Source organism: Homalodisca vitripennis, chromosome 4 (genome assembly GCF_021130785.1).
Source record: "Homalodisca vitripennis isolate AUS2020 chromosome 4, UT_GWSS_2.1, whole genome shotgun sequence".
Lineage (NCBI taxonomy): Eukaryota > Metazoa > Arthropoda > Insecta > Hemiptera > Cicadellidae > Homalodisca > Homalodisca vitripennis.
The window spans coordinates 22992496-23064584 of record NC_060210.1 but is presented as its reverse complement, the minus strand read 5'-3'; the positions used below and the strand labels follow the sequence as shown (position 1 = coordinate 23064584).

General features: G+C 32.7%; 2 protein-coding genes across 7 annotated transcripts; one reads left to right on the top strand and one right to left on the bottom strand.

Moving 5' to 3' along the window:
• Nucleotides 1-21652: 21652 nt before the first annotated feature.
• On the bottom strand, nucleotides 21653-39164 carry LOC124359034 (HIG1 domain family member 1A, mitochondrial-like). 3 transcript variants are annotated; one of them, XM_046811385.1, is made up of 5 exons: nucleotides 39014-39164; nucleotides 36120-36202; nucleotides 29383-29495; nucleotides 27386-27493; nucleotides 21653-23674 (listed from the first exon to the last, which is right to left on the bottom strand). In XM_046811385.1, the coding sequence occupies exons 2-4, from the start codon at nucleotides 36181-36183 to the stop codon at nucleotides 27416-27418; spliced, it is 255 nt and encodes an 84-aa protein (XP_046667341.1). In that variant the 5' UTR covers nucleotides 36184-36202; nucleotides 39014-39164; the 3' UTR covers nucleotides 21653-23674; nucleotides 27386-27415. The 3 variants fall into 3 exon arrangements, with proteins under 3 accessions (XP_046667341.1, XP_046667340.1, XP_046667339.1); XM_046811384.1 differs by having other exon boundaries at nucleotides 27399-27493; XM_046811383.1 differs by lacking the exon at nucleotides 27386-27493.
• Nucleotides 39165-42704: 3540 nt separating this feature from the next.
• LOC124359033 (copper homeostasis protein cutC homolog) lies at nucleotides 42705-57770 on the top strand. 4 transcript variants are annotated; one of them, XR_006922094.1, is made up of 3 exons: nucleotides 42705-42786; nucleotides 45857-46668; nucleotides 48443-48676. XR_006922094.1 is itself a non-coding variant. In XM_046811382.1 (3 exons), exons 2-3 carry the CDS (start codon nucleotides 45861-45863, stop codon nucleotides 56326-56328), a joined length of 747 nt encoding a protein of 248 aa, XP_046667338.1. In that variant the 5' UTR covers nucleotides 42732-42852; nucleotides 45857-45860; the 3' UTR covers nucleotides 56329-57770. The 4 variants fall into 4 exon arrangements, 1 of the variants encoding a protein (XP_046667338.1); XR_006922093.1 differs by having other exon boundaries at nucleotides 42732-42852; XM_046811382.1 differs by lacking the exon at nucleotides 48443-48676 and adding an exon at nucleotides 56296-57770 and having other exon boundaries at nucleotides 42732-42852; nucleotides 45857-46574.
• The last annotated feature ends 14319 nt before the right edge of the window (nucleotides 57771-72089 follow it).

The window sequence follows — 72089 nt, the reverse complement described above, 5'->3', positions numbered from 1 at the left end:
TCCTTTCCTTTCTATATCTAAAATTTCCATGTTCTTTTCAATATTTGTGTAGTTATGGTCAGTCTGCAATAGGTGTTCAGCAAAATTTGATTTTATTGTAGACATGTTATTTGTTTTTAAAGCTTGTATGTGTTCTTTAAACCTTTTATTAAAAATTTCTTCCAGTTTGTCCAATATAATAGCTTTCACAGTCACTACAGTTAATTTTGTATACTCCAGATTGTTTGTATAATTCCTGTTTGTCATCATTTTGGTTCACTTTGTTTTCAATAAGTTTAAATGTATTATTTTCTTGTTTGGTGACTGATGGAGAATTTTGAATTTTGAAAGGTTTTTTGAACAGCTTTGTTTAATTTAGTATTGAATGGTACACATATATATTTTTTAATTTCTGTAGTATTATGATTAGGTAGTATTTTGTTGGTTTTATTAATTTTTCTTGTTTTCTTCTTAATCATTTTGTCTACAATTTGGGGTTGATATCCATTTTTGACAGCTAGGTATTTTATTATTTTTATTTCTTTATTTTTATTTTCATCACTCATTGGTATATTTAACATTCTGTTTACCATTGAGTGAAATGCTGCTAATTTGTATTTCCAAGGATTGTTAGAGGATGATGGTATTAGAAGATCTGTTTGGGTTGTTTTTCTATAAATTTCAAATGAGTGCTTTCCATTAAGATTAGAAATACTTATATCAAGAAAGTTAATTTTGACTTTTTGGATTTCTTTAGAAAACTTAATTGTTGGTGATATAGAATTGAGAAATGTTAAAAAGTGTTCTGCCTGGTTCTCATCTCCATTGAAAAGACATAATATATCATCCACATATCTAAAACCAATAAATTATTTTGTCTTTAAATGGATTAGTGTCACTCATTATTTTGTTCTTTTCTAAATGTTGCATATATACATTTGCAAGAAGGCCTGAAAGAGGAGATCCCATTGCCAACCCATCTTCTTGTTTGTAAAAGTCCTTATTGTATTGAAAATAATTTTGATTAACAGTTGCTTTTGTCAATGATAAGATATCGTCAATTTCATTCATATCTAGTTTACTGTATTTTATTAGATTATCTTTTAGGATTTGAATTGTTTCTTGTTTTGGAATGTTTGAGTACATGTTGTTAACATCAAAAGAAATGAAGAAAGAGTTTAATGGAATTTGAATATCTCGAATTTGATTTGCCAGATTACTTGAATTTGATATACTGTAATTATTTTCAAAATGTATGTGGGTTTTTATTTTGTTATTTAAAATTTACATACCTTGTAAGTAGGAGAGTTACGAAAGTTTACTACTGGTCTAATTGGAATATCTGGTTTATGTGTCTTTGGTTGACCTTTTAGAGTAGGAGTTTTTGGATTTGTCATTTTGAGTTGGTATTGTTCTGCTTTTGATAAATTTTTGCATTTACTTATTGTGGCATTTATAAGTTTTGTGTATTCTTGAGTTGGATCCTTTTTTAAATTTTAAATTTTGTTGCTGTCAATGAATGTTTTAACTTTTTCTTGATATGTTTGACTGTCGATAACTACTATAGTATTGCCTTTGTCAGCCTTTGATATTGTACAATTATTTTCTTTTAGTTTTCTTGATATGGATGTTACTAACTTCATATCATTGTTTGACGTTTTTATTGATTTAGGATTTTGTACTTTTAAATTACTTTTGTTTAGTTCATGGATAAGATTGTATCGGAAAGGTTCTTGGAGTTCTGTGTCTGTTTTCTTTATGGCTGTTTCTAAATTGATTAGATCATCTTTGATTGTTTGAATTTTATGGTCCAGATTAATATTATATTTGAGTGATTTGTCCAATAGGGCCAACTCCTCAGCATTAAATTGGATAGATGATAAGTTTTTTATTCTTGGATAGAAATCTTCATTATCATCAAATGTATAGTTTTTTGAATTATTGTCTTCTTGTGAGTTAATCAATTTATTAATCTTATTAAGATGAACCTGTTTTTTCTTTAAAATAATAGGTTTGATCCATTGCTGTGTATTAATATCAATTTCTTCAATGGTCTCTTGGTGAAATGTTAATTTGATTTCTGTTCTAATATCTTCAATTGATCTGACTATTATATTCATTTTTGCATATAAACTGTTAATTTCTTCTTTTATCCATATTATTTTCCCTCTTTTTAATGCTTTTAGCGCAGCTCTTGATGTAGATTTAGTTTTTAATTGAACATAATTTGGAATAATATTTTCACTCAGGCATAACTTATTAAACTGTATATCTTCTCTTACCTTTGCCAACTTAAGTGAGAGGTATTTGTATTTGTGGACAATGGATTGGTTGTTAGTCATATTTGTTATGTTATTAACTCCACTTATAGGGTTATCTATTTATATTAATGTAATGAAAATAACTAAAACCCTTTAAATTAAAACTTTATTACATACACGTGTTTCGGTTTTTAACCATCTTCAGTGTACATTAACCTCTAAATAAATAAATAAATAATAAACAATTAGATATACACATGTGGACCTTTTAAACATATGTTAAATTTAAATGACACAGTTGTAATTTTCTTATTAGTAATCTGTATTTAATATTTTAATTTTTTTCAAAAATTGGATTTGTCTTATTTTTCAGATTACTATTTAAAATGTTATGAGGATCTTTATTATAATTTAGATAAATGTGTAATTCTTCTTTTGTGTTTAATTTCTCTCCTTTCCTTTCGATATCTAAAATTTCCATGTTCTTTTCAATATTTGTGTAGTTATGGTCAGTCTGCAATAGGTGTTCGGCAAAATTTGATTTTATTGTAGACATGTTATTTGTTTTTAAAGCTTGTATGTGTTCTTTAAACCTTTTATTAAAATTTCTTCCAGTTTGTCCAATATAATAGCTTTCACAGTCACTACAGTTAATTTTGTATACTCCAGATTGTTTGTATAATTCCTGTTTGTCATCATTTTGGTTCACTTTGTTTTCAATAAGTTTAAATGTATTATTTCTTGTTTGGTGACTGATGGAGAATTTTGAATTTTGAAAGGTTTTTTGAACAGCTTTGTTTAATTTAGTATTGAATGGTACACATATATATTTTTTAATTTCTGTAGTATTATGATTAGGTAGTATTTTGTTGGTTTTTGTTGTTTGGAGAGGAGGGCGTCAGTAGGACACACCTGATTAGTACAACAGATCGCCCGACCTTAGACGCAAACAGTGACAAGTGGTTCTTACTGTTCTCTCCACACCACCTTGGCGCTCTCACGAACATTAAACTCTGGCTCTACTATGCTGGCGAGAGGCCTAATTGGTATTGCAGCAAGATTTTTGTCTGTGATATGAATACCTACGAAACAGATACTTTCATCATTGAAAAGTAGTTTGGTGTCACCATGGACAACATCCTCCTCAAATACATGACAGAGTGCGCTACTTATAAAGAAACCAATGAAATCAGCAGGATATTCAGTGAAAACATGTTATACGGCTTCAGAGAAAATCATGTCTACGCCAGTATTTTCCTCAGACACCCCCGTAGTTTTGTGACAAGATCTCAAAGACTGACAGTGGTAACGTGCGGGTTGTTCGTGCAAATGTTAGTTTCCATTTTGCTTTACTGCGATTATTCACCATTGCTAGAGGATTTTGCTCTGTACACGATAACGACAGAGACCGTTGTCATCGGCCTGAGTGGCAGTTTGGTGGGTATCCTGACGTGTTGTGTCCTTATGGGTTGCTTCAAAAGTTGTTTTACAATTAGTAGATGTCCTTCAAGATATCACGAACACAGTGACTGCGAAGACATGTATCATTTCAAACGCCAAATCACAATGGTCACAGTGGAACAGCCGACTTGGCTAAAACTAGTTTGGAGGAATATCACGCACTATGTCAGACCTTGCAAACTGATACCTGTGCAGAGTGACTCTGTTTTAGCAGGAATCAGAATCAGTAAGAGACAGATAGGGTACTCTTGGCTGTTTTGTCTGATTGTCATGGTTCTTTCCATTCACACAACTGTTATATACAGTTTTAGATTTAGTAAAGTGAAAACACTTCTTTGGCTAACAAGTTTTCTGATTTCTATCATCCAAACTGTTTTTATTCTATTACCAGTAACAATAATGTTAACTGCTTTTTTACTCAGCATCACAAAAACTAGGTACTATCAACTCATGTCTCATAATATCGGAATACATCATATCTTGGGAAAACTTAAGCTGAAATTGAGTGTGGAATTTGAAGACTACCTGATTGAAAGAAGAAGTCATCGAGTCTATAAATCTCCTCTCCTACCTGAGAAACTGACCTTGCTCATGAAACAAAGATCAGAAAGAGTGACTTGGTCTTTTTTTTATGGAGCTTCATATTTACTATCGTTAATAGTTGTTGTATGGTTCATAGAAACATTGGAATTAAAAATATTCTTCCACTTGAACTCTGCGATCTGTAATGACATCAAGATGTACAAAAGTTGTAAGATCGTTCAGAGTATTAAATCGAATTTTATGCATCAGTTTTTAGAAAATCTTGATAAAGTCGTTCTGCCCGCACTGTATCGCGAGAAATGGTACAACAATAAAAGTGTTACACATCAAGAAGAACCCTTTCAAAGATTTAAATTGTTGAAAAATGGAGAATCTCGGTTACTAGCTGTTCCCCGCATCCCTCAGTTCAGAGTGAAAAAGGGCTATTGCAAAATTCCGAATGTTATGTCAAATATATCACCTGTATGTCAGATGACGACACTGACGCCAGAAACGGAAGACCGTGCAGACTACAGCACGGGCTGGGCAAGCGATGACTGGACTGGTACTTCATTTGATGAGATCTTCAAGACACCGTGGATATACAGAGATCCGACTAAGGGTAAAGGTTCTGATGTCGTGTCCCCATCCGGTCAACGTTGTCATTTTGGGGGGCTACACGGTATCCCTACACCAGAACCTGTCTAAGTCGCAGGAAAAAATCAGAACTCTTAGTGACACACATTGGATCGATAACTACACCCGTGTCGTCATAATGGAATTCATCTCCTACAATGGCAACACAAAACATTTTCACGTTCACTAGTTTCATTACAGAAAGCCTTCATGTCGATACATTCACGAGCGGCTTTCAAAATTACTCAATAACATTCTCTGGTTTCACTCTGAGCGGAGCTATACTCATTATCTTTTTTGTAGTTGAATGTACCAGAATGTTATTTTTAATCAATATCATGGGATTGAGAAATTACTTTAAATATTTTTGGAATTGGATCGAAACGATTATTGTTGTTGTGTGGTTGTTACCCTGTGTATTTTATGTCATGTACGTGGCTGAAGCTGTAAAACTCCACGAGGATCTGAGTAGGCACAGGGAAAATATGTACTGTGATGTTGGTATATTGACCACACATTTTTCAAGTGCAAAAAATGGAATGGCATTACTGTTTTTTCTCGTAGTTTTTAGATTTGTAAGGATCATACGATTGAACAGTGACGTGAGACAGTATATCCACGATCTGTGTGCGGCAGGCAAGGAGATATTGTGGACCTTGATCGTAATTATGTTGTTTATGCTTATTCAGTGGAGATTTATAATGTATCTCCTTGTGCCTCCCAACGTCAGTGGGCTCAAAGATGTTCTTATTTTACATTCAGTATTCAAGAATAGTATGGGCCAAATGCATAATACTATGGGGAAAATATTAGCTTTCTGTTTGATATTTACATCCCAGATTGGAATGTTCTCTTTTATAGTGTCTCTGACACACTACTACAAGAAAGAGGAGAAGAAAGCGATGCGTACATCCTTGCGCTCATCTGTGGGCAAGATGACGTTAAAACCTACACGACCAACACATTTGTGGTACTCTACTTTCGACTAGAATTGTATGAACTGTTGTTCTGAATAAAAATATTTATATTATGAATTGAAAATTGTTATATGTTTCATTATTTATAATTTGAGGAACACACATTTTATACCAAGGTAAATATTATTAGGTATACAGTATATTTGTTCCCTATTAAAATTTAATGGCCAAAACATTTTCGACAGAAAAATAAAAAGATCTTTAAATGATCTATTTGATAACAAAAATGTTGAGAAATGGCGTAGAAACTAATACTTAACAATGATGAATGTCCGCAAGGACACACCATACATATACAGAATTTTAAATACTGAACCCGAAATTCAGTATTTATTTTAGATAGATCATAAGAATAAGATTCATAAACTTGATTTCTATGTGTACTCTTTTGTTACTAACTATATATATAATAATAATAATTGACATTTTGAGGCTTTAGTTATACAACCAACTGACAAAATGTAGGTTCTTGTAAATTAGGCACTGGTAGGATCTTATTCTGGGCTGTCTCTCCTGTAAGAGTTCATGTTCTGAAACTGCATATTCTGTAAATAGATCTAATATTTAATTATAATGCACTGTACTAAAACTTCAGGTCCTGACAAAACTATTGTTGTTATTCTTTAGTATCTCACTGTATCCATGGTATAAATAGAATGTACTTCTAAGGGAGGAAAATGATTATTAATATACTAATATCATTATAAACTCAAGAGGATTAAGTGCTTTTTTACACTGCAAGGGATTTTTGAGGGAAATAAGACAGTACAATACCCATTGCATCCCCTCCTACCATATTAAACCACTGTACAAAACAGCAAGCTATAATTTGATAAAATTTGAAGTTACAGAACAACTGTGTTTTATTAATTTTTAAACCTGAAGTTACCAAACATTCATTGACAAAGAAACACTTCTTACTCTCACATGCCAACAATTCAAATTATAATTAAACAATTGATTGTAGAATTGAAATGTATTAAAATATAGAATTAACATTGTTTGTTTAGGCGTACAATTTTTATAAATTTAATCTTATATAATTTATATTTAAATTTGTAAATTGACTTTCCAGATTAAAAAATTATGAATAAAAAATATAATTTAAAAGATAATTCTCATAATCATTTCAAATAACTACATAAAACTAAAATTGTAAACTACAAAATTAAGATTAAACAATTGCCAATGGCGCAGTGTAGTGGGTACAACTGTTATTGCAACTTAACCGGATCAAGCACCACTGAGCACGGCTGCTGCTTGGATGGGTGACCGCTGAGCGATCCTGTCCTTGCAAGAAGTAGCCCGCCTGCCCGGCCATTGGTGGTGGTTCGGAAGACGTCACCTTTAAGCCGTCGGTCCCCAGGTTGTGTTATAGAGGGCTTCTTAACCCTAACTTCACCTGGTAAAATAAAACATCTTTACTTTTCTTTACTCGAAATAAATTATTGCTTCCAAAATTTGTATTAAATATTGTAAATTAACTACTGTTTTTCATTCAAAATATTTATAATATTCCTTAGTAAGGAAAATTCTTAGATTAGATTAAATTATAAACTTAGATTACTTTTATTACCGTACAAAAGTAACAAAACTTTTTAAAATACTAAATAAGCGTTATCAACCATTTATATTTCAAAATTAAATCTATACATTTTAAAACTAATTTACTTTTATTTTAATTTTTTGTATTTTAGTGTCAAATGTAACAAGCTTGAATAATGTCAAACCTTCCTTCCACATTTTACAATAAAATAAATTTATAGAAATCATAAACTAAAAAATTACACTTAAATACTTCAATAATTTTGCTCTACATTGCAATAAAATTTTGGATATTTTGAATGAATTTAAATTTTGAGGTATAGTAATTTCTCAAAAGAAAAAAATTACAATTGTGTAATTGCGATTTTTAATTCCACCATAAGAATTTAATGAATATCATTTGCTAAAATTGAGATTAATCAAATCAAATAATTCTTTATTGTTCATTTCTTCAAGAAATAACATGACATCAAGCTTAAAATGCAATACATTATAGAAGTAAAATTGTACATTACAAAGTCGAGTCTTGCTTTACAAAGTCTTGTTTGAGTCCTTTACTAAGTCAAAATATTCATTTAGAGTGTAGAAGGGTTGCTGCATCAGCCAGTCTTTGAGTTGTCTTCCAGTAAGATTCTTCAGATCCAGAGGGAGTGAGTTGTAGATCTTGCGTCCAATGTAAGAGGGTTTCTTACTGTATTTAGTGGTTTGATGTGCTGGTAGAATATAATCTTTAGCTCTACGAGTGTTGTAGTAGTGTACATCACTTCCTCTTGCAAGGTCTATTTGGTCTGTGTACATGACCACTACATGTATATGCAAAGACACAACCATCAGAAGCTTAAGTGATTTATATGCACTTTTGCAACTCTCTAATGGACTAAGGTCTGCTAGTACCCTCACTGCTTTCTTCTTAAGTATTAGGATTTTGTTAATGTTTTTTTCAGAAGTGCCACCCCAAACTATTAGACCATACCGAATGTGGGATTGTATTAGGGCATAGTAGGCTACTTTTGTAGCGCCCTGCCCCCCTATCCATTTTATCCTATGCACTGCAAAAATACCAGATCCAAGCTTTTTACTCAATATTTGAATATGCTCATTCCAGGATAGATCTTTGTCAACAGTTAAAACTAATAGTTTGGATTTGTCCTCCACTGTGATGTCATTGATATTGGGTATAGGTTCAAGTCTTCTGCTAAAATTTAATTGAGTTGTTTTGGATGGGTTTATTGCCAAGTCATTCTGAAGACAGTACTGGAGTGCTTTGTTAGTTGTTTTTAGTTATTTCAGAGTTATATTTGCTGTTATATTTTTGATAAGCAGAGTAGTGTCATCAGAAAACATAATAGTTTCAATATTGCAGTCACTGATGAAATTAGGGAAGTCGTTCGTAAAAAGCACAAAAAGGAAGGGTCCTAATACTGAGCCCTGAGGGTCTCCTCTATTTATTGGTCTTGGTTTGGATCTGAATGTAGTTCTATTGCATTTTGATGTGTTCTGAATCTCTACAATCTGACTATGTCCTCTGAGATAGTCTTTTATCCAGTCTTTATATCTTACTTTAAAACCCAGGGATGTGTTTTTTTTTTATAATCAAATCATGTCCCAAGCAGTCATAAGCTTTACTATAGTCCAATAACACAGCTGCAACATGATTAGTTTCTCCTAGCTCATCCAGGGTAGATTCGACTAAGCTTGTTAAGGCACTAGTTGTTGATTTGCGTTTTAAAAAACCATGTAGTTTTGTGGTTGTAAGATCTTATTCTTCTAAGTGTTTCAGCATTCTTGAAAGTGCAATTTTCTCAATTATCTTGGAGAAAGTAGAGAGCTGAGACATAAGTCTTATAGTTTTCAGCTCTAGTTGTAGAGCCTTTTTTGTGTTTAGGGTATATTTTTGAAAGTTTTAGAAGAGAGGGAAACTGACCTGTACTGAAAGATTTATTAATTATGCTTGTAAGTGGATTGGCTAGTTGGTGTTCACAGTGTTTAACTACTTTTGCTGGTATTTCATCCGTACCGCATGATAGCTTAGATTTAAGCGAGCCAATCACTTTAATTATCTCTTCCCTTGTGGTTGATGCAAAGTTGAGCAATGGTGGAACAGTGTGATTTTGGATGTTTGGGGAGCCAGCTGAAACTAAATTTTGAAGTTGATTCCTATTATTCTTAAGGGTTACCCTGCTATTTGAGAGAAGTATTGATTAAGGTGTTCTGCTATTAAACATAACATTAATAATTATCAAAACAATAAAATAAATTAAATTTACTGAGATTTGTATTTGTGTGGCTTACATTATGTTGCATTTCATGGATTTTTAATTACTTATCAAATGTTGTTATTAAAACAACACAGTTTCAATATTGCTACTACAACACTTTCATCAATGTAATAAATAACTCACTGGTTCACTATGAAGAATACATAAAGGATAAATAAAGACAAATATTGGTTTGAATTTTTTTTATTTATTAATTATTTCAGTTTTATATAACTATATTACTTGCATCAATGGAAGACAAAAGATATTCAAAAATTCATTCTACATTCACAAGGCTCATAAACAAAACTGTACAGTTTATATTTTACTGCTTCCAGGTGTTACTAAATGGTTATATTCTATCTAGATTCTAGAGTTAAAACCCTACAGAGTACAACATGATCTACAGCATTTACTTGATAATAATGCTTTGCAAATAAAAAGCTCGTTCAGGCAAAATGGTTAGTGTATAATATTACAAAAATGCTATCGCTATTGTACAATTATCCTTTAACACGAGTAAACAAACATATTCCAGCAAGAGACATTATATAAGTATTTTTGCCTCAGAAGATTGTCAGTTATTACAGTGGACAAACTCATTATCTCCTGTCATTTGACCAGAATCGAGCTTCAGATACTTCTCAACAAGGGATTCAACATATTTAAAGGACTACGGTTTATACTTTTGGATGCTTAGATTATATTAGTAAAACACAGTATATAGGTTGTTAATCACGGTTTACCAATTTAATTATTCAATAATACTGATTTTGTAATGTATGGAACGTTTTCAATTGTAAAGATTGTTACTTTTCATTTTTTAGTTTGTTAGTATATATTTGTAAGACTACTAAAAATATATGAACAATAAAAAAAAAAATTAGATAATCGTTACTTTTATATTGAATTAAAACAGATACAATTATTAAAAACTAAGTAGTCATAACTTATTTAAATGTTATGTATTTTACATTTAAAATATGTTATTCTTCCACATTAATAAAACTGTATAAAAATAAAAATTAAAAAAAAGCATATATATATTTTTACAAAATTGTAAACTTTAGAAAAATTACTGGAATATTACTGATTTTATGTAGGTGAACAAGTCTAATTTGTTCTAGAATCTCCAGTGTTTTAAATATAAATATCTCACTGATAATTTGTTTATAGGAGTAATATTAAATCTTTACTTGTTTCTTGTTTATTCTCTTTTATTTTTATAGCATGGAATTTAATACTGGTATGCTTTGGCCATAGATTTTACTTAGGTTCAATAAACTACAAATACTAAATCAGTTCCTTAATCTAGATAAAACATTTGACAATCACAAACTTTACTAAGCTCATTTTACTTTAACTTAATAGTGCACCTAAATAATATAAACATTTACTCTTTTTTAAATATAAAAGAAAGTATTATATGAATCCTTGTCAACATGATTTTTGAACTTTAATTTCAAGTTATAATGACGTATAACAATGTTCCAACTAAAAAATTTGCACCATGGTGTTTTAAACTGTACAATAATTTGTATTGTTATTGTTTCACACGAGCTTCAATTTATCTACTGGTATTTTTGTTTAATTTAGTAATTTTAGATTTGTAATAGATTTCTTAAGAGATCTTCAATAAGTAGTGCAATAACTTTTCTATAGACATGTCAAAATAATAATCAATTATTATTTTACCGCCTTTACAAATGTGGGGATACTTCATGATAATTTTAAAGTCCACAAAACATAGGGAGAGAATGAAAATGTCATCTGATTCTTAAAATAGTTCAAACCACACTTATCTGATATTTTTACTCACAAACGATCACTCAATTTTTTTTATATGTGTTCAGTTACATCACTCTAACACTATAGCAGCCAAGAATAAACTAAATTGACAACTAAATATATGACTAGAACAAGTAAACACGTGTTTACTTAAGAATGTCTATATTCCCACACATGATTGATAAGCCAACGGTAAATAGAGAAATATGTTGTAAAAATGAGCTCACATCGATTACATAACACTTTATGCAATGACGTTCTGACTGACTGTATATCGTCACATACTCGAGTAAGACACAAAATTGAATTTATATGTTTAAATAGAAAATAGTTCACATTGCTGCCAATATTATAACACATTAATTCAAAATACCAAAATTTCAGTGTTTTTACTACAGCTCAGTATACATTTTTTATTACTTCTAGATCTGATGCAGGCATGTATATAAAGGACAAAAACTAAAATGTGAGTGGAAAAATTATTTTATACATTAATTTTATAGAGAATCTTTTATGTTTTGTATTTTCTTCCACATTAAATATTGACCGGCGATCTCTCTCCTTTAGAGAAATATAACCTGTTTTGTAAATATACATTTTTAAAAACCAAGAAAGGTTTCTCAAGTAAGGATTTTATTGTAATACTCATTCATAGTTAAACATTTTAATTTGGGAAATTTAGTAGGCCTACATTTCTTTGTTTATAATTGTACTTTTAATATGCATTTGATATTTTTTTTAGCTTCTGACTACAGTAATAATTTAAATAAAAAATAACACCAAAAATCAGTTTTCTTTAGTTTATTTAAATTTGTAATACAAATTATTTCACACCTCGCACTTATGATGAATTACAATGTTTTTTCATTTTTTTATCAAAAAGGAATTCTGGAAATATATTTTCTGTACTTAATGTATTCCATACTTTATTTACTGATGAGAAAACCAAGGTACAATCAATATTTTATAATTTAGGCTGGCCTTGCACTTTTTTGTGGTTTAATTTAAATAAGAACTTGCAAAAACAGGATTACTACATTGAACTTGTAACACAGCATCAGATCTTGGACCAATAAAAATATATATATTATATAACTTAGCGTTAAAAAAAACCAAATTTCAATCAACATAAATTAGAAAATGTGCATCACACTACTGACTTTTTGAGTTTACACAAATTGTACTTTTAACATTGGCTTAGCAATTAACTTAAAAAATATAGATAAATACAGTTATTTAATACAATAATTAATTTTATATGAATAAAAAGTAATTCTATAAATGTATATAAATTACAGGTTAATAATAACATTATGCCACTAAATTATTTTCAAACACTTTACAAAGTTGCACTAGAAATAATCAATTAATGCTTGTATCAAAACAGAATAAGGAACAATGATACATTTACTAATTATATAGAACCTAATCATAATCAGGGTTAGTAAAGTCCCTCTGATATAATACATAATTGGTAGAGAAAACACTTCAATAATAATTCTAAAATATTTTATTACATGCCAAAATGTATAAAAAATGTAATAAATACATAATTTAAAGGAATTATTTAGCTAAAAAATTATTTTGGAATATTGAATATTTTACTATGCCACAGTTATTGACTTTGAAGTCTTAATACGTCTTTAAAATACATTGTAAATGATAATATAAAATGAGAAGAAATTGTCAGCTGGATATTTCTTAGCCACTGTATTATTACAATTTTCTCACATTGTTAACTATACCAAATATTTTTATAGTAAATTAGGTCCCATGCAATTTCAGCAAAGGAGGCCTCCATTTCTCCAAAAAAAGAATAGATTTACTGATGTATATACGTTTAAAAATTGTCTGAATTATTACAAAAATATCGAACCAGAATCAGAAAATGCTAGATATTCCAAAATAAGTATGGTTCCTTGCTTTATTTTTTTTTTTGTACAACAATTCAATTCAGAGTTTTAAAATAAATGCTGTATTATATCGATGCTATGGATATGACTTCACCCTTTTTATTTCAGCTCTCTTACTAATACGGGTGTCAGGTATATGGAGGTAATAATAATATTTCTGTTATGTCTTAATCCCAAAATATTTGGCATTTCATTCACTTAGAAGCAAGGAATGGAGATAAATGTAATTCAAAGGCTTTGGATTTAAATTTTTGCCATCATTGTCAAAAAATAACTACTAATGTACACAAACACTTGATCATTGTCAAAGATACTGTACTTTATTTATTCGTGTTTAGTTTCATTAAAACTATCAAGATGCTTTTAGTTACTGTTTTATGTACATATGTTTTACTATATGTACATGTAAATCTGCAACTTAATACACAGTTATTTTTAGGTACAAACCTTTAATTTGGTATATGTTAATGGAAATATAAACAGTATAGATATCATATTTATAGCTTTAGTATAACACAGTAAATTATGTGTGTAAAAACATTCCTCAGTTTTAAGGTACATGTCATTTTAAATTCTAAATTAGATTACTGCATTTTAAACATCATTTAAATGTGAGCAATAAAACACAAATCTATAATGATTACAGTAACAAAATTTCGAAATTAAAAAGCCCTGTATGGTAACAATTTAGTTCCTGACATTCTTGGGGTTTTATCAATAATATATTGTTTTTACTAAAACAGTGAATTTAGTTAATATTACTGTATGTTTTTATGAGAAAAGGATAATATAATAATAGTCAGTAACTCTGATCAGTCAACAATTGGAACAGCGTTATTCTTACCTACTTTATGTTTTAGTTATATTTTTTAATGTTCTGAATAAACATAAAAAGCTAAAATGAAAAAGATATTTGTCTTAATATACTGTTTTATATCATATTCAATTTGATTCCACGGATTCCATTGGAATTGCCTAGTGAATACTTATTACCAAGTGGGGGGGGGGGTGGGGGGGGGGGGGGGTGGGGGGGGGGGGGGGTGGGGGGGGGGGGGGGTGGGGGGGGGGGGGGGTGGGGGGGGGGGGGGGTGGGGGGGAAAAGTTGCACCAAAGAAATTAACAGTGCGAACAGAAATTTGCTTTCTTGTCAAAACGATTCCTTCTAGTAAACCTGTTACGCTGATCCCCAACAGTCTTCCAGGAATATCATCATCATCTCTGTTGTAAAATTCGTATGTGACACTGAAATCATCGTAACTTTCTTCATATGTGCAGTTAATGTTGAAAAATGTATCTCCAGCAGTACCAGTATCAGGGACAACAACACAAGAAACATTCCTTGGAAAGGTGCTTGTTTGCAACACCAGTTTGGAAGATGATGATTTCAAGAGGTCTGCTACCATGAAATCGTATTTTTTACCCTCTAATAGCACATCTTTTTTCACTGTCAACATATTTCCACTAGTGTTGCTTTCTCTGATACCATCGATCTCCTCTGTTTCTGAGTCTTCAAGTTTGAAAGTCCAATGAAATTGTTGACTTTCGGCTTCTAACTCAATATTTTTAAAATCAAGTAACACTTGAAGGTGGATGATTTCTTGAGGATTGGATCTATAGATAGTACCCGATATCCACAATTTACCAAACAGATAACAGTAAGATCTGGTTCAGGAACACTTATTATCGATACTACTTGGTACTCAAAATTCTGGTCTATAATCATATTGGAGAATTTATCAATTATTACAGTTTTTAGAGTAAAATTGTATGTTTTCGTCGGCTTAAAAGGCCCAATTATAACTCTACTCATTTTAGAATATTGTAAAGGTCTGCAGAAGTATTCATTAGTATCATTGCAACGCCAAGTGTAAATTATTCTTAATTTGTTACTAGGCTCATACCTATCTGGAACAATAGATGTTACAATTTTAAATTCAATATTCCGCTTATAGTATACATGACGTATTGATCCTCCGAGTATAAAAGTTTGAATAGGTGTATGAATCACTTCAAAATAACAGTAAGCACTACTTGGTAATACGTAAGCATGTGAAAGAGCAGTTACAGTCAGTTTGATTTTGTAGATGCCATACTGAAGTGATTCCTCCTCGACTGGATACACATCTTTTTGATAAAATTCATACATTGGTAAATCTTTTAACTCATCATGATTTTTATCAATTCGCCAGACTCGCCATATTTTATTTATATTGTCAAATCTCTTACAATCATTGTCAAGGTTTACTAACTCAAATGAACTTATAATGATTAATGGTCGAAAACGAGAAATTCTAGGCATATTCTTCATACTGCTTCCACAATTAAGAAGTTTTATATGTGGCAAACATTTGTTATTTGCCCCTAAAATGTTAAAAATATTAAGCATTTTAAATTTCTGTTGTAGGATGGGATGATTGTGCACTGAACCGATACGATTATAAATACTAACCATGAATGTTTCAAATTTACTTGAGCTAGGCAGACTATTGTAAGTACTTGGATATGGAATATTGAGAACTATCAAACAGCTGTCCTTCGTGAAAGGTCTTTTTTCATAACTATACATTCCTTCACAAAGCCTAATATTTTCTGCTTTTGTAAATAAATCTGTACAAAATTTAATAATATCTTCCTGTATAAATTCTGACCTGCACTTTTTGTCGCTATAAATTAACTCTTCTCCTCTGCCATTATCACACAGAACTTCCAAGTTTGTACCTTTTGCCAAAAGTGAAATATAAATTTTTGCGCCATCAGACGAATTGAATGTTGGAGTGAACACGATATTGTTGACCACAGCAAGCAAACTACTGTCACCTGTACTACTATTGTAGAAGAGAGGCTTTTCTTTGAGTTCACACCTTTGGCCAAAAAAGCCAGGATTACATTGGCACTGGAATGTTCCGAACAAAGGGTAACATACACCTGTGGACCGGTTACCGTCTCCTTTGCAGATCTCAGGTGCCTTTTCACAAAAGTTTACAAGAACACAGTCAGATTTAGAGTAGTTATTACATAGCACATGTTCAGTTGTTAAATGTTGGCCATCCCATATAGCAGTGTCATTGTGTGGTGAGTACAGTGCATATGCTCCGCAGTGGGCACACGCTTTTAATGCATCTGGTTTATTTACAATTGAACAAAAGTGTATCTGAACTTGAAATAGCAAATTAAGAATGACAAATGTGAATACCATGAAGAGTAGACTAAAAAACCAACACTTATAGAATAGAAGGAACACTTGGGCTATCTAGAATTTGGTTTCAAGTTGTACACAATGAAACCAGCACTTAGTTTGTCAAGGTTATAATGAATTCTAGTCAGGTAATGTCTTGAAAAACCCTCATTATATCATTAATTTTCAAAAGAATGTAGATTTTCTCACTTATTAAATACTCAATAATATCAATAAGACTTAAAGGTATGAGATCACTTAATAATGCACTTTTCACAGATAATCTCCATTTTAAATTGACCCAGACAAGTATTATAGGTAGTACCATTTGATTTCTTCAAAACACAAATGAAAGTAAAAACAAAAATCCAATGTGATTTTGTTAGTCTAATTAAAATCATCTTGCATACTCAAATCTCAACTTAGACCAAAAGTTCAGAGTTTTGTTTAGCTTTATAACATGTGACATAGAATATAGAACATATGTGTTTTGTAAATACAGATTTATTACTATCTGTGTCAATTGGACATTCACCATGGTAAATAATATATAAGAAAGATTAAAAGATCCTAACAAATGCATTAATTAATATAACCTGTACTTTTGTCAAGCCAAAAGAGTATTTTTTTGTAAAGCACATTGTAAAAAACCTGATGGGACAAGAAGACAAAACAGACACAATGAATACAAATAAAGATTATGATTTGAGATTTAAAACTGTCAATTTCCTAAATAACATTTTTGACTGTGTCTCTCCTACCAAGCAATTTCAGTAATCTAAATTTGCTTGGTACCAGTAATCTAAATTGGTAAAATGTTTCTTAATTTTTTTAGTGTGAATAAATGTAAATGTAAATGTAAATATTTTATGTTCAGAGGCCCATTTTAAACATGCACATTAAAATGAACATGTTTTCAAATTATTGGGGAAAAATTGTGGTCTATGTAGAGCAGCATTTTTAAGGTAAGGCCAAGATAGAAAAAATAATGTGGTGTAAGAAGTGTGAGCAAGGAGTCCAATGTGCTTGTCCAAGGACAATGAATTTTAACAAAAATAAATTTATAATACAATCAACTTTTTGAAAATATATGCAAATACTTTTAAAAGTTGTTTAGTAGTATTTTGGAAATGAAAATGTGTTAATCTTGAATAAACAATTTTCATACTGAATTAAATCTCGCAAGATTAATTATACAAATATGTACAAATACTATAGTAAAATACTTTTTCTGTCCCTAGATTAAAAAATAATTAAGAATTAATGTTTTCATTGAATCATCATTTTTTGCATAACTGTATTGCATTAGTTTTATGTTGTAAAAAACTAGATAACATTCTATTTAGAATTTTAAATTAATTATAACATTAATGTAATGAAAAGTAACTAAAACCCTTTTAAAAATCTTTTTTATTGACATGCACGTGTTTCGGTTTTTGTCTTATTGAAAACTGACCATAACTACACAAATATTGAAAAGAACATGAAAATTTTAGATATCGAAAGGAAAGGAGAGAAATTAAACACAAAAGAAGAATTGCACATCTATCTAAATTATAATAAAGATCCTCATAACATTTTGAATAGTAATCTGAAAAATAAGACAAATCCAATTAAAAAAAATTAAAATATTAGATACAGGTTACTAATTAAAAATTACAACTGTGTAATTTAAATTTAACGTATGTTTAAAAGGTCCACATGTGTATATTTAATTGTTTATTATTTATTTATTTATTTAGAGGTTAATGTACAATGATGATGGTTAAAAACTGAAAAACGTGTACGTCAATAAAAAGATTTTTAACCCGCGAGAACTCGCGCTACAAGAAGTTATGCAAGAACTCGCGTTGTTAGATCGAATCTAACATCCTCCAACCAACTAAGAACGGCTTTTTCATGGTCTTCATTCATTGCAATAATTGTAAAGTCATAAAAGAGCAATCTACGAAATATAACTCAAAAGCAAACAGAAAAATCACTAAACATATGGATTTAAATAGGCAGTTACGCAGTTAGATCGCTCCTAACATTGGGCTGACGCGATCACTCGCGCTGTTAGGTTGAAACTAATAACCTGCGAGGAGCGTCCACCCCTGTTATGTCCACCATGTCGCCCCACACCAGCAACTTCTAATGTCTAAACATGATGCAATACGCAGCAGACATACCCATAGAAGCATAAATTAAGGGTTCATTGTTGTAAGATAACAAATAAACAAAATTTTATATAACACAAAAATTATGTTAGATTCAATCTAATAGCGCGAGTGCTCCCGGGTTAAAAGGGTTTTAGTTACTTTTCATTACATTAATATATATAGATAACCCTATAAGTCGAGTTAATAACATAATTATAAACTCGACATACATTTTTTGTGTTTCCCAGCATACATGTGAATGTGTAGGAAAACACTTACTGTTCTATTGGATAGACAATACAGGTCCAACCATTATTGCAGCCACAGCCACGTAACTCTTAACACATAATATCAACAGAACGGTTTATTTAGTGGTGAATCAGTCAAAAACAAAAAAAATCCCTGTTTTAAAAAATAAAAATCAAAGAATTACAAGATTTTAGATTTATAAATTGGTAACAACACCAGTTGACTTAGAATCACAATTAATCTAAGCTGGACAAAAACAATCTTTACAAGAAATTTAAATATCACTAATAGTCTGGGGTAATCCATTCAAGGCAAACTCGCAGAAGAGAGCTATAATGATCCTAACTATGGAGTCTCTTGGAGAGTAACACTCGGCTGGGTACCGGGTCATGAAGGTATTCATGGGAATGAAAAAGCGGACATCCTCGCCAAAAAGGGAGCAGAATCCACATTGGTGGGGCCGGAGCCAGGTTGTGGGATAGCCTTCTCCAACATTAAAGCTCTGGTCAAAGATTGGGAAAAGAGGACAAGACACAATAATTGGAGTAAAGCCTCAGAATTAAGACTATCCAAATTGTTTATCTCTCCTTACGCTAAAGGGTGGACAGCTCTCCTAGACCAGAATAAGGAGGATATAAGACTGATATTAGGAATGTTGACAGGACATGGCCCTCTGAGGAAGCACCTTATGAAGGTAGGCCTCAGTCAGAGCAGCGAATGTAGACTCTGTAGAGAAGAGGAGGAGTCAGCAGAGCACATTTGGTTAGACTGTCCTGCCATCGTAGAGACTCGGAAAAGTTACCTGGGAGCATATCTCCTCAGCCCCAAGGACATTAGAGACAATAGACAATATTCTTTATTTGCAATTTCTTTAAGAAATACAATGGCGTCAACATGTGATAATCTTGCTTTACAATTTTATGTATCTATTTGTTTATTAATTTTGTGTAATGTTTTGTCATCTTATAAAAGGTCAAAAAACTCCTTGATCGAGTATAAGGGTCGCTCCACTAGCCAGTTCTGAAGTTCATTTTTTAACTGGTTTCCTCTCTTGTCCTTAAGGTTTTGTGGCAATGAGTTGATGATTTTGCGGCCAATGTATGAAGGTTTTTTGCTAAATGTTGTTGTGTGGTGAATAGGAAGACTGTAGTCGGCTGCTCTCCTAGTGTTGTATGAATGTATGTCTTCATTTCTTGGAAGGTCCAGCTGATTGGTGTAGATGACAACTGCAAGTATGTAGAGTGATGTGACGGTTAAGATCTAAAGTGACTTGAACGCTAAGTGATAGAGAACAGGAGCCCTTAAATCTGATTGGTTTTTGCAAAAGCCTCGGTCTTTGAGGGCACAAAAAATTAAAGTAAGGGAGGCGCAAAGGTCCTTTTAGGACTAAGCTCGAGGACAAACTGTCCTTTTCCCTCAGGAAGGAAAAAAAATGGAGTCTCTTGGAGAGAGGTTCAAAGAGCTCAACATCCTTGGTGGGTTGGTCTTGAAGTTATCACATGTGGTCACAAAAATCCATGCATCCACTGAACAGGATCACACAGCAAATGTATGTTCTTTGCTTGAGCTGAATATGTATAACAACCGATGTGCAACACACCACTGTCTGAAGAAATATGATTTTTTAAATTTATTTTTTAACTATTTTTTTATATTGAGGGTGTTGACAGCCTCTTCAAGAAGCTAAACATCGCCACTACGTAATAAAAAGTGTAAGCAGTTGGGAAATAGCAAACATCGCATACCATGCACTTATGGAAACGCACTTGAGGTACGGAGTCATTGTATGAGGCAGCACTTCAGCAACAAACCTGAAGCGAGTGCTGAAAATACAAAAATCGACTGAATGATCTCTAGCCAATCTGGATTCCAGGGACAGCTGTAGATCAGCATTCAACCAACTAAAAATAAAACATTCACAGCGATATACATCGAACAATTCATTGTACATGTGGACAAGCTTGGACTTCCCAAGGTAACACGACCACATTGCTACAATACCCGGAATGTGTCTCTGATACCGCCAGTCAGACATCGAACTGCCCTTCATGACAAGAAACCCTCAAAAATGGGAGCACGACTTTACAATCAGATCCCAGCTTCCTTCAAACAACAAACTGGAAAGGCAATGAAGAGGAAACTCGATTCGTGGTTATTGGAACATCCTATCTACACTGTTCAAATATTCAACGAAGAGACCAGCCAGACTTTAGACTAAAACTTGATCAACCATAAATGACAAACATGTATTATTACCATGTATCATATGTATATTCTGACACATAACACTGTCCTCAATATTCATGTTAATAAAGAGATTCTGATTCTGACCACATTACCAGGTAGCCTACCACTGGACCCACTTCTGTGGAGGGGGCTAGTACTCGCAACCATTTTGCAGACTAAAACTTTAATGTTTACTGTAAATTTAAATGGAGTCCAATTTAAAAAATATTTTATAATAAACCTTAAATAAGTCGTTATTTTTAGTATACTGAGAAATATAAAAATTTGTTTGTATAAACAATTTTAACAGTCATTTTTTAAATCTCATATTGTGAGTTATAAATAAAAAAAAACTATCAGAGCTATAACTTCCAAATTTTGACGGATTATTTAGAATATATATATAGCTGCAACATGTATTACAATCATCATGGTAAGTTCAATATCAAAATATTTTTGTTTATATTAAAATATACATATTTTGAGGATCTAGGACTTTTCAGAATAAAAATTTAACAAAGTTATTTGAAATAAAATAGATTTATTTTCAGTTTAACATCACAGTTAGAGAATTTGTAGATAAAGCAAATATTAAATTATATACTAGATAATAAATATAAAAGTTACACATCTATAAGATGAAACATTAGTTCATAAGTAACAAATAATAATACATCTTTTAATACGGTTTTGCTGATCATGTGTTATTTGTGACAGGAGAAACAAGCAAATTATTGTCATGTCTTCAATCGCTTTGCAACACTCCATACACACTTTTCACAGTACATTCCCGTTCAAAAAGTAACAAAAAAATTACAATTTCATTTCTCAATTTTACAAAACAAACAAATTGTATTGCTTATATTCTTGATAATATCAATAAAATTGTATAACATGATGTGGATGAATTTAACCATCTAATAAATACAAATATTTTCTTGGCACAGAAATATTGTTAGCAATTAAAAAGTGTTTACACTTGAAAACTATGATCAATGTCTGAACAGCAATTTCAAAAGTTCCAATAGAAGTAAGTGTTAGCTGGACTTAAATAATTTAGATCTAATTTATAGTAAGATTTTATGTGTTATCATATTAGACACATCACAGCAGGATAGCTACCAATTTTAGGCCTGTCCAAAACTCTTAAATAAAAAAACACAATATTATAAACCTCATGATCGTTGATATCAGATAATACTACCTAAAGAATATAGCCTACACTGAGTACATGGGTATTGAAAGTAGTGGTACAATTTGACATGTTTGATCACCAAAAATACATGATATTGCCACAACTATACAGTCTCAACTAACTGGTACATTTTTCCCCATTCCTTATTAAATTTAAAACAAATCCTATGTATGTAAATTTGTATCAAATAGCTAATACGGAACTAAAATTTAAATAGAATAAAAACTGTCATAAAAATCTGCTTTTTGTGAAAACCACTGTACTGGTTCTTATTGAAATCTTGGTATCTGGCAACACAAAAACCTAAAAAAGGGATGGGCAAGCGATACAAATTATTACCAAAAAGAGAAAACACTACATTATCTGGTATTTTATATTACATGAGTGGAAGGAGATATTAAATATAATAAACACATAACAACTTCTGGATTAACAAAATGGTAGTCACCCTGCAAGATTTTGAGGTATATCTAAATACACTTGTTCCACTTGTTGCAGACGATTAATTCAAAAAAAACAAACTAAACAAAGTTTTACAACCACATACTCGTATAGAAAAGATATATCGTATCAAACCATCACTCTTAAATATAATAATATGAATTTATTATGCTATTGTAACTCCAATATAGAGTAACTTTATTATTTTAATTCACCTCTTAATTTAAGAAAAAATGGCACTCCACCAAACTGATTTGCTATTTAGTGACATTTACGCTTAATTGAGGCATGACAGCCAAACTGAGTGGGTTAGCATTCATTTGAAATCAAAATTAAATCTTTGGTTATCAAATGGGCAGTGTTTAATAAAATGCCTTTGGACAAAAGTTCTAATTAATTATTTTTAACAAGCGCAGTTTCTCTCCATCTGGAATCTATTAAAAAACTGTAGAGATTTAATTTTGTACATATGAATACAATACAATAAACTCACTAGATGGGGTTCATAAGAACTGAAAATTAGTAAAGCTGAAATGAACATGAATGAAAAATATATGAAAAACGTTTTTGTTTATTTTCGACAAATGGGTTTTGCTGTTTCCAAGAACTTAAACATGCTAATATATTTGTTTTATCATGATTTAAATGAAAGCAAAACTGTTTTAGAGGTTTTCTTGAAGCAAACTACAAATTTCTAAATATGACTATAAATTACTTGTTTTACATGACTTGAAAAAGATAAGGCAAGCACCTCTTGGAAAAATAACAGTATGCATTGAAAATCTCACATTAAAAAATGCTATAGTATCTTTGCTAAACATTAATGTGGTCCTTGCTCCTTGGGTGTTGGGAATAGCAGACGTTTTCCCAATGTGTACGCGATGCCTGCAACCAAGGCGCCAACGACCTGCAATAGTACATTACCTACATCAATAACATCTAACAAAAATAGTTTTTACACCCTTTGAAACACCACCATGGTGATTTGTTAGTGTCTATTTTAAGACATAAAAGTTTATTTACGAGATGAACACCTGACTTGTGTGCCAAATTGTAAATATGTATAAAGTTACATTAATTATTGATACTTATTTTTAAGCTAAGGTTCATTTAACCCTCTCCCGCACGCAAGACTTGAATCGACTTGGACAGCTTTTAGCCACTGTAGAGCACAAGACTCAGATTGACTTGTACTGCTTTACCATCTTCTACGCTCTAGCGGCAATATTCAAAATTATTATGACTGTTTTGCTATAAGGAGACCGTTATTCTTTCGTATTTTATTGTGCAATAACGCTTTTATTGTTTTAATTTTGATTAGTTTTGCGGAAAACATGACCGGGCCTAGTTGTACTCTTTGCGACAGTGAATGAATGATTTTGTAATTTGTGGTGATAGTGATGATTCAAGTGAAAGTAGTGATATCTGTGTTGACAACAGTGTTCTGAGTGATCACAGTGATGCTAATGTTGGGAGTGATGCTAGTGATTGTGAGTTTGGTGTAGATGACCTTGAAACTGCTCCTGCCCAACCAACAGCTCGGGCTCGGCGCTGCTGTACTCTGCCTGCACCCCTTCATCTGCCCCCTCCCTCGCCTCATGTAATAAACTATGTTGAGCCTAATATATTCTATAGCAGTTGTGGGCCATGTCATCTGAAAACGATTTTTTAAATCTATTGTTAGGAGGAAATGATTTTTTTGAGAATCTCGTGTCATGTACAGCGTAGGAAACGCTGTCTATAAACAAAATGAAAGCAACAAACAGGATTCAAATTGGACACCGGTAACTGCAGATGAAATAAAAGCATTCGTAGGAATTGAAATTTATGTGTGAATTAACGATCTTCCTAAAGTCATTGAGTATTGTGTTATACATGACATATCACAAACAAAAAGGAGTGGACATTTCTCAATAATAAGTAAGTTTATTTGTTTAAAATATTTACATTGTAATGTTGACTAATAAAATAATAAACCAATAGCAAAACGTGTGAGTCGCGGGCACTGCGAGTCGAGGGTTCCGTGTCGGAGTAGCGAATTAATAGGGTTCAGTAGTACCACGGGCGCCTGGAATTATTATGAGCGGGAGAGGGTTAATATATAATGTAAAAAATAGATTTAGTTTTTAGTTATAAATGTGTGTGTGTGTATGTGTGTGTATATATATATATATATATATATATATATATATATATATATATATATATATATATATAATCTAAATCTATTTTTACATTAATATTAAATGAACCTTAGCTTAAAAAACAAGCAATATATATATAAATGTGTGTGTGTGTGTGTGTGTGTGTGTGCGCGCGTGTGTGTTAGTTTAATTTTTTATGAGGTTAAGTGGTAGAGAGGACTTTATAGTCCTAACTACTCTTCTTATAAAGACGTATTTTATTTCAAATTCTTTTACATCAACATTCTGTAACATTTAATAAAGTTTAAAAAAAATATGTGCCATCATAAAATAGCAATTACTCTGGTGGTGCTTCAATTAATCTTGTATGTGTTATAATAATAATTTATAGTTGAAAGTTAATTTTGTATTTGTTTATTTTTTTACAGATTTAATAGAAATTTGCATATGCAATCACCTCCGTGAAAGACTCTCCAGAAAACTTTTCCAGATTCCTGTTCTAATATTCATATACAATATGGGGTTATGCAAAATAACACAAACATGTACATGATAAACTCCATAATCTTTAATTGTTTCAGCCCAAACTTAGTATGATAATGGTATTTAGCTTTTAAGTGCCAGAAGCATTACAGTCTGAAGATGATGACTTTTAGCAAAGGTGCAAAATTTGTCTTTGTTCCATAATATGGACCAAATAGAAATCACTTTAAAAAAATATTAACCCTAGATCTGTCGTGTTGATACTCCCATGTCATTGGTTACAGTACCGGAATGTGTCACATCAACATGTAACATATCCATGTTATCCATTTTCTGAAATGAAAGTATGTTTTTTTTCTGTACTAATCGAAAAAGGAAGTTCCCTAACTTACTGATATTTCAGTCACCTAAATGAAATATTACTTTTTTATTTAATAAAATAAAACAATGAAAGGATTTTGCACATTCAAATCTACACATAATTCATAAATAATTCACAAAGAAGTTTTCTTCACATATTTGATTTATTTTTTAAATTTTATTCCACAAAATTATTTATATCTCTATTATTCCTTATGAAATTGGGCAAATTCTGCATATTCGTATTTGCATCATAACATGTATGATAGTATAATAATGCTGGAAAAAAGAATGTTTACGTAACATTTTAAAACAAACTTAATTTATCTTGTATAGATCATTTTTTAAAGTTCATATTTATTATTTTATTTTAACATAATCCTAATCTACATTTTTAAAAGGAAACAAAATGATATGCAACAAAAGAGAATAGTTTTATTTAATCTATTAAGAATTGTAGAACAAAACCGAATTTAGCTTTTGAATCTTCTTTGGTAGAAGTCTCACAAATTTGTTAAATAAAAAAGTTGAGAATGTAATAACGAATCTGGATATCCTCCTAAAGCTTAATGCTGGTTGCTATCGGATAATTTCTAAAATTTTCATGGGTTGTGAGACTTACACACTATTTTATGGGGGTGAATGAGTAATTAAAGATGAATTGAATCTAACAATGATAAGAAATCAATAATCAATGAAAACAAATAATGTAGACATATGCTGTATTCTTTGGAAGCTCCACTAGACTGATAATATCTGTTAACTTGCATTGTTTATTTATTTTCTTCCGTCAAGACACCAAAATTTTCATAAAAATATGACATGTATACATAACGTATAAGTCATATCAACATTACATATGGAAACAGCATACAACTTGGGGTTAAATGTACATTTTGTTGTTTTCAAAGTTAGGTATAAAAAAAACTTTCTGAGGTGAATAAAAAAAAAACTTTTTTTAGAAATTGTGTTGAAAGTAAAAAATTAATCAACAAAATATTTTTCTCTATCTTTTTTGGGGAGACATTGTGTATAACTTGTTACATTTGGACTATTGGTTGTAGTTAACATAGCCCTCAGAAAAGTACATTAATGGGTACACTGAAACATCGTGCCACTTCTAGGGTTAAAGTTCTATATGAACAATCTGCAATCTGGGTCAAAATGGATTCCTGAAACCAATGAGATTTGAGATAAAAGAGATATATAAACCCTATTACAAATATTATGATGTACTTCTATACATGTTAAGATGTGTTTCAAGATGTCTTTAGTATTTAAGTTCGATAACAGTTGCGGGGGGGGGGGGGAGGAAATAACCTCTCTTTGTAGCTGTAACATTGAATTATTAATAATATTGTGTGTTATAAACTATGATGAATTTATAAAATTTAATCTTGCCAAAGAACCTGTATGGATTAAAGACAAAATTGTCAAATACCAAATGATAAGATGAGTCAAATTTTAGATCAAACTAGTCAACAAACAAGGTTAATAAAACATTTAGCTAACTACCGAGCAGATTAAGCTGATTAATCCAAAGGACTGCACAAAAGCGATGTTCCCACTTTGAATCTACTTCTACAAATGGTTTGCAAGTAGACTTCACAATCCCACAGTAAAACACACACATAGCGATATTACGTAATAGTTGTGCAATCTCAATGCTCCCTAGACGTTTGGTTCAGCAAGCGCTTGCCTAGCGAAAGCGCTATGCTAATGACCAGGGCTCCAACTACCTGTAAAAATGCAACAATCTACAACAGGCAGAACAACACGGAAGATCTACGACAAGAAGCAAGTGCATTAAACACTTCCTTTTGGGAAATTCTTGAACCTTTGTTACAAGTATTTAATCACTAAATACAACAGAATAAAAAAATACCAAATTTTTATTAAAAAGCTCATAATATTTTGTATGGGTTCTGGATCTAGTGAAAGAATTGAATTTATATCCAGTTTTATATAGCTAATTCAAGGACAGTGAGAAAATTTTCTCAAGAACCGGCTGTAGTGGCAGAGAACAAGACCAAGACCAAGTTTACAAACTTATTTTCAAGCATAGAACTTTGGGAGATGTCTCATTTTAAATAAAAAACAAATACGCACCATACGGGTTTTTAGTTTTTCATCTCAAACTTTTTAGAACTTTTTGATTTAAATATTCAAAAAGTAAACAATAAAAAAAAGAAACTAAAAAGTGTTTCTATGCATATTGATTATATGTTTTAAACGTGACATTTTCCAAAATGCTACAATAAAAAATAAGGGCGCAAATGTGCATGAGGTTTAATTTGTTCTTCTGAGGACAAACTCAAGGTCATTTTACTACTACCAGCTCTTTAACTAAAATGCAATTAAAAATTTTGACATAGATGTTCAAACTTTTCTTACAGAAAAACTAACTAAAATGTAATATTTCATTTAGTAAAAACATTAAAAAATTGGAAGCATTACTTGATGTACCAGTTTTTTTTATGTGGACTTAGGATATTGAACCAATTAATTATGTAGCCGTCCGCCAGCAATGGGCGTGTACAGTAATTACATTCTTGTTGAGAAACACGCACAGACCACCATTAGTCTGTTGACCTTGAGTGCACATTTGCAATTTCTCTACCACCGCAGCAAACTCCAATATAGAAGAGCTCCTCCTTCAACCAAAATTCATAACCTATGATTGCTAGCACATTCAAGTTTTCAATTTTATAAAGTCTTCACTAAAAAAAATGTTAAATTACAAACATAATTTTACTGTACTAAAGGTTTGTAAAAATGAAAACTGTTTAAAATTATAAAACATTAATCTTCTACCAGCAAATCTCCCTGGTGCTAGAAGTCTAATTGCCTTGATCTGCTTTACCAGCGCTTTTTGCTTTGTACAGGAATCATAAGGCATTTCTTAAACTTTCTTATTAAATAATCAATACACAGTACAATACAAAGTGGCTGGACTAGAGAAAGTCCAGTATACTAATTTTTAAAACTGTAATGCCAAAGAACACAAAAACTGATATAACATAACTTTTGGTGTTATAAACAAATTATTACATGCCTTTCTTGTCTTGTAAAATAAAGTTTTAGTACCAAACAAATTCTGTATTGGTAATATTTTCAACAATCTAAACAGAGAAAAAAGCTCTTATTTTTACTTTTCTCTAATACAATTCTCATATAAAAATATTGAGTTGTTCTCAATTTGTCAATGTGAAATTTAAAAGTTCCCCCAACACACTATTGCATATTGCAAATGTGAATGGATTAACGCAAAATATAACATTCTGAGTCAATTTTCATCACAATAATTTCATCCGGACTCAATCCAAAATATTTGAAACTATAAACTTTTTCAATTTGTTCACAACAACAATTATTATGTAAGCATATACATACATGTATACAGTTTAATTGTAGTATTATTAAAAAAAGTATTGCTGATTAAGTTATCCCAGGTTATAAGAAGAGCTCATCTTTTTCAATGTCAAAATTATCTGATACTTCATAAAAAGGAAGTGTGTCTTTATTAGCTGATAACACAGAGATAAAATGGTAGTATTCATGAAATATGTGAATAGTTAATGGAAAGATAGTGTTACAAAGGAGTTTGATAACAAGTTGAATGACTTACCATACTTTGGGCTCCAACTCTCAGTTGAACAAAGAACAGGGACCGAGACATCTCGCCTCTATGTTTGTATTTGTACGCTCCGTAGCCAAGAGCTCCCACGAATCCCAAAAGACCTGAAACATTCAACTATCTTTTTTTTCTCTTGTATTAACAGATTACAGGCATGTTTTGCTTCGAACACCTTAAGAGACGATCACTCTTTTACTGCCCAATGGGATTTTCATTGATTCGCTCGAAGTATCGGACAATAGAGTCACCGAAATCTGTATTCTTCTGCCAGTAGAACATCAGACCAGTTAGAGAAGCTGTAACTAACAATTATTCACATTTGGCATATGTGGTATTAACCAAAGTGAATTCTAATGAAGAATTAGTTTTTCTTCTCAATAATATACAACATTAACATTTAGTTTATTTAAATATATTATTATATTCTAAGTGTATAATAATTTTGGTTGCCTGCCATTTCTTTCATCTTATAATAAGTCATCTTATTTTTCCTTCTTATTTAAATTCAATACAGAGAGCAATTGTCCAAGTAATGGTTGCTAAACAATGATTACTCTAGTCTGCCTCGCATGGTTACTAGACAATGTTTAACTTAGCCTATTCCAGACGATGATTACTTTAACCTTTTTCCAATTTCCACTTTGTTTAGCCGCTAGCCGCCATTTTGTATATTTTATTAACAAATTATCTCTACAACTTGGCACATAGGTTTCAATAAGTAAGAGGAAAATATATTTAAAATCTGTTATTTTTCTTTAATATTAACAAAATGGAGTCTGTTGAAAATGTTTTAAAAAAAATTCATGCACCATTGGAATTTTTATAAAAATTGTAAAATAGTTAGTATCTTTCAAAACTTTTATAACATATAAAACCGGTGATACCTATCAAAAGACAAAATGTTTGCTGCTCACAGCTTATGCCAGCGTACCTTTAAATTGGTCTTGCTCGTTTATGTCTTGACGGATTCCGTTTAAACTGGTACCGTTGGAATTGCAGTAAAATTCTCCAAATAGTTGGTGATTAGTACAATTTTTATAACTATACTGCTTTTTTGTTATTTAACCTTAAAAATTTTCAACAGATGCCATTTTTTAATATTAAAGAAAATAACACAATTTTTTCCCCTCTTACCTATTCAAACATATGTACCAAATTTGGTTTCTTTGGCCAATTTGTTAATAAAAATTACAAAATGGCGGCTAGAGGCTAAACGAAGTGGAAATTAGAACAAAAAATACTCTTAATTTTTAGCTTAGAATCGCACACAAAATTTACAAATACATAGCCAGCCAAACCTTTTTGTTACACCCTTTATATATATATATATATATATATATATATATATATATATATATTATATTATGAAGTCACTTACAAAAATTATAACTGTCCCAAAAAAAGGGCCAAAGAAGTTGAAACTAGGTACATAAATTGGTCTTATAAATATCTCAGCTAAGTATGTTTACTAGCTTGACATGCCAATTTGTTTCAATATAGCAGTTTAAAACTTTAAAAATATTCACAACTCAGTTATTTATGGACACAGAGAAATACAAATTGCGATATATATATAGATTACATGTGTATGTGTATGTACACGAACTAGTAAAAGGAGTAATGAAACAAGTTCAATAACTGATCTTATAAATTACTAATGTCATTGGGCAGTTGATACACCATCTGGTTCCAATATGGCAACCTTTCATATTAAAAGGAAATTCATAACACTGTTATTTATTGACCTACACAAAATAAAAAGGTGTTTTCAAATGCATATAACATTTCCTTAACTTTTTGTTATACATTTTTTTTTAACTTGTACAGTTTTGGAGATATTGAACAGTTGTAAATTTCATGAGAAATAAATGAATACAACTTTTTTTTAAAGGCGAAGCCGATCCCCTTTAAGCCTTATTCTGCCTGTCCTCATGGGCCACTGGCCTGTGTGAGAATCTTATCAAACAGAATAAGCTGTTAGTTCGCTGTAGGGGAAGAGTTTAACGCCTATCATCTATTTGAATAGGTATATTTCCTTAAATACCTATTCATATTTCAAAATCATTCATCATATATATATATATATATATATATATATATATATATATATATGTGTGTATTGTATGTATACATACACATAATATTCACAAATATTTGTCATAAGAGATTACAGAGAAAATATTCCTCAAAAGTTTGTATATTACATTACAATTTCATTACTATGTTAATCCTCTAATTCTCATGGAATCTTGATTATAATTCATATACAAGAATTGTATTGACTAAAATTACTAATGCAAAATAATGTATGTTAAAATAATAATTTCTGATTACTATATACTTTTACTCCTTAATGTATAATTAGAAACATTACTTTATTGTAAAGTATTGTACATTTTTTTCAAATTTTCAGATAATTTAGTTCTACTACATTCATCTGATGAGAAAAACTAATCTTATTTAAAGTGGAGTCAGATTAAATTGAAGATTGTTGGAGAGGAAGAACCTATTATAATAATACAGTGTATATTCAAGGTCAAAAAAGATCCATCACAAACATTTCTATCTGGCTGGAACTGAAACATTATTAACCGAGATAAATCAAAGAAGATTGTGGTCAGCTTGTGTTATTTATAGCTAATGGGCAACTCTGGCAACACAAGATTTCTGATAAGTACTTCACAGATGTCTACAATTAGACTCTGCTTCACTTTGCTCCACAATTATCAACAATTACACTTTTCTTTTTCTTACACTTTACATTCATTTTCTTCACTGGGTCAATTAAAAACTTTTTCATCATCTAATACAATCCTACAACTTGTCTGATTTTTATTGGCAGTTAAAACTGGCTTTATTTTATATACTACTTCTTTTCCCCATTGACATGCTTTTGTGAAGTGAAAAAATAAGCACAGGGGCATAGAAGTTATTTAACAGTTTAAAACGATTGAATTTCAATGAGCACAAATATTATTAGTATGTATTTAAGCACATTACCGTAAGTCAACTGGGTGAGGGTTAATGTAAAAAATTTTGAATATGATTTATCACATTATACATTTATGTTATCAAATAAAGTAAAGGCCCAAAAAATAGATGTAGCTTTTACATCCAAATGCACCAATCCAAACTGGCAAAGGCGTATTCCTTTTTCCCTGAATTGGAATTTTAACAACTTCAATAATATTTGCTCAAGTGTTACACCACAGATATGTCCATGGGATGGAAACTTCACTCACATATGACTTGACTGTCATCAGTATTTAACCTGTTATCTAAAATGGTACTTTGGTATTATCCGGAGGCTACTATTTTTGGAAGGCTTTTCATAACGGGGACCAAAAACAACTACGGTAAATTATTAGAAAGAACAGACTTTATTTGACTTACTGTGAAAATTACATGTCATTGTGACTATCGGTTCTTGTATTCTGAGGCCACTATGTCCCATCTACTATTTTGTATTAGACTAAATAAGTAGATAAATATATACATACGTATTATAAATATAAAAAGTTAACAAGTGCTCATATCTGAGCTAGAATTTAGGTACTATCTTAAGGGATGTTTTTCTTTTTACACCAGGTGGCGGTTTGTTTAATGTGATCCAATGTTGGAAAAATTGGATGGTCTGGGAAGTTATCTGAGGTCAGGAAAGTACCGATCGGAAATGCCCCTGACCATCAGTATGGGCTTCACTGTGTGGGTGTGAGGTGACACCACCTCACACTTCTGGCAAAAAAGGAAAAACATCCCTTAAGTTAGTACCAAAATACAAGCTCAGATCATGTCATTGCTCTTAAAGGTTATATTTAACTTTGGTACCACTAGTAACATATTTATGACAACCTGATCTAAACCTACTTATATCCCGGTATAACAAGTAGTAGATATGGACAGAGTGGCATCCTTCTCGTTGACATCACTTCCTTTTGGGAGTCAGAAAACATAAACTGATCACCATAATTCTCACAGTAAGTCAAAGTCTGTTATTTCTAATAATGTAATTTTTGAGGTTTCCGGTATCAAAAACTCTTCCAAAAATAGTGGCCTCTGGATAATATCAAAGTACCTCTAATAATTCTAAAACAGTTCAGTAGCCTGGTTACATTTCATGAACAGAATGAGTAACCTACAGGATGGGTAACCTACACGGCAGGTAGCCTACATACTTGTCTTTGTAGTTTAATCAAATCACAATGAACAACCAGGCTATCTGGGAGTCCATCTAGTTGTCTTTCCAGAGCAAATCGAAAGGCAGCAAGCAAAGTAGACAGGGACAAATATCTTACAACCATTATCAGTTTGGGAAATAAGTGCTTAAGTCGTGAGAAAGTTACTCTGCCTCGAGTCTACTGTAGGGTAATTCCTTGCTCCTATCTAGTTAAAAGAGAACATCTAAGGATTAGGATTAGTTAAAACACAGTGTTGCATTTGAGAGAAATGTAATAAAAACTACACATAACATTGAGGGAGATGACTGGCAACCTTGTGGCAAGGGCCATACTCAACTTTGGTGGGCTCCAGAAAAATATATGGCCGGACCCAGTCATGTCCCACCACCGTGCCCCAGTCACACCACTTCATTACCCCCACAACCACTGTCATCCCATTGACAACATCTTATTATTTTGTTAATGATAGTAAGGTTCAGTTATTAGATTAGATCTTGTCATGATCACTTCAAATAGACGTTTGTCAGGGCTCTCTGAGGGCCCGGACTCCAGTAAAATTATCAGAAAAAACCGGTCTGATTACGGGCGTGCTTATGACTGGTCCCACAGAATGAGGGCTCCTAGTATCCAGAATATGTCCCTTCCAATATAAGGCATAAGGAGCTTTTGATGAGGCTGAATACTTATAAGATCTTGTGTTCTACCGATCTGTTCATTTTACAAGGTGTTCCAACACAACTTGAGCCCTGTATACCACCACATTGTAGCTCTATATCCCAGCTACATGGTGATAGTTTTTCATTGAATTCCAGCGGCTCAAGGATTTTGGTTTTACTTAGCATGCAAAATATAGTTATCATTTACCCATATAAAAGTGATGGTTGAACCCATGGTTAGTAATCTACAGTGGCATACCTGAGTCTCTGTTAGAGAAAACGCCTGTCTGCACTTTTTATCTTATCACTGTCAACCTTGTATTGTATAACTCTCCCTCTTATTCTGTTTGATAAGAACAGGTCAATTGACCATGAGGGAAGGCAGAATAAGGGTAAAAGAGGCCTAAAATAAAAACAAAACAAAAATGGAAATGGTAATGAGCCTCTCTATAGAGACTCATTTGACCGTTTCCTGTACAGTACTCAAACAATTATTTTTCATTTGCTTTTCATGTGTTGGACTTGACTTTATGCCAGCGATAGTTGTTTTATCTATATATATAAAAATGAATGTTTGTATGTTTGTCCTTTATGGAATCGTGAACTATTGGACCGATCATGATGAAAATTTGTACGTATATGTATTTTTCCACGGAGAAGGTTTATAAGCTATGCCCATCCCTTTCCCGATTCAGGATTCCGCCCCACTGGTTACAGAAATACCCATAAGAAATGCATTGCAGCAAACATATGTTAACGTCTTTTCAAATTTTTAATCAGCTGTTCTTTGTAAACATATATTACACTTATAGTTTTAAAGCATAGAGTAAGCTTAAGAGAAACGACAAATTTTGTTTAAAACTGTTTTTGCAATCACTGTTAAACATAGACTTTACTATCCAGATAATACAATTCAAATTTGACGTAAAAATTCACCTTTAACTGCAATATTTATTTAATATAAACCATGCTCATGCTTGATCAGAAGAGTAATGCAGATATCATAATTACTATCTTACGTTGGCTACAAATATAAAGAATGTTATAAAATCAACCTTAGTTGTTTTTTTTTGACAGAAGTATGGTTCTCAAAACTCCGTGTGTACATATTCTCTCGATCGAGACAACAAAGCAAGCTCAATCGTGGCATCGGAGATATAACTAATTTAATCTAAAATTTATTATAGTAAAAAAAAAAAATTTACTAAGTAATATAAGGACTTCGGTTCTTAAGATTTGCGTGCGAAGCCGTGGGTAACAGCTAGATAGAGGCAGGAATATGGTACATACCTTCATAATACGCCCAAGAGGCTCACGATGGAACGACTATCAATTATCTCAGCAATGTTTAGAATGTGATAGAAAAAGAATAAGTGAATATAGTGTACTGTTTTCAACGGGAAATTGCGTGCGAAGCCGCGGGCAACTTTTGCAAAAAATTATTGAAATGCGCAGCAAAGCGCGCCGGGCCCGCTAGTTACTAAATAAAGTAAAGTAAAAAACTTAAAGATGTTGTTTCCGGCAGAAATGTTTCTAATAGTAAACTAAGAGTAAAGAAAAAAACTTTAAAAAGCAAATTTTTCATCTAGTCGATTATTAAATAATGCTGTATTGCAGATGATTTAATTGTGAATAATATAATAAAGAATATCTTTTTTTAATGCTATACTATAACATATTTATATAAAATTAGAATTTTTCCTATTCTTAACTTTTTTTTAATTTTTAGTACCACATCCAAAAATAATAGTCATGTCAAAAGCTTGTACCAGAAAAATTACAAAAATTTCCATTGGTCAAAAAAGGGTTATTTTCTTGGATGCATACACAATGTATATTTACTTTTCAAACAAAGTTTAAAATAAATTAGTAAAATAAATAAGATCCAACTCACCAATTGGCAATAAAGGAGCCTCCTTCATTTTTCTTGACAGTCTATCTCCCTGTGATTCATCCATGTTGTGCAGATTGTATAACCTATAAAACAAAAATAACTCTGTGAAACAACAGAATAAGTGACACGATCATTTGAGTTTGTAGAAGAGGTAACAGTGATTATAATTCTTTTAACATTGATACCAATAAAAAAAACAAAAAGGCGTAACAATTATTTTTTATCCTATTTATAATGATTGGTTCATTGATAATACTTATTGACCTAAACTCATCAACAAACAACGCATATTTTGGTGATTTGGTGATTTTTATTTTCAACTTCCGATCTCACGCCATGACGGCTAGACACGTGGCAGGTCCGCGGTGTGCGCAGTAGTCGATCAGGCGTCTTCCCCGCTACAACATTTGTCACTGCCGAGTTCAAGTAGTCAGTTTGCACTGAGGTGCAGTCGTATAAATTTGTCCACTTCTATTGATTCTCCCACCAAATTTAAATTGAAGAGTGTTATTCGTTTCCTGCAAGCAGAAGGGAATAATGCAGCAGAAATTTATCGGAAAATGAGCCGTGTTTACAGAGAAAACATCATGAGGCATGGTGTTGTGCGGGTATCGTGTCAAAAGTTTTAAGATGACCGAATGCCACACTCATGAATCAATTCCAAGGAATGTCAAAGCTTTGTGGATGTCAGTCAACGTCTTTGGCACCCAGCGAACATAAATCTTTATGTAGCCTAAACGTTGTGTAACAACAGTGCAAAGAGAAGATCTGGACACCTCTGGAAATTTCAAAGCCAAAGCACTTATTGTGAATCTAGAACTTTCTCTAAGCAAGTTGTCAATTTGTTCAACAAAGCCATCTGTAGCGACATACTTGAGTCCTTGACCTCCTTCATTATGCATGTCATCAGTTCGGCTACCTTTATACTTTTGATGCAATTCACGCACAACACCATCACTCCGTACACACAGCACATCCTCCGATGAATTTATTTTGCACTATTCCCTTCGGCTTACAGGAAACGAATAACACTAAATTCACATTTGGTGAAAGAATCAAAAGAGGCGGCCATGTGAAAAATGTTGCAGTGGGAAATACGTGCAATCGACTATTGCCCACACCACGAACCTGCCACGTGTCTGGCCGTCAAAGTGTGAGATAGGAGGTTGAAACAATACAGCCATCATATTACTCAACCATTCAGACCTGATTTAGCACCTTAAAACCACAGCCTTTTTTCCCAGCTTAATAAATTTTTTAGTAAAAAGTAGTTGGAGAACGACGTGTTGGCTGGCAGTATTTAAAAGTTGTGAGTCATGAGTTTAACAATTGGTAAAGTATTAATAACCACTTTAAAAAAAATCATTTTTGCTTTCATTCAAGATATGCAAACAGAGCTATATAATGTAGCCTCACTGCATTGAGTCATATTCTGATTTTCTATTTATGTATTATGATAGGTTAATTTTATTAAAATACATTACATATTTTTTATTATGATATACGTCTGTTGGTGTAGCTTACTAATATTGTAATAAATAAATACCAGCTGTTTATTTTCATTGATTCCAATAATTTCACAACAATAATTTTATTATCTTTCTAATAAATTTGTGTTAAAATAAGTTGTAATTGTTAAGGAAAAATTCTAACAACAATTAATTGAATGTTACATACAAAATTATAAGGCTCAAATAATACTTTTATTCATCAATATACATTTAATAGTATGAATTCCTTTCATTTTTCAATTTGTATGTCAAACCAAATCAAATTTTAGTATTTTTTTTAATTAGCATTATAGCCTACTATCCTCAAACACTAATTTTATTTATGATGTGTTTGGTTTTAAATGAAGTACAAATACGCGTGGTTATATGAATACTTTTTGCTCTCCTCCTGTTTACTTAATGTCCTCCTTTAAGTAATTTGCTCCTGGTTGCCGTGATCACTAGTTGCATTTTTGCTCCTGTAAATTGTAGTATAATGAATAAAGTTTGCAATAGTAAAACTAAATTTTAGTATTTTTATTGCAAGTACAAATTATTATTGTAACGGTAAATGCATTTTATAAATTTCAATAACAATACAATAATTTATATGAATGTTCTTTTATAATTAATTTTTAAACAGATTATCCTGTTTGTATTTATTTCAGCTCATTATTGTGTGAGGTTAAACAGGCGTTAAGATAGACCCAATATCACCTCAGTATCTATTCTAGGCCTATATGTTTCAAATTGGCAAGGAAAATGAAGTAGGCCTGGTTACTATTGTTTTTAAATACAAGTTTAGTTTTTAAATTGTAATAGGTTCTGTAGTTTAATTCAAAACATGTCTATCAATGAAATTTGTCTTAAAGTATCCCCCTGGAGTAGTATTGTAGACTAATTGTTGTGAATATCTGAAGTCAAATTGCATTCTGGTTACGAATAAAGGGTTAAGAAAGGCTAATTTTATCTTTTTCAGTTTTTGTTGTCTACTTCAAATCAATTATGTATAAAAATTGTTATTACTGAATAAAGCAGAGATATTTTAAACATGTGAATAAGCATTGCAACTAACCAGTGCACCCATGCAGGCTATGACTACAGTTTACAACTAACTTATTTTCCTCTTGAAGGAATATTATAAAATTGAAAAGAAAAACATTTAAATTGCTTGCCAGATTAGTACAGTTCTAAATCCAATATATACAGTCCGACCAATTAATATTAACTAGCTACAATTCTAAACTTTTATTTAAAATGACCTATCATACTAAATTTGAATAGGCCTAGTCTAAGGGTCATAATGAAAGGTTATGATCATAATTACATCATATTTGAAAATTGAGAAAAATACGACACTACAATTCATGGTTGGGTTTCTAATAACACAATAAAATTACTTACCAATTTAACAATTTACAGCACTTGAGAGCTAACTCGTTTCAAAAGAAATTTAAACCGAAATGACAACTGAAATTTAGACAGGAGTAGACAGTCAGTCTTTCGCGGAAAGGAAAGAAGGGAGGGAGGGAAATGTAGTAACTGAGGAGGGAGAAGGTTGGCGATTGCGTAGGGGGAAATCCCTTGCATGAGGAAAAGTTACACAAAATAAGTCAGGGACAAATCTATTAAAAAAAGGTGTACATTGAATTTTCAGGCTACCAATAAGATTGTTCTTATATATAAACTCCATGGAAAACTGTTCTGTGATCGCGCTTTTGATTGCGATTCTGTGATCAATTAGTCTGTGATTGCGCTTTTTAAACTCACAGTACAAGAAGGTTTTAAATGTACCCAACATTTTCCTCCCAAACAGATATAAAGCTGTCAGAATTCCGATTAGATAGCAAGCTTATGTTCAAAATCTTTTATACAGGGTAAAATTATACGTAAGTTGTTAGTTGCTTTTTCATACGTAACCACTATTTAATATTACTGGAATATATGATTTAAAATATTCAATAAAGACCAAATTTGTACAATTGTGTAATTAATAATAATTTTTATTAGTGGAGATATTTAATAATTTGATATGCTTTTGACCAAAATTCTTTTTGAAAAAATATTTTAAAAACATACTTGAAACTGTCGTAGTAGACGTAGTATGGAACGTTATAATGCAGTCCGTGAGATAAAGAAATTAGGCGAAGCCAGTTAAGTTGAATATACTAGGCAGCTTTCACCTATTCAAACGAGAAAATGTTACTATGCATACCTGTCTCATGCTCTCAAGAAGATAAATATAAAATATTTCTTTAAATAAAAAAGCTATGGTGTTAAGGATTCATTCAATGCCAATGTTGGTATTAGCTCCATTTTATCTTACTTTAGTGCTGTGTCTAATTTCTGACACTGTCGCAAACTTGGAATCTGGAATCCACGCAATACTGAAACAGTAGAGTACATGGGAAATACTACTTAATAATTGCCATGATTCCAGTACTCTTGGCAACAGGATGTTATTTTTGGCTGTTTTCACGTTGCAACGTTTCGACATAGTGACACCGGACACCTATAGAACCACACACCCAGCAGGAATCCAGTGAAATGTATATGAACAGTGCCGCATTTCCCTATAGGCCCACTAGGCCCAGGCCTAGGGCGCAAAATTTTAGGGGGCGCATAAATTTTAAAGTACATAAAAGAAAAAAGTTGCGGCGGCGGGTGGTGTTGGCGCTCGGCGGGGCGGGTGGCCAAGGTCAACTACGTCCGGGGTGCGACGTTGACTCATTCATTGGTTCATCATTGCTTTTATTTATTCAAAACACTCCTCTATATATATACTATTGTAATTATCGTTCATCAAAATTACGTAATTAAGAAATTTACTGGATTTCTACGTCAGTGTAATCAGAGTCCTCTGGGGGGGGGGCGCTCTTTGGTCTGTAGGCCTAGGGGCGCCGAATTTGTAAATGCGGCCCTGTATATGAAGCGGTGTTATAATTGTTTCAGGTGCACAATTTGATGGCATTACAATGAAACGGAGCTATACTCAACATTCGCATTGAATAAACCATCCCAACATACCTGTGTGATGTGTAGAAATATCGGTTGCTCCGCCGTGCTTTGGGATCGCGCCTAAAACGTAGTTTGACCTCTTTTAATATTAATATTAATAAATAATTTACAGCGTTGTTGTATTAATAGTTGTGTAATACATTGAAGTGTTTGTAAGAGTACTTTATAAGTAAATAACGATAATAAAACAATGCTACATTTTATTGATAGCATTAATTAAGAAACCAAAAACAAAACATTACAATAAATCTTTATATGGATATCGTTCATTTTTGTGAAGCTTGTCTACCTTTTAGGTTGGATACCTAAACTTAATATCTTATTTAACGTAGTAGCATTACAATAAAACTTGAAATATATAACATTCCTCAACTAGCATTCCTCAATTATAGAACATAGTTTTTCAATTGTTTGCTGTTTTTTGTATGTGGATCTTTGCAATTTATTTTTAATGATTCAAACAGTTTTTCCCTGTGTGATTTTTCAGACATTTTAACTAACGTAACTAACGTTTTTTAGCAATAACGTAATAAGACAATCACTACACAATTACACATGGAACTAGCCGAACTGTTAAGGCAATAATTCTATACTGACTAAAAAACCGCGATTCTGCCTGGCCGAATTTAATGTGACTACATATGCAGAATTTCGGCGTGTCAGAACGGAACACTCATCCATTTTTCAAGTCAGTATCACAATGGACGAGGAAGAAGTTGTTTGTGTCAGTGTTTTGCATTAATTTGCTGAGTTGTATGTGACGTGGTGAAGTTTTTAACTGCATAACTTCAGGCCGACATTCTATCTTTCATTTTGTTTACTATATTTCTTACATCATACAAAGCTGGACGTTGCTTCACTTCTACAATAAACTTCTCGTAATCAAAAAATAATATGTTATGAATAAACTACAACACAACTAGACAAAAATCTATAATCTTCGGTCTATTATGTTTAGACTATTGGTTAGGCTCAATCATAAAGCGCTTGAATATTCAATGGAGAGTTGCGCACCAACATTCTGCTAGAATTCGGCTCGTATATTCAATGGACTTTCGACTCGCAAAATTTTACGCGTCGCTTGGCGTAAATTCCACCTCTCGGTTTGTTAACGCGTGTCAGCATGGAAATTTCTGTTCGGTGCTGTTGACTTACGTTTTCGGATTTTCGGTCCATATAGAATTGGCCTTATAGCCGAGCGCTTGAGTGAGGAAAATAGTTTCATACAAAATTGTTTTTATCAAACCCTGTCATCATTAGGATTAAACTGCTACTGACATTGGTGGGTAATAATACAAACATCACATAAATGTTTCTATTTTGGCCATAGCTGTGATATGTTTCAAGCCCCTAACCATTCAAAACTACACCAACCTGTTTTGTTTCTTTAAGCAGTGTGAACTTAAACTCCACGTGCTTGTCAAATATACATTTCGTAAATCCCATAAATAGACCACGCAGCACGTTGCCGTGCTTCAAGTGGCACAACTGGCACTGATATTCAATGTGTTGGTCCGTTAAAAATAAATTAAAACGACTGTCAAATTTGCTAAAACTGACGTTCGCCCTTTTCAAAAAGGCCTTCAAGTAGAAGAAACAAATATTTTGAACGCATATACAAATTAAGAAGAAACTATTACATGACTTCCGACATATTATGTCACGAACATTTTATGACCGGCTTTTACATTTTTCAACAGCACCCCAATATGGAAAAATATTTTCATATGAATTGATATTTAATTATAACCAAAGTTATTCTTTAAAATTTGCCTCGATGTCATGAATAAATTCCTTGTTCGAAGACAGTAGAATAACAATTATATTATAGTTTGGATTTAATATTTATTTAGTAATTTTCTCTTTCTGTTGACTTGATTGTACTAGAATTATTCAAACCTATGAATAATTTGTAGATTAATTACACGATTATTTATTAATTTATTAGTGCTATCTTTTATTATATTAGCTACACAACTAATATAATCAAAGACGTTGTCCTGGTTTATAGAACTAGAATAATATGTTGTATTATGATTACTGTATCCTAGTTCTTACTCTATGCCCAAATGGCTGTAAAAGTAGCACTGTAGCAGAACGAAAACTGAAGAAGACTCTAAGGAGTGGGACTGAAGACTTAAGAGTGTAACGAGTATTATGTAAATATCCACTATTAAAGATAGTAACTATTTATTTATTTTCAATAATATTGTAGAAAACCATTAGTAAGTGTGATAGTAACGTTAAAACATACTCTATTTAAGCGATGTATTATTGTTTAATACGTTTGTCCCAGAAAGGGTTATAAAGATTCCCACTCTATGAGCTGTTTCACTTTTATTACTATTTATGTAGCATTGGATTATAGTTAACCCTTTTAGTGTCACAACATTGTTGTAGATGTGCTGGTTCTTTTTGGAGCGTTTGCGTGGTGTTGTACTAAATTAATGGTATCTTTTTATACTTAACAATAATTTATTGAGATATAACCTAAAATTAAAACACTAATAATTATAGTGTATTATATGGTGTTATGTGGCCTATAAATTCTTTCTGGAAAGTGCAATATAGCTGCACTATGAGTGTCCAACATTTCAGTGATGATAGTCGTCAATTAGAAGGATTTAAATGCAATCAAACATGTTTAACCTATAGCTTCACTATAATACAATGTTAAAAGTCTATTATGTAATTCAGTTTGACATTATTGTTCCAAAGTAGCCTAATTGAAACAAAGTTAAACCATTTGAGTAATGGCCGCTAGTGCTAGAGACAGAATATAATGTTATTTGTAAATACCTATTGTTTTGAGTTATTACGTTTCTGTAACCTGTTACCATGGTAGCATACTGTTGTTAGTCAATACCTACTATAAAATAACGTATTGAGTTATTACGTTCATGTGACCTGTTACCATGGTAGCATGTTAGTATACAAAAATTTAACCAACTGACTATAATGTAACATAGACTGGTAAACTAATAAATTTATAAACGGGTTAATTCAAATTTGACTCTACAAGACAATATTATTGGGTACTAAGAAATCCTTACCTATATATTATTAGGCTATACATATGTATTATAAATATAAAAAGTTAATGATACCTTAAACAAGCGCTCATGTGATCTGAACTTGTATTTTGGTACCATCTCAGGGGTATTAAGTGAATGTTATACTGTTTTGTTTGTTATATTTTATAAATAGGACCGTATCCTAGATAGTTTTTTAAATACTACATTATTACTGTTTAAACTGTATTTTGAAATAAGTGATTGATAATATCAAATCATCAATATTCATGAGTAAAGAATCCTAACTATAACTACTTACATTATATTTTAATTATGTTGTTAGTGTTGGACACTTATTATACTGCAGCCTACATTATTTTAAGAAATTGTTAAAAGTAGTTTTAGATAATTTTATGTAACGTGACAAAAATTAACATCATCTGAGGTTTTACTCTTTATACTTTTGAGTATTTACTTTAGCCATGTTACATAAAGTGATCTAAAACCACTTTTAACTATTTCTTCAAATAGTTTAGTTTCACATCCAAAATAATTTTAGGTGGTCATAAGCCATATATTGCAACAAAACTAATTTAACAAGCTAAAGGGCAATAATATACATAACAGAAGTAAGCCTACAGTGTTTTCAATGTATATGGGACAAAAGCAACCTACTTAATTTTCTTTGTTACTTTCTCTTGTGTTTTACTATTTTTCAACCTTTTTTTCTTTGGTGAAGTTTGATTGCTGTTTTTCCTCTGTTTTCTAGGTCTTGTTTGGCACGGTACATCTTAATTGCGCATTGTGTCATTTAAATATTTTTCTGTTTCCTGATTGGTTATAATATTTTATTGCACAGAGAAACATGTGAACATTTTGCCTAGGTGCATTGTGACTAAATTGTTTTATATTTTACAGCATTGGTGATAATTTGCCTGTACGATGGTTATTGCCCTGTACATATCAATAATAATATGGCTCGGTGATCTTGTAATATTCTCAGCACTCTGTTAGCAGTTTTGATCAGACATGTTGAATTGTTATGTTTTACTCATAGATAAGCTGCTATGTCAAGGAGTGTGTTTTTCTTTGTCACAAAGCAGGGTAGAATATGATAAGCAGACCCGTATTTTTATATCGATATTGATAAATAATATTAACTTAATTATAACTTTATATATAACTTTTGATATAACCAACCAATAATACTGATTTTTGAACAATAACTAACTTGTATCAACTATAAACATTTTTTTGATATCATAAACATATTTATTTCATAGATAATAACAGACAATAAAGCTCGTGGGAGGACCATGAAACAAAGTTTAAAAAGCGGCATATCAGCTGACCTGCTCGCAGATCCTCTTTGTGATTATTTGTACAGAAGAGAAGTATGGTTTTCTAGAAAAGATGCTTCAACATCTTCTCCAAAGCGGTTAATCATTGCTACCCAGAAGAAAACATAAATACTTATGCATATTTCCTGTCATAAATGTTTGTTATGTTATAATTTATTATTTATAAAATTGTCACTACATGTTTTATATTAATTGTTTTATTTTCAAATGTGTTTGTTATTATAACTATAGATATGTGAATATGATTTTTAAACACATATTCAATATATGAATATTAAGTACCGATGATTATACCAATCGATATAAAAACCGGATCTGCTTACCGTACTTAACCCCAAAGCAGTAATCGTTCAGTTATTTCGGCAGCCCCAACGCAGTAATCCTCTTTCCATATACTATTTGTTATAATGCTAAGGGAGACAAGTATGTATGTATTATTGATAGAAATAATACTTATAAATCGTCTAACGTAATCTGAGATCAGGACAGTATCAAAATGCTTGTGACCACCAGTGCAATCTTTGTTAGTCCTGAAAAAGTTAAACATCCCTTGAGATAGTAGGTACCAAAGTTCTACAGTCATGCGTAAAACATCAGTCTGTGTAAAATCACTAGCAAACGGGGAAGATAAGCAATGGCAGTGTTTTTATTTTTTCAAATTATAAGTTAACTGATTTTGTATTTTTTGTTAAAGTTAGGATAATATCCCTTATTTATAATTTTCTTTAAATTTTTAATACTTTATGATGCTTTTATAACGTTTATTTAAAATGCTAACTTGTGTATGTATATTTATATAATATCACAAAAGTGTGTACAATAAATCTAAGCTGACCACTGTTGTTGTTTTTTAGATAGATGGAGGTATGTGTTGACAGTATTGCATCTGCTGTGAATGCTGCAGTTGGAGGAGCAGCAAGGCTAGAATTATGCAGTGCCCTCAGTGAGGGTGGACTGACGCCTACAGTTGGTTTCCTGCATGTGGTCAAATCACTAGTCAAGATCCCCGTATTTGTCATGATACGGCCAAGAAGAGGCTTGGACTTTGTCTACTCTCCTGAAGAAATTAACGTGATGGAGCTTGATTTGAATAATCTCAAAACAGCGGGAGCAGACGGTTTTGTATTTGGAGCCCTGACTCCGTCTAAAAGTGTTAATGAGAGTGTCTGTAAAAGACTTATATTGGCCGCATCCCCTCTGCCTTGTACATTTCATCGTGCATTTGATGTTATCGAAAATCCATTAGTAGAGTTAGAAACGATTATATCGTTAGGGTTTGTACGTATTCTGACCAGTGGTCAAGAAGAAACCGCGGTTAAAGGTGTGAAAATGATTAAGAACCTAGTGAAATGTTCAAGAGAAAGGGTATCAATTATGGCAGGAGCAGGAATAACAGACAAAAATCTGGAGTATATCTTAAGAGAAACTGGAGTAAGGGAATTCCATGCTTCTGCCAGGACTCCCATTATTGTTGGTGAAGGGGAACAAGGGAACAGTGTGACCATGGGAACATCTGATGCTGATTCATCTTTATTGATTACAAACTCAGATTTAGTGGAGGATATGATAAAAGTTAGTAACCTAGTTTGGTCTCAAGAAAACAGATGATCCAGTAACATATTTTTATACTGTGATCATAAGATTACATATTGTAATATATATCATATACAGGGTGATTCGGTTAGTGTTACCGGCACTTTCTGAGCTGATTGTACTATAAAAAAATAAAGAAAAAAAGTTCATATAAACATGGGTCCGGAAATGCTTCCTTACTGGGTTATGGCCAATTGAAGATTTCACAAAAAATTGTGTGCAGGAGGTCAAATGATGATTTGCCGCGTGTTTATGAAGAGATATTTATAGGCGAATGCAACTTTTTCTAACGGATTTTTAGATGAGAAATTGAATAAAGTTCATCTCATAGCTGTATCTCATTTAGTTTTTTTGTTATACTACAAAAAACAGAAATAAAATAATTTTGAAAACACTTTTTTAAGGTTTAACGGACAATTATTTTGTTAAATAGGCATTGAAGACCCACATTTTTTACAAAGAAACTTGCAGAAAATTTAATTCTGAATAAAATTATGTGCCACACGGCTATTAACAGCGAAGTATTAGTTTCTGGAATTTAATTTTACAACAAACATTCTACCAAGCAAGAAATACGTATTTAGTAAATAAACACCGTAATGTAATGATATAAGGTACACAAATAATTGATTAGCATACAATTGTAAATACGATTTTAATAGATTAATGCTCAACTAAAAAACAATAATACTATTACTTTTTAGACTATCCAAATGGTTACATCATGTACCTACATATCTTTGTCACGTTAGCTTTATAGAAGGTAAATTATGTTTTTATAAGTTGGTATCACAAATCAGCTGTTCAACAATACACTGCAATTTATTGAGGAATCCAAATTATTTGTTACCAATTCTGTACTAGTTTAATGAGTGCAATTTAATACAATTAATTTACTACTCGTTTGTTAGTGAAGTGTATTTTAAAGTAACTTACTATCACAATTGCAATGCCTTTGTTATTTACAACGGAAGAATATGCCGACATGGTATTTGTCTTAGGCGTTTGTGACGGAAATGCAACCGCTGCTACTGCAGAATACCGAAGACGATTTCCTAATCGCAGAGTTCCAAACCCAAAAACGATCAGTGGATCATTTCGTACCCTAAGAGTAACAGGTAAACTTCCTAGTATTAATAATTATCGGGATCGCCCTGCCCAGAATAATGTAGATATGGAAGAGGCTATAATCATGGCTACTGAACGCAGTCCTGGTGTCAGTACACGGCGTCTTTCTAGGCGATTCGCAGTGTCTCAGTCTGAAGTATGGAGAACTTTGCGCAAAAATAGCATGTTCCCTTACCATAAACAACAAGTTCAAAGTATTCAACCAACAGATCCTCCTCTTCGATTGGAATTTTGCAACTGGTTAATTAGAAACCGTCAACATTCCAGAAACTAATACTTCACTGTTAATAGCCGTGTGGCACATAATTTTATTCAGAATTAAATTTTCTGCAAGTTTCTTTGAAAAATGTGGGTCTTCAATGCCTATTTAACAAAATAATTGTCCGTTAAACCTTAAAAAAGTGTTTTCAAAATTATTTTATTTCTGTTTTTTGTAGTATAACAAAAAAACTAAATGAGATACAGCTATGAGATGAACTTTATTCAATTTCTCATCTAAAAATCCGTTAGAAAAAGTTGCATTCGCCTATAAATATCTCTTCATAAACACGCGGCAAATCATCATTTGACCTCCTGCACACAATTTTTGGTAAAATCTTCAATTGGCCATAACCCAGTAAGGAAGCATTTCCGGACCCATGTTTATATGAACTTTTTTCTTTATTTTTTATAGTACAATCAGCTCAGAAAGTGCCGGTAACACTAACCGAATCACCCTGTATAATCTAAGTTAAGATTTTACATGTGCCTTTTTACTCAAGGTGAAGAGAATTGTCACTTCAATTATATATGTTGAATATGTACTCAATGGTAATATTGTAAATTATAAATCTTAATAACAAGGTTAATTAATTATAGAGTGGGTATTCATTCTTTATTATTTTTGCATTATGTACTTTTATACAAGGGAAAAGAGAGTCAAAAGTAATTAAATATTTATTTTTGTTAATTAAGAGGTCTTGTTATTCTTCAATTTGATTGTAAACATTTGATTCATGGGTGTATAAAGAGGTGGAGGCTCAAGCTACTCCAAATTTTAAAAGACAAACATTAAATTTGCACCCAGCAGTTTTTTTTAAGCTAGAACATATTTATGAGGTCTTAAAACTCAACAATTTCCCTGGAGAATCTTCCTACTCTCTAGAGTCTGTTAAGTCTTACCCTTTGTGAATTTTCTGTATGAATGAATGTTATAAAACAGTGGGAGAGGCTGAAACATTTGTTAACATTTTAATTCATGAAAGTAATTTTAATACTTCATTTTAACCCATTCCGTAATATTGTTGTTCAGAGTTTACTCAGATACAAAAATTTAAAGTTTGGCAAATGTTGAAGTACAGAGTTCTTGATCAGTAATGTACTGCAATTAGTAATGTAAAATAATATCTAACATTGGGGATTATCGGACATATCTCATTTTAAAATATGAATAATACATATACACATATCCAATTACTTTTTAGTTTTAAGTGAAACTATTTTTTCCTGAATAATTAATAATAATACTAAACTAAGTTAAAAGTGTTTATATATATATATATATATATATATATATATATATATATATATATATATATATATAAATTTATTATATCTTTAGGATGAGACAGCCTTTAAAATTTTCAACCAAAAATGTATAAAGGTTAAAACTCAGTGATTTTATTACGAGTAAATTTTAAGAGCTGGCATAGTGAAATGACCTTGAGTTTTTTCCCATAAGAATAATAATAAAAATTGCATGCCCTTATTTTTTATGTTATAGGAGATCTCATTTTAAAGATATAATTAATATACATCCAAACTCTTTTTATTTGAAGCTAAAGATCTAGAATTTAAATTCTATACTTAATAACGCACAGAAATCTGAGCTAGCTTTTGGCACAACAATCGGCCATTTTTGTTTACATTATTTAAGCATGCTGCTCCCAGTAGTGAACTTAAACAACTATTAAGTGTATTAATAATGTGAAGCCTTACATTACTTTTATGAACATCATTGCATTCTTTTCCAAATGCTATATCTTAATACTATTATAAATGCAAAAGTGTCTTTGTTTTGCTTTCGGGCACAAACTATTCCACCGATTTTACTGAAATTTTACATGAGCATTTTTAGGGCCCCTCAGATGAATATAGGCCTATTCTTATTTCAAAAATCCCTCCGGGCTACGCTCCACAGGTCCCTAAAGCAGCATAAAATCCAATTTGTAAAATTGTACTGTTTTGAATCCAACCTAATCACATAGTTATATATAGGTCTATTTATATTGTTTCTTGGGACAAAATAGCAAACTCCAGTTTTGCGTTGAAAATATAATTAATTAGATCTAGAAGAGAAAAACATTAAATAAAAATTACTCACAATTTTGCTTAACCATGAAAACTGAAAATGGGTACCCGATGCATGATATATGAGTAGTTCCATTTTAAAATATCATAGGACTCTGCTGTATTATATCACAAGTGCTTTATTAAGAAAGATGAAATTTGATTTTGGAGATCCTCTACATTGGTGTTACTATAATCTTGGAAGCTGTTTAAACAAATACAGGAGTTTTATAAAAATTGAGGACGACCATTTGTTAGTAATACTATAAATAAGAATAAGAATAATTTATTTTCACTTCTTTTGTACATAATTTTTTTTACAAAAATAATACTTGTACAATAAAAAGATTCTTAGAAAAAAATTACAAAATGAAAACAATAAAAGAGAGCACTAGCTAGCACTAAGAATAATAGATCATCATGCCAGGAATGACTACAAAAAAATCTTAGTCACATTTACATTTAATCTAGGAACTAAACAACAACAAAAAAATATTAATAAGTACCAGAGAAATTATTACATATTACATACAAGTATTTATATTAAATCAAAAGTGAAAATTTAGGACCTCTATGGTAAAAAAACCTGTTTAGAGGCTCCATTGCTAAAATAGAAATAACAAAAATAAATATCAGCTCTCAGAGACATTAGACATATAATAAAAAGTAATCTTCTTGTGCTAAAACAAAAGATTTCATGAGTCTAAAAAGTTTATAAATTAGAGATAGCTTATACAACTTATATACAGCAATATATAAAAGAATCTAATTAACAGTTAAATAAAAAATTTAACTTATTCAGAAAAAAACTAAATACTAAGTTTGAATATTTAAAAGAAAGTTTACATCTTCAAATTTCAAAAGCCACTGTTTCAGACGTTTTAAGAAGGCATTCTTACCTTTTGATTGCTTTAAGAATGGGGGGATTTTATGATAAATTCTTGGAGCTAAAAAGTTGAAAGTTTTTGTAAAAAAAGTGGTATATGGTTTCAGTAACAATGCTTGATTTGGATTTCTTAATATGCATTTGTAATTATTGTATTGTTGTATGTGTCCACTTCTGTTATAAAATAGCTTTAAAACCTTATATATAAACAAATTTTTTAGAGGTAAAATATTAAGAGAACTAAATATTGGACGTGTTGTTTCATATTTACTCTTATTTGAAATCAGGCGTATAAAGAACTTTTGTATCATGTTAATTGGATAAATATTTGAATCATAGGTACCGCACCAAAAGACCAAACCATACTCTATTCTGCTTTGAACTAACGAATAATAAAGCATTTTAAAAGTATTTTTATCACATATCCCTTTTAGAAAAAAGAAATACCTAATTGTATTGCTAAGTTTATTTACTTACTAAGAGTACTATTTACTTATAACATAGTAAATTATTCAGAGCACCAAGATTGTTTCCACCAATCCGGTAATACAATGTGTGGCCTCAACATAACTTGTTATGAATCTTCAAATTCTTCTATGACTATATTTAACTGGTTTCAAATTGATAAGGAGCTAACAAATGTAACAATGGTTCCTACAATTAAAAATAGTTATAACTTATGAATTAATGATCTGTCTGTTCGTTTGAACCAATTGAATAATAAAATCAGAAACAATCAGAAATTAATATATAGTTTCCCCTTCGTGTCTAAGAAAAAAAATAAATCTAAAATTTTTAACGATTACATTTTGGGCTCAAGTAGAAGTCCGCATGTCTGTCTGTGATAACTCAACTACTCATTCGTTCTTTTGATACTCTTAAAGCTCATAAAGTAAAATTGTTAGGGGGGAAAATTTAGGTTTTATTTTTAACATTACAATTCTCAAGTCATTAAAGTTGACCTCTAAAGTGAATAATACACTGTGAGAAACTATATTTTTGTGATAATACTTCTGAGTTTATATAATACTAAATTATTTTCATTACTAAAAATTCTGCAAGGTTTTATTGGATTCGGGACCGAGGAATTGTAACCAGAAATCATCCGGCCCTGGAACTCCCAACAGTCCGCAGCCTAGTCCATTAGTTCCCATTGACCTATAATACCACCATTGTAAACTGCTGTTCTTTCATTAAAATAATGTTCATTCCTCTAATCCTTAATCCTGGATGTAAATTTAGGGATTCTATTTTCTGTATCTCCCCGTCATTATTTTGATATACAATTCCGTCATGGGGATGAACGTTTTGTTTATCACTTTTCGATATCATCGAATCATCCCGTTTGGTGCTAATAAAGTTTTTGAAAGTTCCAAAAACATTCTTAACATTACAGTAGAGTCCCGTTAATCCGACCTAATTGGGACCGAGCCCTATTCGGATTATGTGATTGTTCGGATTAGCCAGAATTACAGAAAAATACGGTTTTAAACTTGAGAATGGGTCTATTTTGTTATAGAATTATCAACATTTTTATTAAAATATGTTTTCTGACTGTTGCATTGTATTTCTTGACAAATAAACGTGTTTGCGAATACTAAGCACATTTACCGTATTTAGTGTGAGAGTTCTATTGTTAAGCAATGTGAGCGTACTGGATATTGTACGGGTCCACGCGTTCAATAGTTGTACGAAACTACGCGTCATCCAATAACTCTCTTTAACACTTTAAATGCCAAGTCGGTCAGAGTTGACCGACGCCTATGATGTTTGTACAGATAACTGTCGGCCATACCTGACCGACAGCGTTGCTACGCAACAGACAACCATTATGCCCGTCCTGTATAATGCACTACACTCTAGCGGAAATTATCAAAACTACGTGACCTAGAATGACATTTGGCTATTTACAGAACACTGTTTCAGTTCAGATACGCTACAATAAAGTGCTGTTATATGGCTCGAAAGATAGAGTATTTCTTTAGCATCTCGTCGGCCAAAGATGACCGACAGATGTTTTTGTAATTTTGGTGTAACAATAATTTTTGTTATTTTATTGTAAAAATAGTAGTGATTATAGCAAAATACTATTACCCTGTGTTGCATTATAAAATTTTAAAGGAAATCAGCAATTTGTATGGTGCTTTTCTTGTTTTTTAAGATTTAAAGATGTTGTTTGTAAAATAATATACGTATTATGCTGTAATAAAATATACGTTTTATTATTACCACACACAAAAAGTGTTAATTAATTATTAATCCTGTAACCGAGAAGGTTACTTACATGAATATCATAATGTACAGTATTATTTAGAATTATACTTGTCAGGAATAAAATATTCATACATAATTCAGAACATTACTACAAGCTTTCTTATAGCTTCTTTGTAAAGTTTGGCTTCCTTATACCTAAATTACAAATATAATTAACACTTTTGTGACATAAGGTTTTTGTTAACTTACCACAAATGAATGATCTAATTTTAATGTCATTTCTGTATTACATAGATTTTTTCATTTGTGAATGTCCTTGAAACATGTTTCACATAAAAATGGTTTGTCAGGACACACGCTACAAAATGTAGTGACTTTTGTCATATTGTCTTGCTACACTGCGGCCTCTCTGTTCGGACAGTTTTTGATAACACATTTTGCAAACTTTCCTAACTCTGTTTTTTTTTTGCACCTTCTCCAACCATAGCAGATGATGTTAGATAGTGATGCCCAGTCCTTGATACTTCAGGAATGCGTGGCGTTTCCTGCAAACACATTAAGGAGCAAGCTAGCTGTTCTTTGAATTTTGTAATCGAAATTAAGTGCTTCTTTTTAGCATTGGGAGGTTTTTTTGTTTTCAAAAATGTATTGTATGCCAACCAGCTGTTAACCACAGAAGTACCAAGAACGAGTTCTTCACCTACTTTGTGGTACCATCTCATAGTCTTTCTCACAGCGGTGCTGTATGAAGACATCTGATCAGAAAGATCTATGCCTACTTTAGCCTTGTTGTAGGCTGTGACAACAAGTGGCTTTAGTACAGACGGCTTGTCTGGGTTTTTTGGATGGAATTTCTACATATTCCGGTTTGTGCACAGTTGACAACATTAAAAACTTCTCGTTTATCCTGCCACTTAGTTATAAGGACCCCTTCAATCATCATTTTCTAAACAAATCATTTCTCCTTTCTGGATTTTTTCTTTTGTCAAGTCTTTTGGAATGCCCCTTTCGGTTTCGTCTTAAGGTTCCACAAAGATGAGTTTGTCTCGATAACAAAGAGTTTGCTAGTTGAACAGAGGTATAATAATTGTCAACATATAGGTTGTGGCCACTGTTCAAATGGTTTGCCATGAGCTCCATTACTACAGAGGTAGCTACTGAGTTGTCTGTTGCAGCAACGGTACCTTTCCCCATATAAACTTTTATACCATAAGTATAGCCAGTTTTGTCACAAAGTTTAAATATTTTAATACCGTACTTATGAGCTTTGCCAGGTATGTACTGGCGGAAAAAGTAACCTACCACGGAATGGTATCATTGTCTCATCGATGACAAGGTCTTGTTCGGCTTCTTTTTAGGTTAAAAAACATACCATTTATAATAGAAAGCAAGGGTTTTTATTTTGCCGATACGCCCATCTCTTTGCAGATTGTTGTTATCATTGAAGTGCCAAAAGCGTAAAATTAATTGGAATCTATTTCGGCTCATTACTTTTGAGGGCACCTGAGAAGCTGTATAAAGCATTTGTGGACCAATAATCACTTATTCGGGGAAGTGTTACTAGGCCCATGTACAAAAGTAGGCCTATAAACTTTTTCATTTCTTCTGGATTGGTGTCTCGCCAATCTTTAAGCCTACTCTTACGGCTCAATCGTAATTTAGAAATTACATCGTGAGCATTCCGATTTGTTTCTGTGACCATCAGATCAATGACATCGGCATTAAGACACTGTTCAAAGAAGTCGATCGGTTTTGAATCATTAGTGGTAATAAATTTGAATGTAGGCCTAGAGTTAAACTCAAAGATCTGCTGTTTACCTTCAAAACTATGCCAATTGTCACCTTCGTCAGGAGTACTGTTAACTGTCGTATGGTATTATCAACATCGGCGTCTGTGTTTCGTTTGCAACCATAAACTCATTTATCAGCAGCTTCGTCCGAGCCATCACTTGGTTTGAAAGTCAGGGTCTGAATCCGTGTCGTCAACCACACTATAGTCCATGTCCTCAACACTTTCATCTTCACTTAATCCCGCAAATAAATCACCTTGAGATGAGGGAAGGTCAATTATTCTGTCAATTTCCGATTGTCGCAAAGGATCGCCCATTTTACGAACGCACTTCCACTTTTCTAGGCTAAAGCTTCAAAACAATAGCAGGTTGATTGAGGAAAAGGCGCGAAAAGTACAGTGAGGTGTGTCGTCCGAGAGTGATGTAATACACAGCTGACTACAGCTGCAGTACAATCCAGTGAGCTATTCTGCACTACCAACCACAAAAACGTAATATCCCACACCTAATATTGTGTCGGTCATGTACGACCGACGGCATATTTTATAGTGTACTATGTAAACTGTAAATGATCGTGTCGGCCAGGAATGACCGACGATGTAAAAACGTTTATATACAAAAAAATTATCAAATTCACAATGGTAAGTGACCAACTAACAGAAAAAACATGAATAGTTCCTAGTTTTAGCCACGGATAATTTTGGCACTCTAACGCTAAAAACAGAATATTTAGGCTTGGCATCTAACGTGTTAATGCGACAGAAGACAATTAACTGAATTTATGTCTTTTAACAATTAATATTGTACTCAATAATAATATCAGTACTGTACGTCCCAAGTTTTGTTTGATTTCACTTCTTAATACAGTAATTTAACTCATACTTAACCTATAAGTTTCAATTTGGTACTGTATTTAACTTCATTATTTATGTACTGTACCGTACACAATTTGTCTTAATAAAATACTGTATGTCTATTTAATTAAAGTTTTCTTTGTTTACGTACGAAATGATGCACCCATTTTCATTTTTTATGTAACTGAGTTCCTATAACTGTTCATTATCGTTATAAATAATTCCTCCTGGACCTGTTCGGATTAACCGACGTTCGGATTACACGTGTTCGGATTAGCGGGACTCTACTGTACTTATGTACCTTTTACTAACATCTAATGAGGAATTTATAGCTCCTAAGAGTGTAAAGCTGTCTTTCTGCTAGTTTCTGTAACTATTCTACTTACATCCTTAATAGAACGGGTAATTGTTTGAAATATGTATTAATAATAATATTTAATATTGTAGGTAAATGAATTTCGTGAATGATAAAATATATAAAAATTTATGAATTCCTACAGGAGCGAAGTGGCCAAATGATACAACGAGGCTAAGCTCGTAGTATGACGTTTCTTAGCTGACTGCAGCCTGCATAAGGAAGTACGAATGGCCCTCTCAGCTCAAAATTTGCTGTGGCATTGGAATTCAGGCTGAATATAATCTGAGACAAACCTTATCGTTGTCCTCATCCGTAGACTAATGGATATAGTCTCGGCTCTTGGTACAGACACGATAATTAGTTTATTATGCCAATAAACAGTGAACATCGAAGCCGGCATAGTTAACGCTGAGGCTTAAAATGAAGAATTATGAAGTTGTTTGAAAATATGTTGAGAACCGTTATTGATTTATTTCACACAATCAGTGATGTGTTTTAATGGAGTTGTCTATTGCATATCGCTAACTTGTGACATGAGTTTCATAAGATGTGGTTAAATTTGAAGCAATTTCACTGGTTTACGAAGGATCGATTTAATTGTACGATTAAAAAAATAAATATTTAAATTGGCAACGTAAATGAAATTATTAAACTATAAAAAACTCATGTCATGAACTTTTGCATTGTAAAGTTGCCATTATTTAGATTCAAATCTTCAGAACTACTTTTAGGTATTTAATTATCACAAAAGTCTTCTAATTCATCATCTTCATCCAGTACATCACTTACTATAGCTTGTAACTCTAAATTGCCCATTTTCATGAATAAACAGGAGTTAACTTAATCGTGACAATAAATAAAGAATATATCAGCTGTTAGGCATCAACTAGAATAGTTATACCATACCTGAATAATTAAATCAGTAATATTTAGGCCTTTCTCACCATTTTTCCTTTGAGGCAAAGAATATTACCTAATAAAGAAATGGAATTTAGTAAAATTCTAATCTTATAAATTAAAAGGAATTGCTAAATGTGTTGTAAATAAAGAAATGGAATTTAGTAAAAATCTAATCTTATAAATTAAAAGGAATTTATTGCTAAATGTGTCGTTAAGCGCTAATCTTGAGCATGGCTGGACCAATTGGGCTAATTCTTTACTTAAAAGTTAGTTGAAGTTTGAAGAAGGATTTTATAAAGAGAAAGATCGATAATGTTTCCCCGAATACTTTAGAATTCGAAAAGAATAATGAACATTTATTATCATATTTAATATAAACACATTTTGTTTTCATTTTAAATTTTGGAAAACGTGTTTACGATCGAACTTTTACTCCAGATTGAGCCAGTGACGAATTAAAAATATCTAATGTATATGTATACTCTATGTTGTTAATAATATTAAAACGTTTTTACAGTAAGCTGTTTAAAAGAACAAACCTGTGATTGCACATAAGGTACACAAAAACTGGTTGGCTTCCTTGACATTGTGGTATAGCATTTTAAAGTAGTTTAAAAAACAGGAATGAACTATATCATGCCTCAACGAGCCATTCTTTCTTATAAGACTTCCATCACAAAAACCTGTTATAAGATAGCAATAAAATTATTTTGAAAATTCTGCAGTAAGGATTTTCTTCCTTATTCCGTAATTAAGCGTTTTTGCTGTGCTAGGCTTCTCAGTTCTATTGATATATTCGTTATGGGGAGAACATGGAAAATTTGACTATGGTACTGAAAATATATTGAAAGGAAAGGAGATTACAAGGGCTGGTAGTAAACTCTTTTTGACTGAAGTAGGTTTAGGAGGACTACATGTTGATCGGTCCTAGAAGGCAAACTCTGCAGTGGAGTTGGAAATATGATTCATTCAAACCAGTTAGAAATGTTCCAACACGCCCAAAACACAAGAGCCAATAGAAATGTCGCTTAACAATGAAAACTGAAATACTGTGTACATGGGTATACCTACTTTACATTGGAAAAATATCATAGGGCTCCAACATACTACATTAAAAGTTCTTTTACTGAGGAAGTTGCAGACTTATTTAGAAAATTGCGTGTGAAGCCGTGGATAACAACTAGTGTCTATAGAATCAAAATAATCTTACTACAATGATAGTACTTACCTGGAATGTATTAGTTCGATAGTCAATCTCAACCAATGCATAGTTTCAAGATGATGGCCATTCGAATTTGAGAGATTTTTACATAGGGTATTTTACAGCATAAAGAAATACATGTTTCTTTTAGAAACATAACAATTTTAAAACAACTTACACCAAATGCTGTCAGCAAATGTTGGCCAGCTTTTGTTGGCAGCATTGCTATCAACAAAATGCTGGCAGCAAATGTTGGCGAATTCCGAAACTGATCAACATGTGTTGACAACATTTTTGCGCTTTGGTGCGTTTAGTTGCATTCTGCATTCCGAGATGTCAACACTCGAGCAACTTGCGGCGGTAGCAGCAGCGTGCGTCATCATAGGTAAAAAGAAAAGACCAAAGAGAAATTGGGTAAGGCCTTCCCTTAGGGCCAGATCTGTGTATAGTGGAAGTGACTTACTTTCAGATTTAAATCAGGACGATATTAAATCCATTGTCAAGAGAGTTGAGGTGTGACGGCAGCGTTAAAAACTTCTTGAGGATGACAAGTAACGACTTTGAAAACCTTCTCACAGCTATTGGACCTAAAATTGCGAGACAAGACACCAATTACAGGCTAGCAATACCTGCACGAGAAAGACTTGCAGTGACCTTGAGATACTTGGCCAGTGGAGACTCTTACTCTAGTCTCAGTTACCTGTTTAAAGTGTCAAAATCTACAATTTCTGGAATAATACCTGAAGTTTGTGCAGCTTTGATTGATGAGTTGAAGGATAATATAAAGGTAAGTGAATACTTGTATATAACCAAGTGTCCCATGATTGCCTCCTTCCATATCCAAAAATCAAATACATATGTGATTGGTTATATTATGCTGTTAGTAATAATAGTTGTTTTGGAAATGGGTTGGTTTAAAGAAACTTAGTGAAATATTTCACTCAAAGTTTAATTACATACATAAATAATACAAATAAAATCAAAACAGCTTTATTTCCATAGAAATTTAGTTACTTTTTGATGATAAACCTATAGATTGAATAATTTTATCACAATAAGCATCATTGTACTCGTCATGTTGAGGAGCCCACTCAGCAGAAATGGGACTTGCAGCGTTGATGGATGATTGGATTTCATTAGATGTTAATGGATCGTATGACTGAATGTAGGAAGATGCACTGGTTGATCTTGATGGCTCTGGACCCATCGGTAACTGTTTAAGTTCCATTTCGAACAAAATGGTATTAATCCTGTTGTTTTGCAAGTGCTTGGTCCCGAGAGTTTTTAAGTTTTCGTAATTGACCACGCAACGTTTTTTCCAAAGATATCAAACTCGTCTTCAATATTCCTGGCTGATTTAACTGGCTAGACACTTTTTTCATTACTTGATAAGCTTCATCCACAATTGAAGCTTTCCTCTTCTTCGTCAATTTTCGAGGAGGATCCGTTTCCTGTTTTAGGTGTGTTGTCGGCAGTTGTGATTGATGTGTCATTGCCCTCCTCTCTGCAATGTCCTCCTAAAAATAAAACCACATTTACTTTACAGTTGACATTACCTTGAGTTGACAGAGTAGGTAAAAATCACTAGTTTTAAATCTTTTGCTGAAATAAACGTTTATTTTTTATAAGATTATGGTATACTAGGGGGCCTGTGCGCAAATTGCGCATTTAAATTTTTTTTCTGTTTATGAGAGAAACTCACCTACAATTCGAAGAGATTATATGATTTTAAACTCACAGTTACAAAGTTTTATGAAAAATTTTATAAACGATATATTTCTGTTTACAATCTGACTTTAGTTACAAATTCATCTGAAGGTAATCAGCTGTTAAATTACAATCACATTTAAAAAACGTTATCACATAAAAAAAGGGACGTTAACAGAGAAAACCCTTATTGTATTAAGTATTATTAATTGGCACTTATATCTTGACTGTATGGATCACTGACCTCTTTAAAATACATTTCATTTTGCAGTTTGCCGAATACTAAAGAAGAATGGGCTACATCATGCCAAAGAGTACAACTCGCAATGGAATTTTTTCCGCACTGCATTGGAAGCATGGATGGGAAACATGTGATGCTACAGGCACCCATCAAACACATCAAGTGAATATTTTCAATTACAAAGGTTATTTCAGCATTGTTCTCCTGGCTGTTGTTGATGCAAATTATTTGCTTTACTTACGTCTCTGTTGGTTGCCAAGGACCGGTTTATCTGATGGTGGAGTGTTTGGCAATAGTACCTTAAAAAACAACACCTTCAAAATAAGACTTTGAATCTTCCCGACCCAAGTTTCCTTCCAGGAAGGGAGTTACTTACCGGTACCCTACTTTTTCCTGGCTGACGATGCCTTTCCTTTAAAAATTAACATCATGAAGGCGTTTCCTGGATTGCATGATAAGGCAAGTGTAAAACGTGTCTTCAACTATCGCCACTGCAGGGGCCGTAGAGTAGTGGAAAATTGTATTCGGGAATATTGAGTGTTATTTTCCGTGTGTTGAGGAAACCAATGTTATTGGAACCAGAGCGGGCAGACACAGTTGTTTTAGCCTGCTGTCACCTGCCATAACTTTTTGCGAAGAAGTATGTCATCAGCTTCAACGTATACACCTCCCGGAGCTTTTGATGTCGAGGACCTAGCTACAGGATCATTAGTGCCAGGACAATGGAGAGTTGATGGAATGCCTAGAGACACCTCTACTTCGTTTAAAGAAGATTCCAAAAAAACCTTCCCAGCTGGCCAAACAAATACGTGATGAAATCAGTGTTTACTTTCAAAGTGACGAGGGTTCAGTGCCATGGCAAAACAACTACTAGGCCTAAAATACAAATGTACATAAGGACGTTTGCACATATTATAACGTATAGTTGAATTTACAACAATAACAAAGTAACAATTAAAGTAGTGTTAATTACATTATATAATTTGTAACAAATTTTAGACCGTTGTGTTTATGTTTAAAACTTTTTTAACCTATAAAAGTGACATTAAAATATGTGACAAATTTGATAAAATAATCTTGTTAACTACTTGCCTGCACTGTTTCATCGGCAGCCTCTTTGTCGTCAGTGGCAATCCAGCTTCTTTAATCTTCCGTGCAGTAGTTTTATCCTTTAAAAACAGCATCGCTTTAAAATAACACCACTTGCTTTTATACTCGTCTGCCCCCGAACCACTCTTCTTCTTCTTAAGTTCTCTTTGAAACTGTGCCAACAATGTTTTTCACTTTTGCCTGTACTTCCGTATTACTGCTTTTATTTCCCGCGAAATGTCATTCCATGCATAGTTCTTTAGGTTTTTATTTTTAAAATCAGGGTCCATCGGATTCCAAAAGAACTGGTTGCTCTCGATATAGGTCAATCAATTGCATGACTGTTTCACGGGACCAATCAATTTCACTCTCAATGCTGTCGCTGTTCATATTGAGTTGAGAAACACGGACACCAAACAACACAGACGTACTACCCATCAACAGTCGCAACTAGAGTAGTACTGACGCTGTCGGAACGACATGGCGGCCAACCACGTGCGCTAAGGGAAGTGTTGCCAACATTGTTTGACGGTCGCTTTTAGTCCCGTCAACATTGCTGCCAGCATATGTTTGACAACATTCTTTGATCTTTACCGACTACTGGTGGGTAAATGCTGCCAACACTTTTTCGGTGCTGACAGCATTGTTGGCAGCAAATGTTGACGGAATTAAAAGTACGATTTTTGTAAATGTTGTCAGCTTTTGCTGGCAGCAATGTTGTCAGCTCCGGTGTAAACGCGGCTTTAAAGTAAGTACTTTTTTCGATAAATGTTGAGGTTTCAAGATGACAGCTATTCAAAGTTATGGAAAGGAATGTTATGTATCTCAATTATCAATATGTGCTTTAACTTCTAATGCATAAGCCCTAGGGACTTCAACCTTGGTTCGTACGTTCCTCTAGGTCTAAGGAAGAAATGATTGAATTTTTGGTTAAAGGATAGTAAGTCCGTCTGTCTGTCTGTGCGATAACACGATAAGATACTGTGAGTTTAGGCTATTCTCGGTTACAGGAAAGGCCTTATTGATTTTGGGATCATAAGGGCAAAGAACAGTCTGTCTGTTCGCTAAGTTGTTCGTTACTTTCTGTCTCCAGAAACTCTGTTGTATTAGTTTATTTTTGATTTTTATATCATAGAATTGTTAGGAAACATGGAGAAAAGATAAAACTTTCCAAAATTTCAATGAAAAAAGGGGAATTTGGATAATTTAAAGTTCAAGGCATCATCAAATTATAAGGATAATATTTTTATTGGTTGAAACATTAGCGAAAGTCATCACTCGACAGGCTGGAACATTCATTTCTGTCTGTCTCTCCACGTGATATCTCAAGAGCAACTCACCTGTAGACTTGAAATTTTGCATGAGGTGTGATTAATATATAGTCCAAAATGGAGTTTGATCGTGCACGTCACTCCATGGGATTTGGCTGTATTTTTACAATGGTTTAATGGTAACCATGATGGTAACGAAAGAAAATCATAGAATAAGAAAATTGTACTGTAACCGAACTGAGTACAATCATGACCTAGTAACACATGTAGTCAAACTATCTGTTTATCTCTCAAGAACCATTTTATTTATTTACTTAAATTTTGGATGAAACAAATTTTTTACATTTTTACACCGACAAGAATCAGTCAAAAAGTAAAAAAGTTTACTATGTATGTAAACATTTTCTTCTATATGATTACTTACCTATCTGACTGTGCACAGGACATCTCAAGAATGAAATAACCTTTAGACTTAATACTTGTTATATTACAGGAAAGTCGGATCCGTAGAATGTTTCAAACTATTAAAAATTTCAGAGTAAAAATGTTTTAAATATTCAGGTGTTACTGTGTAGAAAATTACTGTGACAGCTGATTGACACGATTTAGTTGGCACTGTTGAGTTGTAATATTTTCTAGACTGCATTTATGATGATTGAGTATGATTTCCAGGTTATAAACACGTAAATGACCGATTTGACAGATGCCAGATGATTATTGTAAAAACAATTTCACAGTAAAGTTTTACAGTTATTTTGTAGTAAGTAGTATGTAAAATTTACTTATGTTTTCAACGTCTGTTAATATTTTTGTATCATAATCCAACGTAAGAAGCCGTCTGCATTATTTTCCATTAGAGTAAACAAACTGAATTGAAATTCGAAGACATATCGATTGTAGGTGAAATAGAAATTGCGATTAATACGTGTCTGTATAGAATATAGCCCTCGATGTCAAACCACACTCATTGTGCGTTGAGAGAACATGCAGAACAGGACAAAGGTAATACAGACAACGATAAGAGCAAATCTTCGAATGTATTGAGCTCTAAAAACTCCTCTCTGGAAGGGGATGACAGTTATAATACAAATGCGGATACTAGCACTAGCTTTAAAAACCAACTTTTTGAAAAAAGAAGAAACATTGAAGATAAAATATTGGAGTCCTCAAAACGCTCTTTAGATATGCTTCAAACCTCTGAGGAAATTGCACTTGCAACGTCCAAAGAACTCAGTTATCAACGTGAACAACTGGAAAGATCAAATACACTCTTAGGAGCTATAAATTCCTCATTAGATGTTAGTAAAAGGTACATAAGTAATGTTAAGAATGTTTTTGGAACTTTCAAAAACTTTATTAGCACCAAACGGGATGATTCGATGATATCGAAAAGTGATAAACAAAACGTTCATCCCCATGACGGAATTGTATATCAAAATAATGACGGGGAATACAGAAAATAGAATCCCTAAATTTACATCCAGGATTAAGGATTAGAGGAATGGACAAAAATTTGAATGAAAAAACTTTGGAATTTGATAAACGGTTGCAAGTAAATTTGGACAGCATTGACAATTCAGTCTCTAGGCTTATGAATCTTGCTCTTGATATGGGAAGAGAAATTGAAGATCAAAACCGGCTAATTAATGATATTACAGTGAAGGCAGAAGATACAGTGGCTTCGTTACAGTCTCATAACAATGATTTGAAGAATTTAATAAATTAACATTCGTTGGTTGATGTCAACTAGTTTTAAGTTGTGAATATCATGAGAATAAAATTAAAGATGCGAATTTTGAGTTTAGCTACAGTTCACCTTCCTCTTAGTGCGGTCACGGACTTGACTCCTTGAATCTGATGTGATAGACACGATCTCTAAGCACGGTTGAGCAGCAGGGTTTCTCATTGAATCTGATGTGATAGACACGATCTCTAAGCACGGTTGAGCAGCCGGGTTTCTCATTGAATCTGATGTGATAGACACGATCTCTAAGCACGGTTGAGCAGGCAGGGTTTCTCATTGAATCTGATGTGATAGACACGATCTCTAAGCACGGTTGAGCAGCAGGGTTTCTCATTGAATCTGATGTGATAGACACGATCTCTAAGCACGGTTGAGCAGCCGGGTTTCTCATTGAATCTGATGTGATAGACACGATCTCTAAGCACGGTTGAGCAGCCGGGTTTCTCATTGAATCTGATGTGATAGACACGATCTCTAAGCACGGTTGAGCAGCAGGGTTTCTCATTGAATCTGATGTGATAGACACGATCTCTAAGCACGGTTGAGCAGCAGGGTTTCTCATTGAATCTGATGTGATAGACACGATCTCTAAGCACGGTTGAGCAGCAGGGTTTCTCATTGAATCTGATGTGATAGACACGATCTCTAAGCACGGTTGAGCAGCCGGGTTTCTCATTGAATCTGATGTGATAGACACGATCTCCAAGCACGGTTGAGCAGCCGGGTTTCTCATTGAATCTGATGTGATAGACACGATCTCTAAGCATGGTTGAGCAGCCGGGTTTCTCATTGAATCTGATATGATAGACACGATCTCCAAGCACGGTTGAGCAGCAGGGTTTCTCATTGAATCTGATGTGATAGACACGATCTCTAAGCACGGTTGAGCAGCCGGGTTTCTCATTGAATCTGATGTGATAGACACGATCTCCAAGCACGGTTGAGCAGCCGGGTTTCTCATTGAATCTGATGTGATAGACACGATCTCCAAGCACGGTTGAGCAGCCGGGTTTCTCATTGAATCTGATGTGATAGACACGATCTCTAAGCACGGTTGAGCAGCCGGGTTTCTCATTGAATCAACCCTTTTCACTATAGCTACGTTACTTGTAAAATTAAAGAATAAGTACCGGTAAGTTTATGCAGCGTGTAACGAAACTCAGTAGGCTACACACACTTTAGGATATTGTTCTATTGAACTAAGACGAGCTAAAAACTAAAGTAACCAATGGTAGACCGCCTGTCTGTTTGTATGTGTCTTGATTTTTTATTTCATAAACCAGTGAATATATAAAACTACAGTTTGGTAAAATATTTTTCCTTTCAGTCTTAAATCAAGAGTAATATTGGTAATATATCACGTTTCAAGATGGCGGGAGGTTAAAAATGGGGGGGGGGGGGGTGGGGGGGGGGGGGGGTGGGGGGGGGGGGGGGTGGGGGGGGGGGGGGGTGGGGGGGGGGGGGGGTGGGGGGGGGGGGGGGTGGGGAATTGTGAACCTCTACACGAAGTAATATCTGTTTGGACTTAGCAGACGATTGGCGATCTTTGGGTACACAAAGTTTGATAATAATACTTCAAATAAGTATGCAGATTTTCTCGTTGTGATTATCAATGAGTTTTGTTGTTGTTTTGACCAATGTATAAAAACGACTATTCAGTTACAAGCAGGGTTTTATTCTTAATTCCAATTTTTACATTTTGTGTAAATTTTGTTAAATGGAAACTAACTGCCAGTTTCATACAAATCTGGATTTAGATTAAAGTGCTAAAAAGACAGTTTTTCAGAAACATATTCATGCAAATAATTATCAAAATAAAATGCTCAAAACGAATGTTTGTGATCTAAGAAATTAAAAATATTTTACTATACGCATTAAAAATTATAAAATGTAAAATGATACATGGCTATGAACACCTGAAACTTCATGCAATACTTTCAGTACTCTTCTCATCGTATGCACCTTAAATGATCCTTCACTAAATTTTTAAGTTTTCAATAATTCTACGTAGCAACTAACTAATATACAATATATACTTTATAATACAAATTATTTAATTTTGTGTGGGGTTATTTCGTGCTATTTTATACATATTGTATATAATCTAGTAAGCTGTTAATACACGCTATTGCTTCTAAGTTAGATAAACACAAACTTTAAATATGTGTTCACGCGCTGGATATTCACATTTCAATAAAACACATAGTTTGCGTAAAAATGCTTCTAAGATCCGTTAACAATTTCCATTGAGCAGGCGCATCTATGATAAAATAGACACAGCTAAGTCATGGGGGAATTGCATACCATCAAGGAGTCACTTACATTCTATACTAGTAGTGGAGAATATAGCTGGATTTCCTTATAGATGGTAACTTCTAAAAAATGGTAACTTTCTTTTAGATGGTAATCATGAAATAATATAATTAAACACTTTATACGCAAAGAATTAAATTTTTATTGACTTTTTTGTGTGTGTTTTTTTTTAGTAATTTTGAACACGTAGCCTAATTTGGGTTATTATTATACAAACAGCAATTGTAAAACAGACATGACTTCTCCAATAAATTCATAAAACATAACTAAATACTGTTAACTATGAGTAATACATACGTAGTACATACGTATAAAAACCTACTTCGGTCTAAAAGCGTTTACTTCCGGTCCAGCGGGTGGAGTAGAAATCCCAACTTCTTGCTTTGCCTTACTACTTAATAGACCAACTTTGGTGTTACATTTTTAATTTCCTGTGTAACCGTTCTCGAGATAATGTGCAAACAAATCTATATGTCGACAAATTTTACGGTCCGGTCCGAATTAATATTCATATAAAATTAATATGTTTGAACCATATGGTTATATAGTATATTCTGTCACGTTATACATCATTACGAACCTCATTGTCAAGGCACGTGCCGTAAAACATTTTAACCTAACACATTACGGTTATTATATAATGTGAAACTGACTAAATTAACATTTCAAATCAGAATGGATCTTTACTTAAACCCAATGTTATGATGTGTAATTTGTTGTTGTATTTTGGGATACGACTGTTTTATTGAGCTTCAATAAATACCAATGTTTTGTAAGTGCACCTTTTCTAAGACGAGTCAACCTTGTTTATTTCCATGGAGAAAGAAGACGTCATGAAGAATTATAACGATACTGGAAATAAGTATTCAGTGTTTTCTGGTTGTGATTATCAATTATTTGTTTGCTTTGGTCAATTTTGTAAAACTAATCTTCAGTTACAATTAAGCGGGGTTTTATTATTACTTACAATCTGGATTTAGATTCAGTTTAAAAAATATTGTTTTTAGAAACATTTTCAACCAAATAATTTTAAAAATAAAATACTCAACGCGAATGTCAGCCTACTGCCTCTCAAATTACTGTACGCGATCTATACAAATAAAAAGACGAGTCACCCTTGCTTGTAGCCACGAAGAAAGACAGACGCCTTGACTGTCGCAGAATAGAAGGAAAACTGGCTTGTAATGTAGAGTTGATAGTATGGTTTGTTACCACAGTTTTGAAAGTCTGACTTCAGTTGATACGTTAACTGTAATTACTAACTACATAATAATTGAGATTTACTGTTACTTAGGACTATGATTAACACAATCCTCATATTCTGGATCTTTGTTATATTCTGTCCTAAGGGCCGCGGACTCTAGAGTATTAAGGGCTCTCGCAACCCTAATGGTCTGAACCATCTATTGTGTCTCCGACCTGCACTGAGCATTTTTGGAAATTCTTATTTAACTCAGTTTATTGAGTACGTAATCAAAACGTGTGAACCTGCGGGTAACAACCTCACAATCATCACTCTACTACATTAAATGTCACATTTGTGCTGTGTTATGACTCATTTCTGACATTTTTCATCAGAACGTGCGAACCTTCATGTAACAACCTGACAATCATCACTCTTTTACATTAAATGTCACATTTATGCTGTGTTGTGACTCATTTCCTACATTTTTTCATCAGAACTTGTGAACCTGCGTGTAACAACCTCACAATCATCATTCTACTAGATTAATATGTCACAATTGTGCTGTGTTGTGACTCATTTCCTACATTTTTCATCAGAACTTGTGAACCTGCGTGTAACAACCTCACAATCATCATCCTACTAGATTAATATGTCACAATTGTGCTGTGTTGTGACTCATTTCCGACATTTTTCATCAGAACGTGCGAACCTTCATGTAACAACCTGAAAATCATCACTCTACTAGATTAATATGTCACAATTGTGCTGTGTTGTGACTCATTTCCTACATTTTTCATCAGAACTTGTGAACCTGCGTGTAACAACCTCACAATCATCACTCTACTACATTACATGTCACATTTGTGCTGTGTTATAACTCATTTCCTACGTTTTTCATCAGAACGTGCGAACCACCATGTAACAACATGACAATCATCACTCTTTTACATTAAATATCACATTTATGCTGTGTTGTGACTCATTTCCTACATTTTTAATCAGAACTTGTGAACCTGCGTGTAACAACCTCACAATCATTCTACTGGATTAATATGTCACAATTGTGCTGTGTTGTGACACATTTCTTACATGTTTCATCAGAACTTGTGAACCTGCGTGTAACAACCTCACAATCATCATTCTACTAGATTAATATGTCACAATTGTGCTGTGTTGTGACTCATTTCCGACATTTTTCATCAGAACTTGTGAACCTGCATGTATCAACCTCACAATCATCACTCTACTACATTAAATGTCACAATTGTGCTGTGTTGTGACTCATTTCCGACATTTTTCATCAGAACGTATGAACCTGCGTGTAACAACCTCACAATCATCACTCTACTAGATTAATATGTCACAATTGTGCTGTGTTGTGACTCATTTCCTACATTTTTCATCAGAACTTGTGAACCTGTGTGTAACAACCTCACAATCATCACTCTACTAGATTAATATGTCACAATTGTGCTGTGTTGTGACTCATTTCCTACATTTTTCATCAGAACGTGCGAACCTTCATGTAACAACCTGACAATCATCACTCTTCTACATTTAATGTCACATTTATGCTGTGTTGTGACTCATTTCCTACATTTTTCATCAGAACTTGTGAACCTGCGTGTAACAACCTCACAATCATCATTCTACTGGATTAATATGTCACAATTGTGCTGTGTTGTGACTCATTTCCGACTTTTTTCATCAGAACTTGTGAACCTGCGGGTAACAACCTCACAATCATCACTCTACTACATTAAATGTCACATTTGTGCTGTGTTATGACTCATTTCTGACATTTTTCATCAGAACGTGCGAACCTTCATGTAACAACCTGACAATCATCACTCTTTTACATTAAATGTCACATTTATGCTGTGTTGTGACTCATTTCCTACATTTTTCATCAGAACTTGTGAACCTGCGTGTAACAACCTCACAATCATCATTCTACTAGATTAATATGTCACAATTGTGCTGTGTTGTGACTCATTTCCTACATTTTTCATCAGAACTTGTGAACCTGCGTGTAACAACCTCACAATCATCATCCTACTAGATTAATATGTCACAATTGTGCTGTGTTGTGACTCATTTCCGACATTTTTCATCAGAACGTGCGAACCTTCATGTAACAACCTGAAAATCATCACTCTACTAGATTAATATGTCACAATTGTGCTGTGTTGTGACTCGTTTCCTACATTTTTCATCAGAACTTGTGAACCTGCGTGTAACAACCTCACAATCATCACTCTACTACATTACATGTCACATTTGTGCTGTGTTATAACTCATTTCCTACGTTTTTCATCAGAACGTGCGAACCACCATGTAACAACATGACAATCATCACTCTTTTACATTAAATATCACATTTATGCTGTGTTGTGACTCATTTCCTACATTTTTAATCAGAACTTGTGAACCTGCGTGTAACAACCTCACAATCATCATTCTACTGGATTAATATGTCACAATTGTGCTGTGTTGTGACACATTTCCTACATGTTTCATCAGAACTTGTGAACCTGCGTGTAACAACCTCACAATCATCATTCTACTAGATTAATATGTCACAATTGTGCTGTGTTGTGACTCATTTCCGACATTTTTCATCAGAACTTGTGAACCTGCATGTATCAACCTCACAATCATCACTCTACTACATTAAATGTCACAATTGTGCTGTGTTGTGACTCATTTCCGACATTTTTCATCAGAACGTATGAACCTGCGTGTAACAACCTCACAATCATCACTCTACTAGATTAATATGTCACAATTGTGCTGTGTTGTGACTCATTTCCTACATTTTTCATCAGAACTTGTGAACCTGTGTGTAACAACCTCACAATCATCACTCTACTAGATTAATATGTCACAATTGTGCTGTGTTGTGACTCATTTCCTACATTTTTCATCAGAACGTGCGAACCTTCATGTAACAACCTGACAATCATCACTCTTCTACATTTAATGTCACATTTATGCTGTGTTGTGACTCATTTCCTACATTTTTCATCAGAACTTGTGAACCTGCGTGTAACAACCTCACAATCATCATTCTACTGGATTAATATGTCACAATTGTGCTGTGTTGTGACTCATTTCCGACTTTTTTCATCAGAACTTGTGAACCTGCGTGTATCAACCTCACAATCATCACTCTACTACATTAAATGTCACAATTGTGCTGTGTTGTGACTCATTTCCGACATTTTTCTGCAGAACTTGTGAACCTGCGTGTAACAACCTCACAATCATCATTCTACTAGATTAATATGTCACAATTGTGCTGTGTTGTGACTCATTTCCTACATTTTTCATCAGAACTTGTGAACCTGCGTGTATCAACCTCACAATCATCACTCTACTACATTAAATGTCACATTTGTGCTGTGTTGTGACTCATTTTCGACATTTTTCATCAGAACGTATGAACCTGCGCGTAACAACCTCACAATCATCACTCTACTAGATTAATATGTCACAATTGTGCTGTGTTGTGACTCATTTCCTACATTTTTCATCAGAACTTGTGAACCTGCGTGTAACAACCTCACAATCATCACTCTACTAGATAAATATGTCACAATTGTGCTGTGTTGTGACTCATTTCCTACATTTTTCATCAGAACGTGCGAAACTTCATGTAACAACCTCACAATCATCACTTTTCTACATTTAATGTCACATTTATGCTGTGTTGTGACTCATTTCCTACATTTTTCATCAGAACTTGTGAACCTGCGTGTAACAACCTCACAATCATCATTCTACTAGATTAATATGTCACAATTGTGCTGTGTTGTGACTCATTTCCTACATTTTTCATCAGAACTTGTGAACCTGCGTGTATCAACCTCACAATCATCACTCTACTACATTAAATGTCACAATTGTGCTGTGTTGTGACTCATTTCCGACATTTTTCATCAGAACATATGAACCTGCGCGTAACAACCTCACAATCATCACTCTACTAGATTAATATGTCACAATTGTGCTGTGTTGTGACTCATTTCCTACATTTTTTATCAGAACTTGTGAACCTGTGTGTAACAACCTCACAATCATCACTCTACTAGATAAATATGTCACAATTGTGCTGTGTTGTGACTCATTTCCTACATTTTTCATCAGAACGTGCGAAACTTCATGTAACAACCTCACAATCATCACTTTTCTACATTTAATGTCACATTTATGCTGTGTTGTGACTCATTTCCTACATTTTTCATCAGAACTTGTGAACCTGCGTGTAACAACCTCACAATC

What these genes read in the sequence shown, in the direction of transcription:
- LOC124359034 (XM_046811383.1), bottom strand. Translation starts at nt 36,183, where the DNA reads ATGGATGAATCACAGGGAGATAGACTGTCAAGAAAAATGAAGGAGGCT. An exon ending in GGCTCCTTTATTGCCAATTG is followed by an intron (nt 29,496 to 36,119) that starts GTGAGTTGGATC and finishes TGAATGTTTCAG; the next exon opens with GTCTTTTGGGATTCGTGGGA. An exon ending in GAGTTGGAGCCCAAAGTATG is followed by an intron (nt 23,675 to 29,382) that starts GTAAGTCATTCA and finishes GTACTATTGCAG; the next exon opens with GTCGTTGGCGCCTTGGTTGC.
- LOC124359033 (XM_046811382.1), top strand. Translation starts at nt 45,861, where the DNA reads ATGGAGGTATGTGTTGACAGTATTGCATCTGCTGTGAATGCTGCAGTT. An exon ending in TAGTGGAGGATATGATAAAA is followed by an intron (nt 46,575 to 56,295) that starts GTTAGTAACCTA and finishes GAATTCCTACAG; the next exon opens with GAGCGAAGTGGCCAAATGAT.